The sequence below is a fragment of the Sciurus carolinensis genome, unplaced genomic scaffold (genome assembly GCF_902686445.1).
Source record: "Sciurus carolinensis unplaced genomic scaffold, mSciCar1.2, whole genome shotgun sequence".
In the NCBI taxonomy this organism is placed as follows: Eukaryota; Metazoa; Chordata; class Mammalia; order Rodentia; family Sciuridae; genus Sciurus; species Sciurus carolinensis.
The window spans coordinates 1,737,180-1,809,268 of NW_025920120.1; the positions used below are offsets into that span (position 1 = coordinate 1,737,180).

At 40.6% G+C, this 72,089-nt stretch overlaps 1 protein-coding gene and 1 pseudogene across 1 annotated transcript; one reads left to right on the plus strand and one right to left on the minus strand.

The window, feature by feature from the left end:
• Nucleotides 1-14,819: 14,819 nt before the first annotated feature.
• On the minus strand, nt 14,820-21,543 carry LOC124973751 (TBC1 domain family member 8-like). Its single transcript, XM_047537485.1, has 6 exons — nt 21,389-21,543; nt 20,503-20,616; nt 17,809-17,967; nt 15,914-16,111; nt 15,297-15,308; nt 14,820-15,182 (listed from the first exon to the last, which is right to left on the minus strand). Exons 1-6 carry the CDS (start codon nt 21,434-21,436, stop codon nt 15,147-15,149), a joined length of 567 nt encoding a protein of 188 aa, XP_047393441.1. The 5' UTR covers nt 21,437-21,543; the 3' UTR covers nt 14,820-15,146.
• A 45,967-nt stretch (nt 21,544-67,510) lies between these two features.
• LOC124973737 (tetratricopeptide repeat protein 28-like) overlaps nt 67,511-72,089 on the plus strand; it is an 11,385-nt pseudogene continuing 6,806 nt past the window's right edge.

The following is a 72,089-nucleotide window of genomic DNA, read 5'->3' on the forward strand; positions in this document are numbered from 1 at the left end:
ATATCCCTTTCTTTGTGCTTCTATGAGTTGCTCCTTTGAATTTTTGAAGAAAAATTTGCTGGAAAGCAAGATCTCAAGAAGTAAATGTCAAGTCATTCTCAGTGTTTTGAAGTGAAGAATATGTTCAGGATGTGAATGCTTTCCAGCGAATACCCATCTATGGCTTCATCACAGGTCAATCAGAGGGTTCTCTCAGGTAAACTGTTCGATCCCAGTAACAAAGGAACCAGCCCCTGCAGTGTGTGCCTAGCCATTTCCCCACATGGGCTGACTTGGCACTTTTCATGCCTCATGACTGACACTGTACAGTCATTAGAGTGTGTGGCCCAGATGTGATCTGCATGGCCAACATTCTACAAGCCTGGTGCAGGCAGGTCCTAGGCTGCTCCAACAAACCCTGCAAACTAGGTGCCATACAGCACCTAGTTTGTTCCTGTTTTACCTTCTGCCACAGGAGGACACAAGAAGGTTTTCAGATGTGGGTACCTGACTTGCAGCCTCCAGAATTTGAGAAATAAACCTTGTGGTATAAATTACACAGTTTCCTGTATTCTGCCAACACAACACACACAGTTCTTTGTGAGTTTATCAGCAATTCCCTTATTTTTAAATTCTGGTAAAATACACCAAACATTCCTTTTTAATTCAGAGGCTTTAAGCCTAGGCATGTTGCTGTCTAGACATCACCACCGTCCCTCTCCAGAACTCAGGTGGACATACACTTCCACCAGACTGACTTCGAGTCCCTTCCGCAGGCCCAAGAAAGATCATTCTTCTTTATGTTTTTATGAACAGGATTATTGGGAATCTGAGTTAAATCCTACAAAATTTGTCTTTCTTGGACAATGTCATTTTCAAAAGGATACGGCTCACCCCCACTCCTGGGGATCCAGGTCCCCTGCCAATTCTGCAGGTGTGTCAATCTCGGTCTCAGTGTCAGACAGTGGTAATTGTGCATATGAGCTGTGTGTCCAAGTTAGTGGGCAGCTGTGACCCCAGGATCTAGACAATTGGATCCCACCCTGTGGGTTCCCCCATCCTCCAGGTCTTTGCAGACCGATGTGCACCAAGGCCATGTGCATGGTGGGTTCAGGAGGTGCTTGTAGGATGAGTCCTGAGGTGGTAGGAGGGGCCATCCCAGTGTTGGAGAGGACCATTTGTCTAGCCAGGTGTTGTGTCGTGGTTCATGTTAGACTAGAAGTATGAGCAATGCCTAGATTGTACTGGCTTCTGTGGTCCCAGCCTAGGAGCTGACAACTGGTGTGGCCTCCTAAATACTAAGACTCAGGAATCCCAGAGTAAAGGGCTATCCAGAGCCAGTGGAACCTGAGTGTCTTTAAGAGCACTTTTGTGCTGGGAGGCAGGGAAACATTGTTGTGATGACACCTGAGGCAGATATGCATGCTTCAAGTCCAGGTGGAGTTGCTGAGGAGCAGCCTGGGATGGCATGTGACTTCCCCACCTCCACACACCTGGGGCATCCCGGGGCTCTGAGAAGCACAGCAGCAGGATGAGTACTGAGGGAGTCCAGTGTCTCTGCAGAGTGAATGGGCCGTTCAGGGTCCCCAGCAATTGCATGTCACACCATCTGATCCCAGAGTCCTGAGCATCTTGTTGAGGCTCAGTCTGTTGCCACATTTCTCTACCTTGCAGAACCCTCTTGGCTCCCTCTGCACTCATTTCCTTGAAAATCAAACCGTGTAGGGTGGGCTACACATCATCCTCAGAGCTACCCAGACATATTCCACAGTGTCACAATCTCTTTATGGTACATGAACAGTTGACCATAGCAGATTGGGGTGGGCCACAAGCACCCTGGGTTCCATGATCAAATCACATGAGGACAATCAAGAAACTGAGGAAGCAGAGAGGGAGGATTGATCAAGGCAGATAGCTCGGGATGTCAGAGTACAGAGTGCAATGGAGAGTTCTGGCAGGGGCGGTTTTGAGGTTTAGAAATGGTGTGCTGGTGGTGGCTGGGGTGTCTCCATGCTTCCCAAAGCCTTCACAGGTGGAAGATGCCCCAGAGTATTCATGAATATATACAGTGGGAGGTCCATTGGTCACCTTTTTCCTGTTGAAGTATGACGCCCCCTTTGTGTTTAGGAGCATTCTAAGGGAAAGCCTCACTTCTGTTTAAAAAAATTGTGGGGAGAAAAAAGGTGCATGGACCTGTGACCCAAGGACATACATGGTCCTAGAATTTTCTGGTGGACTTAGTTGTCCATTCATCCATCCATCCATCCATCACCCACTAATGTCCTTGGGTCTTTCAAAAGTGCTCTCCTTTTCCTGGATTTCCTGAAGAGCAATCATCTTGGGGTCTCGGGGGAATAGGGACAGGTGTTCAGCAGAGGGCGTTGGTACACTGAGTATCTCAGAGGCAGTCCTTTTTGGAACCCAATGGTCCTCCTTTTGGAATGGGCTAGGGTACTAACCATGGTTAGGGTGAGGACACCCTGGGACCTGCAGAGGGAAAGAGGGACAGTGGAGACTGATATTGCCCCTGGATTTGAGAGGACTTAATTTTGCACCTGGGAACCTGAAACCTCATTACCTTAGGACACACACACTCAGGTCAAGGTTTTGAGAGCAGTGACCTTTCTGGGGTACAGGGCTGGTTTTAGCACCAGGAATTTCACTGCTCTCCATTGTAATGGAGCAACTGGACCCAGGGAAGAGAGCTTGTGGTCTTGCTTTGTCCACAGCAACCCATGTCATGGGTCCTCCCATCACCAGCATTTCTGGATAAAAGAAGCCACTCAGACAGAGCTTTCCAATGAATTCTCTTCTGTTCACTCATTACTGTGATCTGGCAGTTACCCATCCAAGGGTCCTGTCAGCATGGACATGACTCAGTCACCACCATGAGTTCTACCCTACAGTGGCTGCAGATATGCAACATCTGAAAGCGAATGCACATGAAAGAAAAGAGCAATATCCAAGGCCAAAATAGGATCAGGTGTGACAAGGAAAGCAGGATTCACTGGGGTGTGGGGGATGGACTCAGTGGGGTGGCATTGCCTCTGGAACCAGAATGACATGAGGGGGTCAGCCCTGCTCATTGTGGGAGCAGTGTCTTGGGGAAGGCGTGGCCATACAGAAATTGGGAAACAGGATTGAATTTGGCCACAGGAGGAGGTTGGATTCATGGCCAACATGGCTTGGAGGGCACAGGCAGACAGGGATAGGCTAGTGAACACCCCAAAGCGTGGAGGCTGCCTTGATGTCCACGGTTCTGAAACACCAGCCCTCAAAGCCATGACTAACAACTACAGGGATTGATGAGGTCAGTTTCTGTGCACCTGCATCCAGAAGGCTCAGCTGGACACCTGTTTTCAGGCGGCTGGAACTATAGCCTCCTTTGAGGCTCAAAGGAGGATCTGCCTCTGGGCTCATGCCTGTGTTCTTGGGAGGATCCCATTTGGCTCAGCCTTAGTGGTTCTCTGATGGGAGGATGGAACACTATCATGTCTTTCTCATAGGACGGTTTCCACAGGACAGCTCATGATGGATAAATGTTGATTGCCTGGATCCAGAATAAAAATGAGGCTGGGAAGCAATACTGGAGATAGGGATCAAGACAGAAGCCATAGGCTTCCCAGAACTCAATCCTGAGATGATATGCCATCACCATTTCCTGCTTCTAGTCCAATGGATCCAGACAGAGAGTCTGATCCACCTCCAGTAGAGGATGTACTGGCTTTGGGCAGCAGGGTGCTGTGGTACCACAGAGTAACTGTGAGGCCCCCACCTAATAGCCTGAAAAGAGGCACTTGGGCAATTTGAAGTCTCATGAGAGGACTTGGGTTGTCTGTGCCAGAGAGGTCCGCCTCTGAATCTCCATCTGCTCCAGCTTGTCATGGTGTAGAGTGGGAACAGCAGCCAAAAGGGACCAACCTTGTCCAGAATTCTATGTGGGACACAAGCCTGATTGAGTTGGGGTGCATTCTTTCTCTGTCCCTTTCTTGTGATTGTACCATTTCTAAGTTTGTGCCTTCATTACTACGATTCCTCTCTATTGCTTTCAGAGATAGTACAGGTATTTATAGGCAAATATATCCAATGACAACCTAGAAATTGAAAGCTACATCCATACCCTGAAATGTTGGGGACACTGGGGAATCCATGAGAGGCACAAAGTTTGGTCCAGCATCATAGAGCTGGTGAGAAGGAGGATCTGCTTGTGAATTCAGATTTGAATCCTCACGCTGGAACTCTATTGGGAGCCAAGGTGGGCAGGGTCTGGTGGGTGTAGTTGTTGGTGAACATGTGTTCAGTTGTGCACTTGATGTGGGTTGAGGTGGGAGCAATCAGAAGCCCTTTCGGTTTTGGGAGAAGTCTTGTGTGAATAAGAGGCTCGGGTAGAGGCAGCCCAGGATGTTACCTCAGTGCCTTGACGATGGATCAAATGGAACATGGAACCCTGGTAACTAGGCACCCACTTCACTGAGCAACCCATCCCAGCTCAGTCTGTTGGAGACACTGGAGCGAGAAGGATGTTCTCTTGTTGTTTCAAAAAACGTCGAGCCTTAGGCCCCCAGGAATCCCAGGGGGACCACTGTGCTCTTGTGTGGGAAGAAGGGGTGAGGTTTCGTCCTAGACGCCAGAGTCTGGGGACACTTTCCCAGAGAAGCTCAACAGCAACACTGAGCAGCACAGGACAGGTGAGCAGAGCAGGCCCTCATTTAGGATCCCTCATGAATGGCCCACCACTCACACTCTGGCTCTCTCTGTGTGTGTGTGTGTGTGTGTGTGTGTGTGTGTGTGTGCCAATGAGAACTGTCCCACTCTGATGTTACTTCATTATATTGGGATAAAGCATTTTTCTGTTTGCTACCATTTCCATTTTTGATCCCACCATTCTTGGCCCAAACCAGGGTGAAAATGATCTGGTTCCGAACACAGATGAGCCCTGTGGGATAGAGACCCTTGAAGGTAACAGAGAGGCAGAGCTCATGAACCAGCTGGTGCCTGTCTTTTTTGGTAGGAACCCCGACTGGGGCAGCACCTTAAGGTCTATTTACTCAGGTTTCATCACCAGCCAGCAGGTGCTGGAGCTGCTCTTCCCAAGGTAAGACCATACCTCCGAGACCAAGTGTACCATCACCTCATGCTTGGGGCTTGAGGAAGCCATGTATCTCTCATAGAAACAAATGCTTTGTGAGATCTAGGGGCATCAGAGGACCAAGCTCATAGTATACTGTCAGCACCAAGTGGGTGGCGGTGGGGAGTGACCTTGTCTTCTCAGGCAGACGAAAGCACCCTCTCTCACCACCTGGTCCACAGAGGCATGTGGAGCAGCCTACGCACATTGGGCTCTGCTGTTTGAGGCTGTGTACTCAGCTCAATTCCATGTGGGCTCAGTGAGCCCTGGGGTTTCTTCTGGTTGCTTGTTCCCTTCCTGCATGGAGAAGCTCTGTGCTAGGGGCCTGACTTTCCTTAGGCCTTGGGGAAAGCACTTTTGCTTTATAAAGGATGTTCTAGATTCCATAGTGCTGCAGAACTTCCCTTCTTAGTTATAGCCAGACAGGAATTGGGGGCTGGAAGCTCCCATGCCCCGTGAGATATGTGCCAGAATGTTTGGTCTCCCTCTTGAATGAACATACAGAAAGCACCCACTGTGGGAAGACACGTTGAAAGGCATTATGACAATTCAGTTGAAAATGTGGTAAAAATCTGCTATCTTGTCTCTTTTGATGGTATCAGAAGTAGGCTATCTGCATGTGTCACCATCCGTTCCTCCTTTAGACAGGACTGCATCTTGTCCTACCCCAATGAACATAGTAGACCAAGAGACCATCATCACCATGAGGTGGAATGTGGCCAGAAGTGAGGGCTACTGTTTCCAGATTAGTAAGCTGCCAGGTTGTAAGTTTTTTGTACAGAGAGTTGTCCTGTCACTATTTACAGCCACAGTGTCTTGGCTGTGGTGGACTGTCCTGTGCAGAGACAGTAAGGCAGAGGTTGCCAAGGTCAGTTTTGGTGGTGGGGTCTGTGGGGAACAACATCCAGGCTTCTGCTGACTGCACACCTGCTTGTTCACAGTGCCATGCCCATCAACCCGGGTACCTGGATGGAGCAGTACAGCGAGGCTTTCCATCAGCCTCCAGCCCTCATGATTCTCCAGCTACTGCTGCCTTACCTTCAACTGTACATGGGTGGCTTGAATCTGGAGCGCCAAGCACACCACCTGCTGGCACAGCTGGAGGATGGCAAGTCCAGTGAGGCAGAGCCTGAGTTCCAGGAGGCCCGGGGTGTGTACATAAGGGTCTTCATAGGTCAGAGTTTGGTCCCAGAGGGTGGAATGTGTATGGCTGCTGTTGGGCTGGGAACAAGGAGAAGCCATTTTCCACTCAGGCCATGCCCCTGTCTGGGAATAGGTCCAGCGTGGGCTCAGGTGCTGAGATCTTCGTGGCAGACAGTGTGGATTGTCTGTTTTTGCAAAGCTCACGTCCAGTCTGTCATGTTGGAATCTTTTCTCCTCTAGCTACAGACTCACTTCCAATGCCCACCCCAGGGCTAGAGCCTCATCAAGGAGCTGCTCTGGTGGCCAGTGAAGGAGCAGCACCATCGCCAGAGGCAGAGCTTAAGTCCAGTTCCCCCGAGGTCTCTGCTCCGAGCTCCAAAGTACCTCTGTACAACCAGCGAGTGGGAGACAGCTGCTCCATTCATGTCCATCTAGAAAATCAAAGACGAATGGAGTATAAGAACATTGTGGTGAGTCATTCAGCAGGGGATCCCCTGGGTGCCCTCACTGGGGAAGGCAGAGAACATAGCTTGGACTAGGCCTGCCTTCATGAATTAGAGCTTCTGGAAGGTAAATAAGATTGAAGAGGATGAAGGAGACAGAGGTCATTGTTCAGAAGCTGACCTGAGATGAGGGAGAGCAGCTGCCCCAGCTCCAAGTGTGAGTGGGCCTGCAGGTTGTGGGGTTTGCAGTACGGAAGTGCAGGGGTAAGTGCTTGCTCAGATGAGGTCAGAGGAATGCATAGGGTGCAGGCTGCACTCTGAAGCCTAGTGTCTAGAGTGAGTTGGACCCTTGGAGGTTTGTGCAGAGGATGCAGCAGTCATAACTCCTGTGTCCTGGAAGGCATATGTAGAATGGAAGGGATCCTCCTTAGCATAATGAGTTTACATTATTGCAGGTAACAGACAACTGGGGTTTTTCAAGAAAACATATGTCATACTTTGCACAGACCTAAATAGGGAGCTAGCAGCTCCCTTTGCACAATTTTTCTGGATGTGGGGTTTAAGCCCTAACTCTCCATGTGTCCAGTGACAGAGAAGTCCTGTTCAAACATTGCCTCAGTGGGGTCCATACTGCATTACAACACATCGAGGAATGAGGCCATGGAGACCAAAAGTCTCCTGGCTATCATAAAAGAGTCACAAGCATACTCTAGTTGCTGAGTCTGTTTTATATACTGTCTGTCAGAACTAAGGGGTCTAGGGTCCTGCCTGGACTATGCACAAAGGTATCATGATTCTCAGAGCAGAGAGGGGATACACGAGCAAACTGGACCATTCCTCCCATCTTGTTGGGCCAAGTGTGTCTTTAGAAAGGCTGTTAGGTATTTGTACCCTTTTTATCAGAAGGACATAGCAGGGAAAACCTGCCTGTTGTACCAAGATGGGGCTAGAAGCACATAGGAAGATCCCACATGAACTCTCGAAGGCCCCAGGTAGCATGATAACACTGGTGCCCTTGTCTTAAGAGCTAAGCTGTCTCCTGAATGACTTTGACCATTGTGCTCTGGGTGGCTACTCCAAAACTCATTCTCTGATGAGTTTCTCCAACCCTGATCAGGTGACCTGCCAGGATAGGGCACCCGCGGTCATACGCAGGGCCTTACAAGAACATTTGCTCAATGAGGAGGATCCAGAGGACTTTGAGCTGCTTCAGATTGTGTCGGAGCATAAGAGTAAGTGGGTCCACCCGATGGTGGGGAGAAGTGACTTCCTGTGGGCTCAGGACAACTCAGCAGCCAAAGAAAGTGCTGTGACCTGAAAAATAAGCAGAGCATGGTGGGTCATTTGTAGAAACAAAGTGCAATGATGGGAGTGTAAATCAGTTCACCCTGGGACTGCGGGGCCTCCCTATCCAGTGTCCTCCCCTGGACCTGATCAGGCTTTGTAAACTTCATATCCATGAGGGGCAGAGGAGATAAGCAATGCCTGGCTGTCTATTTAGGCAGCCTTTCAGGACAGTGACATGTTCTTGAGAAAAGTTCTTGAATGAAGAAATCTTGCTTTAGGCACCTGGCTTCCAATCTTTCCATTCATGTGAATGGACACTATTTAGGTGTTTTGGGACAGACATCCTATCTGGCAGAAACATGTGAAGCAATAGAACACTTCACAGATTGGCAAAAGGACATTGGAGAGAGATAAAGGAAGGACAAGAAGCAAGAAGAAGAGGAGTAGGTGGACATAAAGGAAAAGGAGTTGAAGGAGGGAAAAATGAAGTACATGAAGAAGACCACACGCAGATGTCGAAGATGAAGAACAAGAACATCATTAAGTAGAAGAAAAAGAACAACAACAACAACAACACAAGATCGAGAAACACAAAAAGAACAAGAATATAACAAGAAACAGATTGAATATATGCATTGTTCTGCTCTCTGAAGGAGCCTATATTGATGGTATGAACTTCTGTACATTTCTCACTTCTGTACATTACCAAGCAGGATCTCTGTACAATTTTATTTTCCTTTCACCTTCCTGATATCAGTTGCCCAAAAGTAGTTAGTAATCTCATGAAGACTTGTTCTAAGTCATCACAATTGAAAATTTCTCAAGTGTTTCCTTTCTTTTTCATTGTTAAATAAACTATTTGGGAGTAAGTGTATACTAGCAAGAAGGTATTTTGGTTGTTTGTCAGAGGAGTCCTCTTCATTTGTGTTAAGTAATGTTTACAAGAGCAAGAGGTGCTGATAGAATAATTGTGTTATTCTTCCCACTTCATGATTTCTCTATTATAAACATTGTTTTGCATTATTGGGCTCCATGTTTCTTTTTCTCATCAGATGTTTTAAATATATTGGTCTAATTGCCTGAAACACTGTGCTCCCATAAATTTAAATTGAGTTTGGTTTGAATAAACTCTGAATGCCAAGGAGAAATATGAGGAGGAAGTGAAGAATCAGCTGATTCAAAAAATAAAAAATAAAAAAATGGTTCCTGAATGCACAAGCTTCCTGTAGACATCCTTTGTCCACGCCCAACACACCTCCAATTTATACTACCTCCCATTAGTGTCTTCACGTATGACTGGATTATTCCACTGCAAGGTCAAAGCATCTACCATCACATGATTTTCTGAACCCCGTATTTGATCACTGCAGCTCCAACACAGGAGCAACTGATGGCAAATCATGATGCAAACTCCAGCATGGTCTCCGTGGTAGGTTCTACCTGAACAGAGAGGTCCTGGTGTCCAGGGTGCTTTCTGTTGGAAGCTGGTAGATTGGTTTAGATCCCGTGCATACTCTTTCCTCAGGGAAAGTCCCTGAGGATGCTTTCGGTGCAACATTATCTAGATTGGAAGGCCCTCAGGTCTAGAGCTCAAGCCTGACCTGCCAGAGGCTGTCAGTCTTGGGCCATGTTCTGTTGTGTACTCCTTGAGTGTCACTCACCTTCCAACCTCTGCCCCACCCTATACAGTGCTGAGGATCCCTGCTGATGGCAATGTGTTCTATGCCATCAATCCCTGCGTGGACTTTGATTTTGTCCTCAGGAAAAGAGTCACCAGGAAGTGGGCCAACAGGAAGACAAAGGAGGTAAACACCTACCTTACTCGCTCTTTAACCCTGGTGCTCCTTCACATCCACCAGGGTGACAAAAAGCCTGAGCTCCTGGACATATGTTCTAGAATGCCTGTAGAGCACCCTGACAGGTGGGGGTGGCTGAGTTTCTGGGCTCTGCTGATGTTTCCATCCCACACAGTTCTTGGAGTCCACTTCTTCGGTGACTCACAGGATCCCACGAGCTGTGAGCAGCATCTCTTCAGTGGCAGCCAGACCACTATCCCAGGTCACTGAAAGCAAGGACTACAGTACCAATAGTGTCACCAACAGCAGTTCTCTACTGCCTCATTACAACAAGCATGGAGAAGAGAGCAGCTTCATACAGGTCCACCTGGAGGAGCAGACCAGGAGGGACTCACAGTGCATCCTGGTAAGTGGGCTGGCAGGGCTGCCTCCTGCATGAGCACAGGTGGGGGTGTTTGTCAGTTTCTGGTCTTTGCTGATATTCCATCCCCCACAGTTGTCAGAATCAACTTCTGAGGCCTCAGCCATGGAGTGTCATATCAGCCCAGCCTCCAGTCACATCTCTTCTGAAAAGGCTAGGCCCAACCCGACGGCCACAAAACACATGAAGAAAGCCAGGGCCATCGGATACATAACGGGCAGATGCTCATGGCCCCGGTCCAAGAAACAGGTGAAAGACAGCTGCCTCATAAATGTCAGACTGGAGCACCAGAGTGCAAAGGATGGCAAGACTGTCCAGGTAAGCCTGGCGGAAGAGGTGTCCCCTGTGCTACCCCAGGGCAGGGAGCAAACACAAATACCATACCATGGGCCACTCTTGCCCTCTTGAATTGGGAGTTTTTCAATGGTCAGGAAAGAGAGATGGGAATAAAGAAGAGAGAGGTCACTATTAAGGGCTTGACCTGGGTTGAGGGAGAGCGTGACTATTTCCACCCCCATTTGTGAGGGAGTCTGTGTGTTACATGGCAGTGTGCAGACCAGAAGTTCGGGGGCAGGTCATGGTTGGAGATGAGAAAAGAACAGAATGCAGGATGCAGGATGCAGGCTGCACTGTGTGGGATGGAGAATGCTGGTGCACATGGAGGAGGAGAACAACACGAGATCCTTCCTACCCCTTGAACAGGGCACTGAGGGTCTCGCTGTAGAAGCGATATGCATGTGGAGGAGCACACTCCACCTCCAGGGAGGTGCTGTACAGGGGCCCATTCCCATGCCACCCTGGCTGAGTGAGGTGTCCTCCTCCATCCTAGGCATACTGAGCCTCTGGAGGCCAGGAGCTCTCACGGCTATCATTGGTCTTCCCTCTGAGTGTGTTCTGTGCCCTGGCAATCACAACCAAAGTCTCTTGGGTTTCTGCCTGGGCCACCCCAAAATTCACCCTGCATTCTGCAACAGCCCTGGGAGAGAGGAGGTCTCTGGTCCATTCCTTCCATCGTGGTGGCATGGAAGTGTTTCTCTACCCAGGCTGTGGCATCCTTTGACCCTGAGCGAAATGTGGCTCCACAAAGTGCAATGGCAGGGCCAGGCAGACCTTTGTAGGAGGATTGGTGTCATAGCCCTGAGGAAGACCCCAGGCAATTACCAGGAGGCTACCCTTAGGTAGTGGAGTAGTGAGTAATGATGGTGCCCCTGTATGTAGAGCTGAACTTCCCCCTGAATGTCCCTGACACTGTTCTTGGGTAGCCACACCACGGCCCATTTCCTCAAGGCCTATCTCCCACGTTGATGCAGGTGACATGCAACGACAGGGCTCCTACGGTCATTCGCAGAGCCCTGGAACATCACTTGCTGATGCAGGAGAAGCCACAAGACTATGAACTGGGACAAATCATCTCCCAACAGCACAGTAAGTGGGACAATCAGATGGTGGGGAGCCATATTGAAGAAGTGCACTCAGGTCAACTCGTAGCCCAAAAGAGTAGAATCTGACCAAGAACAACACTCAAACAGGTACTGATGGGCCTGGTGCACAAAGAAAACCACACTGGCACTGCTGGGAAGGTCTCTAGGTTCTCTGATCAGCCCCAGGGGCTAGTGTACCTCCTCACCAGGTGTCCAACCCTGGACAGCAACAGTCATTCAATGCTGATATCACTGAGGAGCGAGGAAGAAAGCATTCTTGCAGGGGTCATGTGGCCCCCAGGGCTCACTGAGAGGAGTGTTTGCAGAGGAAGATGGGAACACAGGGGCTAAGGATGCAGTTGGCGCATTTGTGGACTGAAGCAGTACTATTGAAAGCCTTCTCCATGACTAGAAATCCACTCTCTGTGCAGAGCATTGTCAGTATTCTAGCAAGCAGGAACAGGACTATATCTGAAAAAAGAACAGACTGGGAGACAGCCTCAACAGTCTGACACTGCACAAATGACCAAGTCTTCTGTGCCTGAGTCCACTTGCCTAGATGGAATCAGTAGAGCCAGGTTATTTTCCCTCACTAAAATCAGATGAGGGCTTCTTAGGCACGTATGCCACAAAGCTGACCTGTAATTAATGCCATTGCTCTTTTCTTTTCTGTGAGCCAAAACCCTAAAGCAGCTATGATCCCCTTTCTGTCCACACTGAAAACCGCATCCAAAACCAGCCTATGAAACATTCCCTCATATCCGAATCCACTAATACTGTTAAGTGAGTAGAGTTCACGGAAGTAGAAGGCTAAACCTTGGTGGGCTCGGAAATTCATAGCACAGGTACATCCATCCAAACCCAAATAGAGAACAGGCCCTTTTTAGAGGAGGGCAGCAGGAGACAGGTGTTCAGACCAGGGACTCGCTGGCCATCTGAAACCCACTGGGGGTTGTTGCATCCCTGGACCATAGGAAAATGTGGGAGTGAAGCCGTTCCTTTCCTGGTCTTTGGAATGATTGATCTCAGTAGGGCAGCATTTGGGATGTGGCCTCCCTTGTAGGATGCCTGGTCCACATGGAGCTGACTAGCAACAATGGCAGAACATGGCTAACACAAGTTGTCTCAGTTGGTCATACTTTCCTCCCTGTCAAATACTTGGGGAAAACAAATTAGCAGGGGACTCCTGCTTTGGCTCTGTGTTTCATAGCATTCCATTTGGTTCTGAACTGAGACTGTGCATTATGGCAGAGGGTGTGGCACCTGAAACCTATGGAGCACTTGCCAACCAGGTGATTTCATGGGATATAAGGAGACTGAGAGAGTGAAGGAGAGAAAGATGGGAAGAAGACAAGGACTACTACTAGGAGAATGAGGATAAAGAGGAGCCCCAAGGGCTGGGGATATAGCTCAGTTGGTAGAGTGCTTGCCTCCCAAGCACAAGGCCCTGTGTTCAATCTCCAGCACTGCAAAAAAAAAAAAAAAAAAAAAAAAAAAAAAAGAGGAGCCCCCAGCAAAAATATATGTGTGCTGAGGGACTCTCCCTCTTCAGGTCTTCCTCCATCCATGCCCAACCTTCTTCCACTTTCTCCCACTGCTTAGTGTTCTCTTCATCTTGACTGAGTATTCCATGATCACATCAGAGCACTCAACATGGAGTGCTTCACCCAAAACCCACCAGGAAACCTTGCTGAACTGGGGGTGAAACATTGAGCACATGAGTCATCTGTGTAAGATTTCAGATGTAATCCCTAGGGGTATGCTTTGGCAAAATCAAGATGAACTGTGATCTTCTGGAGCCCAAAGCCTTTGGAGTCAACAGGCATTAGTCCTGGTGAAGTCCTAGATCTAGTTTTTCCTCCGGGAAGATGGTTGAGGATGTGTCTGGTGGTATTGGAGCTGATCTGGACAGCTCTCAGGTCTGTGGCTCAGGCCTTTGCTAGCAGAGGCTGTCAGATGTTGAGGTGTCCTGCTCTGCACGTCTTGAGTGCCACCTATCCAACCTGTACCCCTCTCTCCCCAGAAATGAAGATTCCAAAAAATGCCAATGTCTTTTATGCGATGAAGCCACATGTCAGGAGAGACTTCATCCTGAGAAAGAGGACCTGTCCTCAGGATGAAAAGGATGACTGGATCCCTCCCCAACCTCCCTCTTATGAGGCAACTCGGGTGCGACATCACCGCTGGAACCTGTGGACAAGAATCTGCTCCTGTCTCTCTGGGCAGTGCTAAAGCATTGCATCATGGATGATCAATGAGATTGATTTCTAAAATGTTTACTCATCAATTTCATACATAATTGGACCTTAAGTCTTTGTTATTTTAAATATATTTCCTATTCTGATCCACTTTCATGATTTGAATCTATTCATTTTACCAGTAATTCCTAGCAGAAACATTCAACCCTAGATGAAAGAATGTTTCATTTGATCAAAATGACATTTTGGTATTGGGAGTATGGCAGATTGCATTTTCTGACTCAATTTCCAATGGGAGAAATGAAATATTGGATATTATGATACTCACATGCATGAAGGCACACACACGCACACACTCAACAGACATACAAGCACACACGCTCAGAGAGAGTTTGAGTTGGTTAAGGTGAAATGCTTTTAATAACCTGCATTCTTCAGCAATGGGAGGATACATATATGCTCAATACTTAGGAAATTATAGATTAAGGAAATAATTACATATATATGTATACATATGTATATATATGAATGTGGATATATATATATATATATACCCATACCTCCAATGTGTGTGTGTGTGTGCATGCATCACATCTGAAAAGAAAGGTTCAGTCTGGATCACTAAAAGTAACAACTGATGCTGCAGGAGCTGCAGTAACTTAGAAGGAGTGTGGAGTAATAAGTTCTGCAGCAACACCTGGTCCCCAAGGGAGTGACAAGGTCAAAACTAGTCTCTTCACTGCCACATAGAGTCTACTTAAGAAATTGGAGTCTATTCGCCTCAAATTTTCCATATAAAGAAAAAGTATGAATGTAGCAAAAATATTTTTAGTTCTTAAAATTAGAGGATAGGCAGCCCTTTGTCCCAGGACACACACGCAGGACACTGACACTGAGATGCTCACAGATGCCACCGGCCAGTGGGAGGAACACTTGGATGACACCTGAAAACCCACAGGGCCGGCACCGCCCGCTGCCCAAGTCACACAGCAGGAATGACACGAGAGCCACTAACGGACAGGGGAAAGGCCGGCTCCCCTTCTGCTGAGTCCTCAATAGAGCCCTTGCTGTCCAAGATCCATGGCCAACTCTCCACCCAGGTGGAGGAGCTGGTGCTCAGGTGCCACACCCTCCATGGTCATTGCCCAGCCTCCAGTGTCCATGGCACACCAGGGAAGGAGTAGCTTCAACAACCAGGTGGGAGTCAGGGTTCTGGCTGCCCAAAGGCTGGAGGACCACGGTCAGGTGTCCGGGGTGCAGAGGTGGGCTCTTGTCTTCACGCTCCTTGCTGCTGTGACAAGACACCATTTCAAGATCCCCAAACTTGTGGTCACTGCACCTGCTTGTCAAGTACAAAACAGGTGATGTGGGGCTGGGGAGATAGCTCAGTCGGTAGAGTGCTTGCTTTGTAAGCACAAGGCCCTGGGTTCAATCCCCAGCATCCAAAAAAAAAAAAAAAAAAAAAAAAAAAACAGGTGATGTGTGTCCAGCCCTCAAAAGAAAACAAAAAAAAAAAGTAAGAGGAAAATATGCACCATTATTAAATATTAGTTTAAAATGTGTTTTTAAAAGTATGTCAATGAAAGTTCTAGAAGGTGAGGCTCTGGCAGACCCAGGTCCTTTTCTGCAGTCATCCAACCCTAAGAATGAGGGAGGATCTCTCTCAGCAGGTTTTGTCTGTTCCAAAGGGCATCAACCCCTGCAAACTTGGAGTGTGGCAGCACCCAGCCTGTGAGGAAGGTGGGGGTGCCTGACAATCCCTCTGGATGTGGAGAGGCATGTCTGCTCCACACCCACCCAGGGAGCACACCACCAGCTCCCCGAACCTGGGGGACACCAGATCAACCCCTACAAGCAGTGGTGTGATTCCCAACCAGCCACTCTATCGTGTTCAATGCCCACTCGAGACACCCAGCCCATCAGAGGTGACACAGGACTCACACCCCCGACTACTGGAGGCCAAATCATCTCTAGCACATTGTGTGTTCACAACCAAGGGGGTCCCTTCCTACACATGCCCTCTGGAGCCCACTGACACAGAGGTGGTGAGAGGGGGACTGTCACGTCACAGAAAGCCACCATACTGCAGGCTCCTACCATGTCCTTGTCATTGGTTGAGGTGTCATAGTGCACAGGATGGTTGGCGTGGACCTGCTTCAGTCTCTCAAGCAGGGTCTCTTCCAAGGTCTCTCTATCCTTGAGCTCGATGAACTGGAAGGCCATCTTGCTCCTGATGCTGATGAGGATGGGGCTGGGCAGCAGACTGGTGTCCTCCATCTTCTCCATGCTCACTACCTGATGCAAAAGACGGCACATGAAGGGGAGGTGCTGGAGAACGGAACTGACTAATTACGCTCTGTACATGTTCCAATATGGAACAATGAATCCCACTGTTATGTATAATTGCAAGGCACTAATAAAAAGATTTGAATCACAGTAAGTACTGCAAAAAAGAAGGAAGGCAGGCCTCCACGAAATGCTCAGAAGTTAATCTAACATGGAATAATGGCAACAAGGACCTGATATAAAGGTTGAAAAGTGTGCAAGGGAGCATCAATAACAATCACCAAAAGGCAGAAGTAACCCAAGCTTCCATGCACAGATGAATGGATAAGAGAACTGTGGTTTAGGCTACCATGGAATATTACTCAGACTTCCAAAGGAAGGGAATTCTAACAGATAAGAGGTGGATCAACATTAAGAACATTGTGTAGTGGAAGAAAAAGTCACAAAATGACTTTGCTATAGGATTCCACTTACAAATTGGTTACAAGGTAAATTTGATGCTATGCATAATTCCAAAATCAATTTTTAGGTATGTAGGTCATCATGTCGATTTCTTGCTCCACTGATAATAATGCTTGCAAAATGAAGACATCTATTGGAGAAGGAGGGGATAGATCTGGGAAATCATATGAGGAAAAACACTGAGTTTCTAAGCAATCAGGCTCAGGACCTATGCTGTGAGAAATGAGACCCCAGAGGTCTTGATGTGTAACAGCTGTGGTACACCCTCAGCAGAGATGCTTGAGATCAAGGACCACGCTGCTTGCATTCAGAAGCAAACTCAGGTTGCCCACAGTCCCGTTTCCAATGAGAGAATCACAGAGTTATAGGAGGGACCTGATCCTAACACAAGGAGGCATTTTTAAATCTTTTACAAGTTCCACGAGAGTATAAATGCCAATTTGCCCCCTATTCTCTAAAGGTGAAGCTTTTTATAGTTTGTCTTTTTTTTGTCTTTTTTTTTGGCAACAAAAGGGGAGGATCCCTTCCTAAAGAGCTGTAGGAAAAGCTTGAATTGCGAGGCATGTACTTTTGAATGACAGCTTTATCAACAGTGTGGGGCTAGGGTATGTTGTTCTTACCACCCCTTCTAGGCAACCTTTGGTTGCCACAGCAACAAGAGAATAAAGGAAGGCTGAAGGGGTAATGGTGTAATTCAGCCCACACTTCCCTCCTGGAGCCTGGCCATCAGATGGCCCAAGTTGCTCTGGTTGGGATATAGTTGGAGTGTGTCCCCCGAAAGTTCTTGTGTTGAAAGCTTGATCCCCAATGGGGCAGCATTCAACAGTGTTGGAACCTTAAGAGCTGAGGTCTAGTAGGGGATGGATGTGTCACTGGAAGAATAGCCCTCAGTAGGGATTATTGGACCTGGTTCGTTCCCACAACAGGGATTGTTACAAAGAATGGCCCCTCCCCATTCTCTGGCTTCCTGTCTTCACACATGATGTTTCCATCTACTCATGCTCCTGCCATGGGGGCACTGTCCACCACAACACCCTCACTGGTGCTCACCCAACACCATGTTCTTGAGCCTCAGGACTGGGAGTTAATTAAGCCTTTTCTTCATTTTTTGGTTAATAAGTAAACCTGGCATCATGGATTTTGTTGTAGTAACAGAAAATGGGCTCAACCACATGGGTTAAAAGATGAAACGGTGAATCAAAGTGTGCACAGCAAGTCAAGCAGAGGGGAGAGGCAGTGTGTACCTCTCTGAGCGGAAGGACAACATTGTAGCAGCCATCTTCTCTGCAGGCAAAGCAGGTGGAGCTGTCAGAGGAAATCATGCATCCTGTAGTGTGGAACTGACTGAAAGGCGTCCAGAGGAGCAGTCCACCACAGTGTGCAGCTTCTCCTTTCTTGGTAGCCTGAAAAAGATTCGAAACAGCTCCTTCTCTGCTTGGGTTTCAAGGTCCCTGGTGAGAGGTGGGGGAGTTCAAGATACGGAAAGGTCAACAGACACGAGATTGAAAAGAAAACACTTTTGAACTTGCTGGCACAACGTGATAGTTTAGTGACTGAAATAAAAAAAAGTCATGCCCCTCCAGAGCCTGTGAGCCCCACGGTCCATCCAGACATTCAGTTGCCCTTCCAACCAAGTGCAAGGAGCAGAGCCCGCTGTCACCACCAGCAAGAAATTCATAAACTCATGAACTCAAGTAAGTATTCCATCCTGGTTTGAATAACTGAGAAGTACTCCAAAAATGGCAGCAAAGGCCACATGTGGAGAAGTTAGATGATAAGCGGGGTGAGCATCGGTGAGACATGGGGAAGGTGGAGCCCTCGCACGCTGCTAGGGGAAGGTCAACTGACACTCTCACCTTGGCAAACAGCCAGAAGCCCTCAAACGTTGAAAGTAGACCTAGTGTTTACCCAGACATTCCCTCCCAGGTGAATTCACCAAACAGACTTGAGCACTGTCGTCCCCTAACTGGCACACAAACACAGCAGCAGATTCATAGTGGAAGGTGGAAACTACCCAATGTCCACCAGTTGATCAATGGACACAGCAAATGTGGCACATGCCCTCAAGCAGGGAAGATAGTAGTCAGCCATCAATAGAAAGTGTGCATGGACAGAGCTTGGGAACCTCAGGCTGAGTGAAAGAAGCCAGACACAAAGACCACAAGGTGCCAGTTTCATTTACATGAAATGTCCGCACAGGAGGCTGACAGACAGAAATAAGGAGTGGCTGCTCATTAATGTGAGTCTTCTTGGGAGGGTAATAAAAGGTTCCGTGGCTGTAGTGATGATTGTGTGGTCCTGTGAATATTGTAAAAGCTCAAATACCCATTGAAAGTCTTAACTGTTCAGATGTGAATAACCGAAAAGGAGCCTGACTTTTCTCCAGAGGAGCACCAGGGAGCCAGGGGAAGGCAAGTGCACGGCCCAAGTTCACACACTGAATCACACACAGTTTCCTACGTTCGTATAGGAATATACGCCTGGTGTAGCTCCACATCTTGAACAACCACAAGAAGGGAAGCTGTACTCCGTGGATGTAGGACATGTCAAATTACACATGACGGTCAAGTATATCTACAAAGAACAAAGAAAAAGAAGTTCACATAGTGCAAGAATGGAAGGTAAGGTCCCTCAAGGGGATCACAAGGTCCCTGAGAGTCAACAATGCCTAAACACTTACATTTAACTCTAAAAATGTTGCTGTCAAAATGCTGAGAGTAGAATGGTGGAAACCAGAGGCCAGAGAGGTTGGCTCAGGGACTCTGAGCCAGTGAGAGAAGGAGCAGGAAGTTCTGGGGTGCTGCCACAGAGCAAGTGACTACAGGAGCCAATCCCACAAGAAACTCTTCAGCCTGCTAGATAAAAGGATTTAGGAACCAGGAAACAAAAACAATGATCAGAGCCCCAAGAGTCTCTTTCGTAAGGAAGAGATAAGCGCCATCCATCTTCCAAAAGAACTATCACACATCAGAGGGCACCCAACGCCACACGGAGTTGAATTTGGGAACAAAGAAAAAAGGAAACCTATAAAGAGCATTTTTTTTTGTGTGCCTTTTGTGGCAACACGTGACCAGTTTGAACTACATGCACACAGCTGGAAGGGACTGGAAGTCATTCTGAATACATGAAAACCCCAAACATGCTGCTGTTCAAGGATCACCACTGAGAAAGATGCACCCCCACCAGACAGTGAGAAGAAAGAGCATGTCTTAAGGAGGAAGAGATCTGCTGTTTTCAAGATGACTTTCCTTGTATTAGCACTGAACACTAGACCTCATGGCTTTGAATGAATTCACTACAGGTTGAGTCGGCTTTATTCAAACTGCTTGGAACCAGAAGAGTTTCAATTTTCAGAGTTTTTCAGATTTTACAAGATCTATGTAAACTTTAGCAGTTGAGCATCCCTAATTCAAAAAATCTAAATAAAAACTGCTCCAAAATTCGGTTACAAAACAAGAGTTTCAGATGCTGAGGTACTAAACTGCCTCATGAGCAAAGGCATTATAGCTATGGTTTACTCATCTCCTTGGATATTTTAAAGAAATGTCAATCGAAAAAAAAAATACAGGAATGTTAAAACAGATAAACAATTTTGAAGTAAAAGATTAAAGCTGTTTTTAAGATTAAACATAGGATTATATGATTTGGCTATTCCATTTCTGGGTAAAAATACTCCATAGAATCGGAAGCAGGTGTCAGAGAAATTAGTGTGCCCAGTTCACGACAGCATTGTTCACAATAGCCAGAAGGTGTAAGCAAAATAAGCGGGCATGGACAGACGAGTGGATAAACACAGTGGGGTATGTACATACAATGGATTATGATTCAGCCCTGAAAAGAAAGGACATTCTGACACATGCTGTGACAGAGATGAACCTTGAGGACATTATATTAAGCGAAATAAGCCCAAAGCAAAACATTGAGTGTTGTCTACTTACGTGAGGGATCCAGCTGATTCCACAGAGACAGCAGAATGGTGGTTGTGAGGCAAGGTTGAACAGGATGGTAGTGTGTAGTAGGTAGACTTTTAGTTTAATCAAGTCAGAAGAGTTCTGGAATGGGCAGTGAGGATGGTCATGTATCAGTGTGAACATACTTAATGCCACTGAACTGCATGCCTGAAAATGGGGAGGTCTGTGTTATATAAATTTCAAAGTAAAGAAAAAAAAAACTCTGTTTAATGACTAGTAGTATTTGATCAGTCCTGATTCTGTAAGTATGTCAAAAATTGAATCCAGGACAGTACTCTGTGGTCTCTCATAGGATCTTTCATAACGGTTTACCTTGACATCAGAGCTGTAGTTAGTTACCCAGTTATGATCTGCAAACCTGAAATCAAATTCCAGCTCAAACACCGGGTTTGAACTTCAGATGATAAAGATGAATTCCTTAGTGACACTGCAAGCAACTAGCCTGACAGTCTTCATGACTGGTGTCGCCGTGGGCCAAATTATACAAAATACTGACTTACTCTATTGATGACAAAGGTATCGAAATCAGTTCAGCTGCCCTGAAAACATTTTTTACCATGTGATTTAAGATGAAAAGATGAGGACTTGGTGTAGCTCGGTGGTAGAGCCCTGGTCTCGCATGCATAAGGACCTGGGTTCAACCCCAGCACCACCAGAAAACCAAAAAAAAGGTTTCTATACAAATACCATGCCATTTTATGAAAGAAACTTGAGCATTCATGGGGTTTGCTATGCACACAGGCCCTCGAACCAATGCCCAGGGACACAGCGAATACCTCATAACCAAAAGGTGCTAAGCAAAGCACACGAAAAGGTCAAGCAGCTGAGGGACACCATGGGACTGAAGCTCTACCTCTTGGTGATCTGGCTTGGCTCCTGCACATCTGGCTCCAGACCTCATTATCCAGCAGCCTCCGCAGCATCACATCTACCAGCTGCTCCATGATCTTCAAGACCGCATCCAGGATCAGAAACATGGAGGAGTCACGCTCCTTATTCTGTGTGGTGATCCGGGTGGTGTCTGCGACAAAGACGTTGGCTGTCCTTTCCAATTTCTGGATATCAACCCAAGGGATTACAAGTTGAAGTGAAAGAGAAAAGATGCAAAATCAGATCCCCCATAAAGTGGGAGCCAAACTTCAAGCATCAGCAAATAACAATCCAACGTTCTATTTGTTTCTTTTAAGCTAAAATGCAAAAGTCTCAAAGCCTGTGCAGGGGAATAGTACACAACTGCCTGACAGCTGCTGGTGAAACCCAACTCATGGGCCAAGGGTTTTCTTAAAGATTGAAGTGCCATCTCCCAGGTTGCTGGCTACTGCATACTTTCAAGGACCAACATTTTGCAATCCAATAGCATACATCTTCAAGAATATTTCAACACTCATGCAAAAGTTTCTGAATCACACAAAATCTAACTTCAAAAACAGCACTGGCACATCAAGGTAGAAGAAAAAGGAGTGTGCAAGAGGGTTATTCATTTCTCGTTCACAGAAGCGGGCTGAGCATTGAGTCTGTGTCACATGACTCTTATTATGCTTAGAAGACACTACAAGCAGATTCTATGAAATGCTAAGGTAATACAGTGCAGTCAGGCACAGTGTATGTGCACCTCCGAGCTACCTGCAAGCCTGAGGCAGGTGGGTGTCTTGATCCTAGGGTTTTAGGTCCAGCCTGGGCAACAAAGCAAGACTTTCACTTTAGAAAAAGAAAGCAGGTGCTGGGACATAGCTCAGTAGCAGAGCACTTGCCTAGCATGTGTGAAGCCCTGGGTTTGATTCCCAGCACTGCCAGAAAGATAGCCAGGTGCTCTGGCAAACACCTTTAGTGCCAGTGACCCAGGAGGCTGGAGGATCCCTCCTTGCTAGGGAGGTAACTTAGCTAGTCCTTGTCTCAAAAAGCAAGGTTGGGATGGGGGGCAGGGCTCAACAGTTAAGTGTTCTGGCTTCAATCCTCAGTAATACTGCTACTAATAAAGATAATGTAAAATAGTGCAGGTGATACATTTTCAAACAAACATGCTAGTCCCAGATTTTTTTTGGGGGGGTGTACCAGGGATTAAAGTCAGGGGCACTTGGTTACTGAGCCTCATCCCCAGCCTAATTTTGTATTTTATTTAGAGACAGGTCTCACTGAGTTGCTTAGTGCCTTGCCTTTGCTGAGGCTACCTTTCAACTTGCTATCCTTCTGTCTCAGTCTCCTGGGACGCTGGAATTACAGGCATGCGCCACTATACACATCTGAGAATTAGTGTGGATATAATGATAGGCAGTAGGCTAATGCAGAAGAAAACCAGAGAAGATAAAATCATATCTGTTAGCCGATTCCTCATACAGATAACAAGTGGAAAAACATGATCGAATATTAGCAATAATTAATTTTTTCCAAGTATCATCATCCTAACACAATTAGGTTTAGTGACAATCCTTAGTGTTCCAAATGAAATCATTTCCTTTTCACCTCAGAGAATGAATGTCATATTGTAACATTTCCTTCCACTTATTTAGCCATAGCATTTTCGATGACTTTAGAATTGTAAACAGCCTCATTTCTATGTCAGGCCTGGGACTACTCTTTTCCAGCTATGCCAGCTCTTCTGCCCACACTAGTTTCATCTACACTGCCTACTTGAGTTCATTAAGTGACTGCTCTGTGGAACGCCCTGCAATTAAGCAGCACAAATAGGAAAAACTAAACTACAAGCAAATAAGCAACACCAACTTGGCAGAACCCAGCCCAGAAACAGACATGGTGTACATTATAAGGGGACAAGGAAGGCATGGTGGACGTGACCAATCTGAACTGGGTATTGAAGGACAAACAGGAGTTTCTAAAGAAGCTAAGGAGAGAAGGAAAAGCATTTGGAAAAGTTCATTTGGGAAAGCATTTCAGAAAGAAGGATGGCCAAGGTTAGGCTGGGGCCCATTCCAAGCAAGGTCAGGAGAGGACTGGGCACACAGGGCAGGATACTGAGGCATCAGAAGGGAGTCTGGTGAGAAAACTGAAAGAGAAAACAGCATGTGCAGGAGGCTGGCCACAGCATATATTCAGGAGGAGGCCTCCCACTGGCTGCACGTGGAGAATAAATGAAGAAAACCACACATACGTGTGCATCTCCCATGCCACCCAGCACGGGCTCTTGAAATGGCTTCTGAAAGTGCTTTCAATGGCAATGGTTTTGAAACCTTGAACACACAACTGACACCTGTGGCCTTGCCTTTTCCTGTGGGAATGCCAGTACTGAGGACAGTGCCCACTGCTGGTGCGATGTCATAAATTATTTCTGGATTTGAAGTGGACCCAGGTAAAGTGTTCTGCATATACAACAGTCATGATGTTCAAGGACGGGTGTTTTAAAAGATGTCCTTCTGCATTAAGAAGCAGAAGTACATGCTACTCCTATAGAAATATTCACCCATGAGATATGATACTGTATCTTCAACATAATCTATGGTAGTAAAAGGTTTTGAGTAGCTATTTAAAGAAGTTACACAGATATGCTCCTGAAGGTAGCAGAAAAATGAATTGTCTCCAGAAGACAAGCAAAAAAAAAAAATCAAGCTCCTTTGTTGTAGCATGTATACTTCAACTTAATTATCTGCACAAATCATTTGGAAACTAATCCAGTATCACCTGCTGTCATCTCAACCACCCATTTAAATCTTTTGCTGTGGGATTTAACCTTTAATGGCTTCTCTAGGGAGCCATGCCAATCGACCCCAGGGCCAACTTTATCTTGAAGGACCAAATACTGCAAATGCTGGCACTGGCCTCACATGACTTCATTGACCAAGAGAAGGGGTAGAAGCAGAGGTGGTTGATGCTGATGTACAGACAGCCTTGGTGGGGCACCCAGCCCTTACAGCAGCAGCAAGAGCAGTAGGTGACCACCTTCTCTGCCTCGAGGAGGACGAACCTGGCCTCCAACATCACCACAGCTTCTCAGAACTTCCTGGGCTCCCCTTTCTGCTCAGCAAGCCTGCTGCTGCTCTCTTAATCTCTTAAGCAATCAGACCCTGACTCACAAGAGACAGGGCCTTCATCCAGGGAGCTGGGCAAAGGGAAGGAAGACAGCACAAGGGACAGGAAGCAGGAAGGACAGATGCACCCAGGCACTTACGGAATCGCTGTTGTTTCCACGACAACCACTCCTGTCCACAACCCTGAAACAGCCACAGCCAGAGGGGGGAAAAAAAAGGCAGAGATCAATTAACCATCACAAGGTTGCAAAACACAAAGAAAAGTCTCTCAGTCACTTACTGACCATGAAGCTGTGGCTGAATCAGCTGACTTCTAAGGTTTTAAGAATTTTAATTCACAACTATTTCCCAAATCCTCCCTACACTCATGCTACAGTTTGGATCTTCAATGCCTCCCCAAGGTCCATGTGTTAAAGGCCTGATTCCCAGCTAGTGTATTGGGAGGTGATGGAACTGCACAAGGTGGGGTCTGGTGGGAGGTCCTTGGGTCACTGGGGACATGCCCTTGAAGAGGACAGTGGGACCCCAGCCCCTTCCTCTCTGCTCCCTGGCTCGACATCAGTTGAACACTTTTCCTCTGCCATAAGCCGCTGCCTTGATGTGCTGTCCCGTCACAGGCTCACAAGCAAGGGGGCCGATAAGTCACGGACTGGAGCCTCCAGAACTGGGAGCCAAACCAACCTTCCTAAGTCAGTCATCTCAGGTATTTGTGACAGCGATGAAAAGCAAACCAACACAAGAGATACGAAACCCAGTGACTGGCTCTGGTGTGGCAACTCACATTAGCCCCGAAGAACTAACTTATAAGTTGCCAACAAAGTAGTCCTTAATCTGGAACCTAAGCTGTGATGCTTATTCAAACCCCTGAGAATGTATACAACTCCAGATTCTCACTTACCAGGGCTGGATGGGAGCCAACCCCCCATTTAGCCATTGTGTGAAGCACCTGTAGACTGTGAAGACTGAAGACTTTTGATGATGAGTTCATGTACGGAGGCTGAAATTCCTTCTAGGTCTTTGCATTTGGCAAGTCATGGACAGTATCTGAGAAGGTAATCATTTACAACCATGTCCACAAAAATCTCCTGTAGTAGGCATAACAGCTCTTGGATGGGTAAAGACTATATTTCCTTTTTTTGTACTTCAGAAAGCTAATAATGACATAGTATTATATCCTTTTTTCTTCCTTTAAGTATCCCTATGTCTAGACCAAGCATTATTGTTGGTAGGTAGGAAGGGAAGAACTTGAATTCAGGAATTTTTTTTTTTTTTTTTTTTTTTTTTTGCGGTGCTGGGCATTGAAACCAGGGACTTGTGCTTGCAAGGCAAGCACTCTACCGACTGAGCTATCTCCCCAGCCCTGAATTCAGGAATTTTACTGGCATGTTTTAATCTCCTATTTCTAAATGATTACTTTTAACATATGAAGATTTGCCTCCACTAAAGTTTTAGCTGTTGAATTTCCCAGCAGTGGGCATCCAGGTCATCCTCAACTCCCAGTAAGCACAGGTGAGGCTACTGCAGGGAACATGAGTATAAATATCCCTCTGCATGTTTCCTTCTGAAACTGCTTAAGCATCATTAGGTTGTATATCCACAGGTAGAATTTCTGGGTCAAAGAATGTATGTTTCCTTTTTTTAAATTTGTTTTTATTGTACACAAATGGAATACATACTGTTTCTCTACATCTGAAGTAAAGTCCTACCATTTATGTAGTCATATTTTTACATAAGATAATAGTGTTTGATTCATTCTGTTATTTTTTCCTTCACCCCCACCACCCCCACCCCTCTTTTCCTTCTATATAGTCCCTCCTTCCTTCATTCTTACCTCCCTACCCCCGCCAATATGTGTCATCATCCACTGATCAGGGAGATCATTCGTCCTTTGGTTTTTTTGAGATTGGCTTATCTCATTTAGTATGATATTCTCCAATTTCATCCATTTGCTTGCAAATGCCATAATTTTATTCTTCTTTATGGCTGAGTAATATTCCATTGTATATATATACCACAGTTTCTTTATCCATTCATCAATTGAAGGACATCTAGGTTGGTTCCAGAGTCTGGCTATTGTGAAATGAGCAGCTATGAACATTGATGTGGCTGCATCTCTGTAGTATGTTGATTTTAAGTTCCTTGGGTATAGGCCAAGGCGTGGGATAGCTGGGTCAAATGGTGTGTTCATTCCAAGTTTTCTAAGGAATCTCCACACTACTTTCCAGAGTGGCTGCACTAATTTGCAGCCCCCTCAGCAATGTATGAGTGTACCTTTTTCTCCACATCCTCTCCAACACCTGTTGTTGCTTGTATTCTTGATAATTGCCATTCTAATTGGGGTGAGATGGAATCTTAGGGTGGTTTTGATTTGCATTTCTCTTATTACTAGAGATGTTGAACATTTTTTTATATATCTGTTGATTGTGTGTAGATCTTCTGTGAAGTGTCTGTTCATTTCCTTAGCCCATTTGTTGATTGGGTTATTTGTATTCTTGGTGTAGAGTTTTTTGAGTCCTTTATAGATTCTGGAGATTAGTGCTCTATCTGAAGTATAAGTAGCAAAGATTTTCTCCCACGCTGTAGGCTCTTTCTTCACATTCCTCATAGTTTCCTTTGCTGAGAGAAAGTTTTTTAGTTTGAATCTATCCCAGTTATTGATTCTTGCTTTTGTATGTTTACTTTTTTGACTAAGCACTTCCAGGTGACTCTTCTGAATATCTCAAACTGTCCACATGTCACCTGCATTCTATCATCTAGCTTTCTACCTTTCCATGTGTAGTGGATACAAAGTGACAGCACACTGTTTTCACTGGTATTTTTTCTTAATATGTCTCAAATGCTTTTCACTTTGGGGGGATTTTCTCTTGTGAAAATGAGGTTCCTCTTGATGCCCATGTCCATTCCTCTACTTGACTACTTTTTTCTTTCCGCTCATGAGCGTTGTCTGGAGTATGTGGGATAGTTTGTCCATTACAAGCCCTATCAGGTCCTCTAGAACTTTCAATTAGTAAAATTCCTAAACAGTAATTAAGCACAGTAATTAGTGTACCAACGTGAAAAGAGAAGTGTTGGATGATAGATTCAAAACACAAAGGTATATTTTATTATTTACAAAATAATAACAGTATTTACAAAATAATAAAAGAATGAAGCCATGACATAGACTGAGATAAAATATATCATCAGGACCTTAGATATTCTGTAATAAATCTGTATCTCTTGAAGTGTGAAATTGATCATCTTTTGGTAATGAAAGGAAGCAAAGGTAGCAAAGCAAATGATAATCTGTTTACAATTTTCTGTGATTTGGTTGAAGTGGTAAAGTTGTATGTATTGATTAATGGGTAAAATAAGTTGATAATTGTTTTAGGTGCCATCAAACTGAGGTTTATTGGCTGTGCATCAGGAAAAGCTAGGACTGTTCAGTGACATGGAGCCATCACTGTTGGGATAGCCATCTCAGACTCCTGCAGCCTGAGTGCAATCTTGAATACAGGCAATGTATTCGTTCCTTTTCATAAACTTCAGGCTATATGTGCACATTTAAGAATGATTCCTAACCATTTCCTCACCTTTTGGGTCATTCCTGCCATATATTTTGTGAAGCATTTTATGTGTGAGGCTTAAAAAGTAGCAGAATATTTTCTAAAGAAAAACCTTGTGACTTGTGTCATATAATATTTAATAGGTTTGTTCAGAAATCAAAAATTCTATTCAGAGTTATTTGCTTCTGAGCCAGTTAAACATATTTGTAGGCATCCTGGAGAAGTGGAAGGTTTTATCTTTAGATCTGTCACCGTGTTTTTTTTTTAAACAAAATTCACAAATTGGCAGACCATGATATCAGATGTATAATTGGACACCATTTAAATGACCCACTTTTAGATTTTAGGTATTTTTCCATTAATGTTGCATTTTTCACCACTTTTAAAAGCAGAAGATCTAGAGCCAACGTACCAATGGTTAGTTGGACCCTGGTTTTCAGTTTGGCATATCCCTCCCTCAGTATCCCAGAGGTCATCTGCCTATTCAGCTTCCTTACTCCTATTACTTCCCCGGCTTCCATAGTTACCACATGCAATATATGAATCGGGGACCCACGTGTTACAACATTGCATTCTCTGATTATCACAAGTCCACCTTTTACTTAGCCATGCCTGACACAGTAAGTAATATTTACAAGCAAATGTTAGATTTTAAAAGATTCTATTTTATATGCTCCTTTCTAAAATAGCATTAGGCAGGAATATAGCACACATAATTATTCATTAAAGAACACTGTGTTGATTGCCACCCTCTGGCTCCAGGCTTCGGGCGGATGCTCAGGGGCTCCTTGGCTCCGCCTGCAGGCGAGACGAGACACTCATGGGGAGTGGGCTTGGCTCCCAAGTGCCTGGAAATGCCACAACTTCTCATCATCATACCCATGAATCTCCATTAGAGCAGGGAATAAAATATTTATTTCAAAAAATGATGAAAGGAAGGTATGGAAATTGGAACTTTGACTATTTACAACTAAGAAAAATACAGGAGATTTTAAGTGTGAGTGAAGGTTAAAAATCAATATTACAGGGACAAAACCAATTAGCAGTGACTATTCATAATGAAAATTTCATTGCCAGGAGACATGAAGACCATTTAATTCTCAGAAAAGAATTCAATTTATGCCAGTTACTTTTGAGGAGCTATGTATGTCTTTAAGAATATATCCACAGCACTTTTTGAAGCAGATCCTCTGAAAGGAAATGTTGAAAATTTGAAAAGAGATCTAGTCCATGATTTAATTTTTAACTTGACCAATTTCAAATGTAGCATTGAGTTAAACTTCTGGTCAAAAATTTGTATCGATAAGACATTTAAAAGTAAAGGACAAGTTTCTAAAAGTGCTCCATTTGAGAGCATCTTTACAAAATGTCCATTATCCTTAAATTAAAAAAAAATTATTCTTGTGCCCAAACATAAAATTTTAATTATTGTGGGGAGGTTCTTACCCACTATTGCTTAATAAATATTTGGATATAGGTTTCTGAGAAGTATGCTACATGTGTAATTAAATTTCTCTAGCCAGGTCTCTACCCTGATTAGTTACCAGTGTGTTTATATTGGTGGTAAAAATATGAATATAGGGAAACTCATCAAAACCTTAGTATTGGTTGCAATGCCAGAAATCATCAATATGCTCATTTTTCAAAGAACCCTTACAAAGACGAACAATGGGGGAAAGTGTTATTTTAATGCTCTAAGCTTAACTACCATCCAAATAATTCATAGGCAAAACAAGCCTTGCAAGTATAAACTATGTAAAGAGCACTTAATCAAATTGCAAAACTTACTCAATAGAAGAGAATTCATACTGGAAGGGAGTCCTATGAATTTAAAAAATGTATTAAAGCATTTCATTGTTCAAACCTTTCTAAACCTCATAGATACCATGACAGTGATAAGCCCTACAAAATTGAAGAATGTGGCAGAATTTTTAAACAATGATCACCCCCTGTTAAGCATCAGAGGATTCATGTTGGGGTGAAGCTCTGCAAGTGTAAAGAATGTGACAAAGCCATTAACAATTGCTCAACCCTTTCTAAACATCTCAGGTGGCATAGCAGTGACAATACAAAAAGCTCATGTGATAATCAACACCAGATACTTTGTACTGGAGACAGATCCTACAAATGTACACAATGTGCCAAAGCCTTAAAGAATTTTTCAGTCCTTACTCAACACCAAAGTACTCATGCTGGAAAGAAGAAGTACAACTGTGAAGAATGTGGCAAAGATTTTCATATAAGATCATTGCTTACTGGACACCAGAGAATTCGTACAGGAGAGAGGCCCTACAAATGTGAGGAATGTGGAAAAAGTTTTTTTCAAAGCTCAAAGCTTACTCTGCATGAGAGAATTCATACTGGAGAGAACTCCTACAACTGTGAAACATGTGGCAAAGGTTTTTCATTACAGATCAAATCTTTCCATACACAAGAGATTTCATACTGAAGAAAAACCCTACAAATGTGGCAAAGCTTTTAGTCAAAGAGCAGGCATTACTGTACACCAGGGAATTCATACTGGAGAGAAGCCCTACACATGTGAGGAATGTGACAATGGTTTTAAATGTAGATCATATATTAAGAAACACCAGAGAATTCATACTGCAGAGAAGCCCTACAACTGTGAAGCATGTGGCAAAGGTTTTCATTACAGATGAAACATTTTGATACACAAGAGATTTCACACTGGAGAAAAACCCTACAAATGTAAAGAATGTGGCAAAGGTTTTAAGCAAGGAGCACATCTTAAAGAACACCAGAAAATTCATTCTAGAGAGAAGTCCTACAAATGTAAAGAATGTAACAAAACATTTAATGAAATGCAAAAACCTATTCATACTGGAGAGAAGCCCTGCCAATGTGGAGGATGTGGCAAAGCTTTTAATAGTCTTTACATAACTTAACTTGGAGTCTAAAACCAATAGAATTATGGTAAACCATAAGGCTAAAACAAAAACAACATTTTAACCATTTAAAAATTCAGATTTACTGAGGTACAATTTACTGAGGGTGAAATTCGCCCTTCTTGGTGCGCAGCCTCATACAGCTGTGTACCTCTACCCCAAGGGGTCGCGTTCCCTCCCACTCAGAGTTCACCCTGGTCTTCCCTGGCAACATACGGTCTGTTTTCTGCATATCCTTTTTTTTTTTTTTTTTGTACTGGGAATTGAACCAAGGGGCATTGTACCAGTGAGCTAAGTCCCCAACCATTTTTTAATTTTATTTATTTTATTTTATTTTATTATTTATTTTATTATTTTATTTTGAGACAGGGTCTTCCTAATTGCTTAGGGCCTCACTAAGTTGCTGAGCCTGGCCTCAAAATTGCAATCCTCCTGCCTCAGTCTCCTGAGTTGCTGGGATTATAGGTGTATGTCACCATACCCAGCTGTTTTCTACACAGCTTTATATTAGATAGAGTACACGTTAGACATTTATAAAAAGTGCCAAACATTCCCAAAGTTTTTATAACAGTTATGTTGCTGAGTGTTTCAATTATTCTTTTTGCCTTTTTTATGATCAACAATGATACTGGCTTAAAGTTTAGAAAAATTCTAGGCTTCCAAAAATTTCAGAGAGTTTCTCTTGCATTTTTTAATTACATGATTTGTACATTAAAATGTCATATGATCTGATATTTTCATAACCTTGAAAAAACAGTGAATACCCCTTTCCATTACATCCTTTCCTTTCCTCCTACCGTCCCTAGAGGTAATCATTACTGCATTTACTGTGTACCCTTTCCAGTCCCTGTTTTCATACACATATACACCACAGTTGATCTCATGAAGAGAAGCATCATCAAAATTTTAGATGGTAGAACTCTTTCTATGGTTTACAAGCCATTTCCTTTCCTTTTCTGTTATAGTCTGCTTTTACTCTAATAGTATTACTTAGGGTATTGCTTAGGAACTTGTGTAACAAATCACCACAAACTTAGTGGTTTTAAAAAATACACATTCGTTATCCTGCAGTTTCTGTGGGTCAGAAGATCAGGAATGGCTGTTTCAGGGTCTCTAAAGGGCTGCAGTCAAGATGGTGGCTGGGCTGGTTCTCACTTAGGCTGGACTGGAGGATTTGCTTCCATACTCAGGTGACAGCTGGCAGAATTTGTTCCTTGAGGCTGCTGACCTCAGTTCCTTGCCACATGAGCCTCTCCAACATGGCAGCTTGCTTTATCAAACGTACAGAGAGTCTTCTACTAAGACAGAAGTCACACTCTCTTGTAACTATCTGCCTTTCTGTATTACTGGTTGGAACTAAACTCACTAGGTCAGCCTTCTGGCCATAAAGACAGGATTACACAAAAGGGAAAATTTCTAGAAGAGGGAATAATGAGGGTAAGGACTTTCTAGAAGCCTTTTTCCAGCAATCTGCATGGAGTATGACTTCAAGAAAGCTGGAAGAAGAGATATTGGAAGAATGCAGAGTTAGGGGATGAGCAACTGTGCACTGATCATGTTTTCTGAGTGAGGCCCACTTGCCGCCAAGAATGAGTCAGAAGATTGGAAACATTTCCCCAACGGAAATGCAGACTGTTGGATGCTCATCTAGGATGAATGGAATAATCAAGTACAAGCCTTGTGACACAATAAAAATTCAGTCTGCTCACTTCTGGCAGGGCCTGCCCTGATTAGATAATATTCCTGACAGCCGTTCCTCTCCCTCAGTAAAAAGGCTGGAGAAAAGCTGGTCTGAAAGAGGATGCACTTGCTCCTGCACCAAGCATCTATTTTCTTCTGATAAGGTTTTTCATTCTTTGCAAATCAAGTGAAGTGAGTATGCATATTCTTCCTGCCAGTTTGCAGATAATTAAGAAAAGTCTATGACAATCTTGGCCTGTTTTCCTGTTGTATTGTTGGCCATTTCCTTCTTTATTTACTTTTAAAGATTATTAGACCTTGATGAATATATGGTGTAACAATATAGAAGTCTATAAATTGCAATCTGATTGAAGAGTAAAGAAAATGTAGAAAAACAACTTTTAGCTCTAGCTTGAACAGCAAAACTGAGACTGATTCTGCACAGAGCAGTACTGTATTGCTAACTTATTTGGGGAGCAAAACTGCTTATCATTAAGTTCTATCTCAAGCAGAAAAGAAAATTTCCAAACTGTTGAGCTCTATCAGGGAGAGGTGTGTGAGTTAACATTTGTGGTGCAAGCAGAGGGGCAGCCTGACTTCTTTGCAGTATCTACTTGAAATTACTTGTTTGGGGACTACTGCTGCACTTTAAGTTGATTTATCTTACACAGAAATGTAACAGGCTATCCTGAGCAGCTCATGATACCTGCTTGGGGTTTAAGTTGGATTTCTAAAGGGTGTTTATCACAAGGAATTTGATATTGCTTTTCAGAGTAGGGTAACTTACTTTACTTCCCAAACAGATGTTTTGCAAATATTTCTGACCTTACCTTATAGTGAGAAAAACTAAAATTTACAGCAGGAACTGGTATAGGCAGATAGACACCAACACTTATGTACATATGTAAAGTTTCAAGAAATAATTCTTATTTTCCGCTCAGGAACTGAGGATTAAACCCAGAGTGCCTCACAAATGCTAGGAAAGCATCCTATCAGCCCTTTATTTTGAGACAGGGTCTAAGTTGGTCTTGGACTTGCAATCCTTTCATCTCAGCCTCCTGAGCAGATGGGATTACAGGTGTGCACCACTGTGCTTGGCTCAAGAAATAAGCCTCACTGGATTCAATGTATTCTTATGTTTGTCTTATTCTTTTTATGTTTTATGTTTGTCTTATTCTTATGTTTGTCTTATTCTTACCCTCACTGGATTCAATGTATTCTTATGTTTGTCTTATTCTTTTTACTTTATTTATATAGTACCAGGGATTGAACCCAGAGGAGCTTAACCACGGAGCCACATCCCCAGCACTTTTTATTTTTTATTTTGAGAAGGGGTTTTGCTAAGTTGCTTCAGGTCTCACTAAATTGCTGAGACTGGCCTTGCAATCCTCCTACATCAGCCTCCTGAGTCACTGAGATTACAGGTGTGCACCACTGTACTTGGCTTACTCTTACTATATTTTGGATGCAATTCACCAAATTAATTTCAGTTCATTAATTGGTAACAACCTCAATGAAAAACATTGCTATTTACTTTATACAAAATCAGACATCACGAATATTACTTTTGCTGAAGCTGAACTTGAACTTTTGATCCCTCCTTTCTTAGCCTCCCCAGCTGCTGGGATTATAGGCGTGTGCCACCACATCTGGCTTTCTGTTACTCTTTTTTTTTTTTTTTGATGTAGATGGACACAATATCTTTATTTTATTTGTTTATATTTATGTGGTGCCGAGGATCGAACACAGTACTTCACCTGTGCCAGGCAAATGCTCTACCAGAGTTAAACCCTGACCTCTGTTACTCTTTTAAAGGTGAGAAAATGTGTCTTTTTTCTCTGCTTTTGAAATTTCTCTTTGTCTTGGTTTTACTTACTTATTTTTACTTTTTAGATTTTATTGGAGTTGCTGAACTTTGGTTGTATATCCTTCATCAGTCCTGAAAAAATGTCAGTCATTCTTTTCATATATTATCTCTGATCCATTCTCTGTCTTCTCCTTTTAGAACGTTTATTATTATTTTAAAACAATGATGCCATTTATTTATACTGTTTATTCCGAGGTAAACACACATGCGTGCACACATGCATTCACTTACAATTACGGACTAAACCAGCAACTCTGACCAAATCACAACTTCCTCTTCAATTCCCCTCCACCCTAAATTGTTTCTCTCAAATTCTCCTTCCTGTTCTGGAACACTTGTCAGAGACTATAGGGTTAGTGCAAAGCACAGCCCCAGCCTAGGTCATTCCATACATTTCTCTAGGAGTGCAGGATACCTTCCATTCCAACTTCTTGTTCTAAAGCATTTTCCTGATGAGGAAGTTCATTTTACAATTCTAAGCCAAAAGGGGTAGGTGTGGGAGGGAACAGGGCAGCCTTCATGTAGAGGTCCCAATCCTGCCAGAAGTTCAGTTATTAAATGTATGGTCAATGTTTTAATTCTATGCTTTTTTACACTTTATTTTCTTATTTCTTTATAGTGAATTTTACATAATTCCTTCTAACCTGTATTCTGGGTTACACATTCTCTCTTAAGCCATATCTATTATTGACTATCAGGTTTTGATTTTTATGTTTTTTTTTTTTTCTTGGTACCAGGGATTGAACCCCAGGGGACTTAACCACTGAGCCACATTCCCAGTACTTTTTATTTTGAGACAGGGTCTACTAAGTTTGCTTAGGTCTACTAAGTTGCTTAGTTGCTGAGACTGGCTTTGAATTTGCAATCCTCCTGTCCCAGTCTCCTGAATTGGGATTGTAGGAGTGTACCACTACACTTGGCTATAAATTTTTTTTAACAAATTATCTTTTACTCATATAGATAAGTAAATAATCTGTAAAGATTTAATTTGTTTAATAAATTAGTGGAGTTTCCCTATTCATTTACAGGACTTTGCAAAAGTATACAATAGAATGCTGGATTTCTAAAGAATCCCCTTATACATTTTAGGTGGAATTACAAAAGAAAAGACAAAAAAAAAAAACTTCTAGTTTAGTCTTCTTTAGATCTTTTAATTAATAGACCTTCAACTTAATAGGAACCATTTGGGTGTTTGTAGCACTTATATTACATTAAACATGCTGGACTTTTAAAAGGGAACTATTATACATGCTAAATATTTGGATAATGTATCATTGTTCTAATAAAATTATCTTTGAATTTAAGAATACATGTTATTCTTTTTTTCTTCTTTTTTTTTTTTTTGTGGTACCGGGGATCGAACCCAGGGCCTTGTGCTTGCAAGCCAAGCACTCTACCAACTGAGATATCTCCCCAGCCCCAAGAATACATGTTATTCTTAAAATGAAGAAATAAGTTTAGTTTTTAAATAAAAAGGATGGTATATAAAAGCAAATTTATGACTTAGGGTAACTATCTTACTAAAAATATACATGACATGTTCTTATTTTGGATCTTGTGACAAAAATACTCTTGTGGCTATGGTAATACACTCAATAGTTAGCAAAAAAAATTATCATCAGTACTGAGAATATTCCTCCATCACTATGAAGATAGGAAAACAGATTCAAAGAAACTATCAATACTATATATGAAGTATTTCTGCAAATAATTAGGTCTGAATCTTACCAGGCTTTTAGATCAGGGGTTCTGAAAGTATGATGTTCAGACAAGAATTATCAGCATCAACTTGCTAAAATGCAATATATTAGCTACAGGTGTAGCTAGGTGGTAAAGCACTTGCCCAACAGCATGTGTGAGGCCTTGAGTTTGATTTCTAGCACCAAAAATAAAGAAATAAAAATGCAAAATTGTAGGTGGGGGGTCCAGCTTTTTTTTTCCCCCTGTACCAGGGATTAACCACTGAGCCATATACCCAGCTCTTTTTTTTTTTTATTTTGAGACAGGTCTTGATAAGTTGCTTAGGGCCTCATTAAACTGCTGAGGCTGGCTTTGAATTTGTGATCTTCTTACCTCTCCTCCCAAGTCACTGGAGTATAGGCATGCATCACTGCACCCAGCTGCCATCTGAGTTTTAATAAATGCACCAGATGTTTCTGCTCACTCAAATTGAGGACTATTCTAAATTTATCAGTTTACTTAGAATTTACAGGGACAGAGAAACATGTTAAAGAACAAAGAAGATAAGAAAATCAGTCAAAAGTGGTACATCCATACATTCTGGGTCATGTGATGTCTCAGAACATACACAGTGCTAACTAAAAGGTATTTCTGTCCCCACCCAATTGCATCTGGATCTAATCAGAGAATTAACTTCCTATTTATGTACAATAATGGAACAAATACTGCTACCTTCAAGTGCCAAATCCAGAATACTTAACTACTATAGGACAAATGATGAATTTCCTCAATTAATAAATGGCATGTTTAATACAGGAACATGGAATTACTATATCCTAAAAAGAAAAAATAAACAAAAAATCTAAACATACAACAACAAAACACAAGCTGCCTGGTGCAGAAGTACAGGCCTATAATCTCAGTTATTCCGGAGACTGAGGTAGAAGGATGGCAAGTTCCAGATCAGCCTCAGCAATATAGTGAGACCCTGTCTTAAAAAAAAGGAAGTGGGGATGTAGCACAATGGTAAAGAATCCCTGGGCTCAACCCTCAGTACTAAATTAACAACAACAACAACAAAAACCCCTGAAAAACCCAAAATGAAACATAATACATTCCTCCAATGAAAAACCAAAACCAAAACACAACAAAACAAAGGAAATCAATCAAATGCAATGTATGAGCCCTATTTGTGATACTTAAGACAGTTCAGTCTTTTTACAGGAACCATGTATATAAAAATGGACTGAATGTAGATGATGGAAGAATTCAGGGAAATGAAAGGATGTGTGCAATTTTCTTTGAAATCTCTAGTGCTCCCCTATGTCTGTGAAAAGACTGACTATGAGTTGAAAATTGTTAGAGATGGGTGACAGCTACAAATGCCACTATTGTAATCTCTCTGCATGCTTGCAAATGTTAAAAATGAAACATTTTTAATGTTCATTAAAACATTTTAAATGTTTAAAAATGAAACCCAAGCCAGGCATGGTGGTGTGTGCATGCAGTCCCAGTTACTTGGGAGGCTAAGGCTGGAAAATTGTTTTAGCCTAGGAGTTTGACACCAGCCTGGGTAACATAGTGAGATCTCCATGTCAAAAAACAAACAAGAATAAAAACAAAAACTGAAACAAAACAAACAAAAAAACTAACCGCAAAATAAAACCATGATGTCAAGATGCAGTATGAAACCAGGAACTCAGCAGCTGTATGAGAAGCATTTCAAATTGTTTATGCAACACACCATCCAACCTAATTGACATGAAAATTTAAACTCCACAATAGGACAGTTTTAAAGCTTCATTCACTTGGAAAGTGGACTGCAGGATATGGGCCACTGTACTGTTGTCCCAGGACTGTCTGCAGGTGGGAAGAAGATAGAGGTAAAGTAGAAGAGAAACAGCTCAATACGTTTTTTTTTGTTGTTGTTGTTTTTTAATGTATGCCAGGAACAGTGGCATGTACCTGTAATCCCAGCAGCTTGGGAGGCTGAGGCAGGAGGATCATAAGTTCAAGGTCAGCCTCATCAATGAGGCCCTAAGCAACTCATTGAGACCCTGTCTCTAAATGAAATATAAAATACTGCTGTGAATGTAGCTTGGTGGTTAAGCACCCCTGGGTTCAATCCCAGGTACCTAAATAAATAAATAAATAAATAAAAAGGAAGAAAGTATGATCAAAACAAAACCACATTCAAGTCAATACCAGAACTCAACACCACAATACAAATCCAATCTCAAAGAGTGATAAGATCAAAATAAGTAATGTATTATATTTTCCTGAGTGTTAAAATTATATAAATGTACTATAGCTGCCCCCAAATGTTAAAAAGTCAGCTTTTCAAATCTAGTTGCAGGCTACACATATGATATAATCAATCAAGTGAGCAAAATTTAAATGATATAATTTTAAAAATTATAGTATCATGAAATATGTATAGGCACATACATTCTTAACTACAGGCTAATGGTTAGTGTAAATTGTAAACAGAAGGGGCAGCTCCTTTCACATACCTTGAGCAATGGTAGCAAGTTTTCCCTTTTCTTCTGGGCTGAGTTGCAACATCATATCTATAACCAGAGGAAGTCTCTCTCTTTCACTACCTGGTTTCAGGAAAATGAACTGTAACAAGACATTCTTCAAGTACTCCAGGTTAGCAACAGACTTCTCTCCCTCTTGATTTCTTTCCAATCTTCTTATTTCACTTTTGAGGAGCTGTTAGAGAAATGAGTTAAAAACAGGTTTTTACCAGTTTCTGATAAACATGGCAGATTGAACCCATGCATTTTTCTTTTCTCTGAACATCTGCCTCCCCATGACAATAAAGAAAGCACTAGGAGAAGAGAAAAGAATAAATGAGCTATATCAGGAAATTCCAAGAAGACGGGAAGCAGATAAAGGAGTGGAACTGACTCAGTTCAGTGCCTTTCTAAGTACCACTAATAAGAGGAGGGGATGCATTCTGTGTAAATACTGAGAAGTTCCTGCCTTGGAAGCACAGGGCATCATGGAAATGGCTGAAAACTGGAGGACTCATGGGAAATCTAGAAAATGAGCCATTGCAGACATAAGCTGGCATCATGATGCTCTCATCACCTACTCTGTAGAACATGAGCTGAGGAAGGTGAGCAAGTTCGAGAAAAGGCACTGAAGTAAATGTCCACAACTTCTACTAACCCTCCGCCCTTGCCTTTCTCACAGAACCCAGGCAGACAGGATACCCACAGTGAATGGCTCTTGATCAAAACAAAAGTCTATTTCAGGATAAAGTGAACATTCAGGAGCTTAAGACATCATTAACTATTACCAGAAAAGTGAGGCAAAGAATGATATGAAAAAGGTAGTTAGGAAATTAAAATCTTTGAGGATGATTTCCAGGTTTAAACCAAGCTATAGTTTTTGCTATACTATATTTCATGATTTTCAGTTAGCCAGGGAAGTCAGCTAACTCTGTCATAAAATCCAGGGTCATTTTAAAAAGTGACCAGAGGGTCCAAGAAATCAAGTAAGTGTAAATCTGTGGAAATACAGCATTTGAATACATCACTTAGGCTTATTGGGCTAGTTAATGATTTAGTTAGATACGATCATATTTCGATTAGAGGAAAAAATGTTTTATAGATAAATATTGAGGTATTGATGGAATTTCATTATAAATATATATATATTTCTGTAAATAAGAAATATATGTATATATAGTCCATATGTGTGTATATATAGATAGATATAGGTATATAATTTTCTGTAAATAAGTAAATAATTCAGCATTAAAAATACAATCTAGGGCTGGGGATATAGCTCAGTTGGTAGGGTGCTTGCCTTGTATGAACAAGGGCCTGAGTTCAATCCCCAGCACCAAAAAAAAAAAAAAATCTAACAAGGATAGCTTGTAGCCCTGCACTACTTGGAGCAACAACATGCAGAGGCAGAAGCAAGCACTTCTCACACAGGAGTCAGAACCTTGCTCCACCATTTGCCAGCTCAATTTCCAGTGACTGTGAGGGTTAACTAAGACAATATACATGTAAAGTCCAGAACCTGGGTCATAAACACTGCTCAACAAGTATTATTCTTGGAAGTGATTTATCAATGAGCCAGGGAGGAAATATCTCATTTAAGTTATCTTCAACTGTTCTGAAACACTCCTGGACATTCATGTTGACTTTAAAGAGGAGAAACTTCCTATGCCACTTTGCCATTTCTACCTACCACTGTGCTGGGTAAGTTCAGGGTCATAAACATCAGGTGAATAATTTGAGTTAGAAGTACTCCATTGTTTAGGACTGAAGGACACATACTCCCATGCTTATTTTTATTTTTTTTTAGTGTCAATAGACCCTTATTTTATTTATTTATATGTGGTGCTGATGATCAAACCCAGTGCATCACACATGCTAGGTAAGCGCTCTCCCACTGAGTCACAACCCCAGCCCCATATTAAGTTTTACTTGAGCTTTTGTGGAACTTGTAAATATTTCTCCAATTTCTAAATCTATTATGATTTTTTATAAAAAGTAGGAATTAAGATATAAAAGCAATCAGTATTTCTTCCCATCAGGAATCTAAGGTAAGGAATCAAGATGTTATGGATACATCTGAAATGTGAAGATTTATACTTGGGTATGTACAGAGGGTCAGACAACCAAATTGGTGCAGAGCATTCTCCTGGTGGCCACGTTTTTATTACCTCACCTTGATTTGCTCCATAAGAATGGCATTGGTTGCTTCTGTTTCCCGAAGCAGGCCATTTAAATGATCTGTGCTTTCTGTGGTGGAGCTGAGCTTCTGAACCAATTCTTCTTGGTGAATTCAGCATGCCATAAAGGAGGTTCTGCAAGATGTTGTTCTAAGAGTTAATTTTCAAAGCAGAGATTACAGATAAAGATTCTAAATAAGAAAAACATTTACATATAAAAGTAAGAACTTTTGTAAAGTAAGTGCAAAGTAAGTGCAAAGTAAGAACTCTGCAATATTATGTAAGTCAGCTTTGTTTGCCATTCATCTATTCAACATACCCCAATTTAAAGGTTTCATGTTGAATAACACAAATAAGACAGAATCTGTGTGTGTAATGCATATAGTTTAAAAATGAATATAAGGCCTATGAGCCTCTAATTCTAAAATATGTCAAAGCTTGTGTTTTTAATTTAATTTAATTTTTTTGGTGGTGCTGGGAACCCAACCCAAGGCATCAGGCATGCTGGCACTCTACCACTAGGTCAAATCATTTTATTGGTTTCAGTATACACTCTCTTTCCATCCAACATCCTATAAGCTTACATTACTTCACTTATGAATTAGGAAAGCATTAACATTTACAGCTCATTTATATCATGAACCCCCATAAGAAATCTTCTATGAGGTGGGAGGGGTAGCATTATTCAAATTTTTATAGATAAGGGATCTGGCTCTGGATTGCAAAGTAATTTTGGCAAAAATCACAAAGCCAAGTCTGATTCTGTAGTCTGCTGCCACAGCACCAGATGACTCCCTGTCATAACTATGAACTCTACCTGAAGGAATTATGACTTTCACTTTTCACCCATACAGTCAATGATCATGGATACAAATGGCTCTTATTCCAGGTGGTCCCAAACTTCTGAAAGATGACATTTCCCCCTCAATTATACAAAGTAACATTCATTACAGATAAGAACAAAATATACCAGAACTACATTTACCACAGCAAATTTAGCACTACTTCAAAGAAAAGAAAAACAGAAATTACCAGTATCTTAGAAGAGTAAGAGACTACTTTACTTGCTAATGTCATTGTAGGACTTTCAACCAGAAATAGATGGGTAGTGTATAACTAGCATTTTATTTTAAAAAGAGATCTGTTTCACACTGCAGGAAAGTTTTCACTTGAATAGGTGGTACAATATTGAAAGTATTTTATTGGAAAGTGGCTCAAAAGGCACATAAAAATTAGAGTAATATTAATTCAACAAGACAGTGAAATTAAATAAAAGAAATATTTAGACTGAGTAAAGTACCAAGTTTAGTTTCAGGAGAATTAAGAAGTTGCTCTAAAGACTGTGTGTGTGTGCTGGCAGAAGATGCGGACTCAGTATCAGTTGTTTCCATTCCTTCTCCCTCTTCCCGGGTTACAGTGTGCATATCTAGAAGGGGTAAGTCTGGGTTCCTCCTTTCTCGAAGGTTCTTCAAAGGTTGGTGGGGAGAAGCTGGGCCTATTGAATATTTTTTTAAAGGGTGTAAGATTGTTCAAAACTGATGGATTCAGCTTTTAACAAAGATACTCAATAAAAATAAAATGATCCTGGGGATGGCAAAGGATAAGAAACTTAAAGAACTAGAAGAAAAGTAAATGGAATATGAAGAAAGAAGTCTGAAAAATGGTCACTGAATTTTTAACCATTTTAGTCATTTGAGCAGAAGCTTTAAATTGCTACCATCTAGCTATGATAAACCTGTTGGACAAGACAAAGATCATAATGTTGTACTACTTATGTTCATTAATTTATGTGAGAGGTTTAAATTGTTAAGTAAATTTTGGTAAAAATTCTAAAAGTAGATTCTAGCTATTTTTGTGGGTCAGGTATTTCCTGTCACTGCATTCTTTCCGTCACAAAACACTACTGCAGTCTGCTGGGCAGGAGATCTGATGGTGCTGAAAATGAACGTTCTGTCATGTTTATAATATAGTTTCAAAATACATTACTTTATTGCATCTAAGAAATCTGAATTAATTCAACAAGAAGTACAGAGAAATTTAATGAGTTCATCCAAGGTCTCATAGCTGTTAGAGACCAGAATTCTAATCCAAAAAATTTTTTTATCCCATAAAGTTGCCTCTACTATTCTTTCAATTCTAATTTAGCTCTCTGCCCTTTCTGAAGCATTTTCCTGGGGTTCTGATATTTTACCAATTGCTTATTTGTTGATTCCTAGAATATAATATCTTGTATGACCTATTTTTTTCCTGGCTACTTACTTCCTATTTTGACTCTTAGTATATGTTAAAAGTCTCTAAAATTGGTTTTTGACCCTGACAAATGACCTGTAGCTGTCATGTTACGGTGACAACATTATCTGTTGGGAAACAAACAAAATGAACTTATGACTCAAATACAGCATCATGATGGTTGACACTTTCCCATTTCTTCCTGGGAGTAGAATGTAGGATGTTAAGACTCCAACTAATTAAAAATTAGAAAGAAAAGAAGTTGCACTGGCCAACAATTCTATGAGTTCAGTGTTGCTTGGGTGTTTTAAAGCCCCTTGCTCTTTCTCTAATGTTTTCAGCTAAATAAGCATATTTGATGATCTATAATGAAGAACATGAAGTATCCAGTGGCAAATCCTAGAACTAGAATATTTCCTATTACAAAGAGTATGTCTTGAATGTCTTCAGAAAAAGAAATACTCATTTACATGGAAGATAATACTCCAATACAAGACATACTCTTTGTAATAGGTAATAAATTCATGAGAATCAGTATTTTAAGAGGTTAAACAGGCTGCCTGCTCTAAGTATAACCAAGAAGGGTTCAAATGCTTAAAATATGTTCTCAGTAAGCAGCAAATTCAAAATTCATTAATCAAAGAACTGACAATGGTTGCCATCTAGTAAAATTTTAAGTTTCTTGTGAATTTGGGAACAGTGTATTCGAGTGACATAAATATGTGAAAAACATGAACAAATAATACTTCCATGGGTACATACATACTTCTTGTGTTGGTTCACTCTTGAGTTGGAAGAGTTGAGCTTTCACCTTAGAGAGCTGCTGCTGTAAAGTTTCCATTGTCTTTCTGTGCTCCTCTTGCAAATGTCACACTTGATCTCGGAAGCTGTTGCGGAGGACCTCATTCTTGGATGTGAGCTGACTTACTGTCTGGGCATGTTCAGACTTCAGCATCAGGTTCTCAGATTGTACTGAACATAACCTGAAGGGTGAAAGGAACTTAATTCATATGCTGACTCAGCCTTTCTCAACTGGTTCTATAAGAGAATCCCTAGGACACCTACTGAGTATATGTATGAACCAACTTGTCCCTGATGCATCTATAATGTACTGCTGTGTTAAAGCCTAGATGACCAGTTGTCCTCTAGTTAGAATTCTTTTTCTGTGTTCTATAGCTCAGATAAAGAACTTTGGTTCAGAGACTCTGTTGGGTGATTTAGGCAAGGAACTTTCTTCATGGTTCATCATGAAATAGGACTATATATATACATATATATACACCTATATATATGTATATATACATATTTAAATTTTTAAAATATTTTTAGTTATAGTAGATACAATACTTTTATCTTATTTATTTTTATGTGGTGCTGAGGATCAAACCCAGTGCCTCACACGTGCCAGGCAAGCACCTTACCACTGAGTTACAGCCCCAGCCCAAAATATGATTATATTTAGAGCATAAAATAATTATACTTTTATTAACCCATTTTTTCAGGTCATTTTATGGGGCAGCTTCCATAAATATAAGATTAATCTACCTTTTCTCTATTACCATGAAAACGTGAAAAATGATACTTCCCATAACAAAAGTCTTAAAAGTAAAGTATTAATTTTTGAGTGAATTAATATGAAACTTAAATACAAAGACTTGGTTTACTGTACCTGCTTCCAAATTTGAGTGCACATCAGAATTGCTGGAGTTCCCTAATCTAGTTTTTACACTATAGTCACTGAAACTGAAACAGAATCTCCAGCAATTCACTCTAGGAATTGCCAACTTTTAAGTAGTTTTTCATGTAATTTTAATGTACTCAGCCTGACACTAGTTAAAAGACCTTACAATTTGGGAATACCTTTTTTTTTTTTTTTTTTTTGCTGTGTTGGGGATTGAACCCAGAGCCTTGTGCATGTGAGACAAGCACTCTACCAATTGAGCTCTATATCCCCAGCCCTGGAACAGCTACTTTTAATGTTTTACTTGTAGTTTTGAAGTTTTATGTTTGGTTTTGGTTAAATTTTTTTTTTCCTTTTGGTATTTTTCTTTCTTTGGTATTAGGGATCAAAACCAGGGGCACAAGAAAAGAAAGGAAAAACTATTGGCAATTGCAATTTCCTAAGCAGGATAAAGAAACATTTAAGAGCCAGGCAAGGCTTCTAGCTTTCAGGCAGTATCAATGACACTTCTGAATTTACCTACTTGAAAACTAGATGATCAAACCCCTCTCTTATGTAATTGGGATGACTGTGCTAGTGGAAGTTCACTTTCCTGTTCCAGTTGTTACTTGGGACCCTTGGATAATGTAAGTAACTGGCTGGCATAATTTGCACATTGCTCTGGAGCTGTTTCTGTAATTTCATATAGAAAAAGTATGAATATTCAAACATTTTAAATAACAGAGACCACACAAAGAAAGTCATTTTGGAGGCAGGAAAGTCAGTTTTTAGTACTTAAAGGAGCATAGTAGGTACTCAAAATATTCAATGAATCATTAAATTACTTTAGAAGCATCAATTACCAACTGTACTTTATTTGTGTTAGCAATATTGAATATATATGTTCTTTTTTGTGTGGTGGTGTTGGTACTGGGGATTGAGGAGATTGAACTCAGGGCACTTTATCACTGAGCTACACCTCCAGATATTTTTATTTGTTAAGTTTTGAGTCAGGGTCTCACTAAATCACCAACACTAGCCTCAAAATTGCAATCTTCCTGCCTCAGACTCTGTAGATTACAGGTGTGTGCCACTGTACCTGGTTAGCAATGCAATTTGCAATAACTTTCCTATAGTAAAGAAAAAGTGTTGAAAAAGTACTGTACATATCAAGTAAATGTTACTATTTATAAGCTAATTTCAAGGGAAACTCTACTGACAGTAGTTAGAACATTGGTAGAACTTCCCTGAAACTTTTGGTTTACATGATTAATGTATAAATGACACATTTTTTAAAAAGTATAAGTTCCTGGGTGAGGTGGCACATGCCTGTAATACCACGGCTCAGGAGGCTGAGGCAGGAGGATCATGATCAAAGCCAGCCTCAACAACAACAGTGAGACACTAAGTAACTCAGTGAGACCTTGTCTCTAAATAAAAAATAAAAAGGTCTGGGAATGTGGCTCAGTGGTTGAGTGCCCCTGAGTTCAATTCCTGGTAACAAAAAAAAAGTGTAAGTCAAGAAATCAATCCCTTTCATTTTTCAGGTTAGTATAAGATTATGTATATACTATAAACACACTTTAGGCAGGTAAAGTACTCTAAAACTCTTGAGGAAATACGCTCAAAGAACTATTTCTCAGGGCCTTAAGACACAACAAATATTACCACCCAACTTCCTACTGTAAGAGGCCAAAGTTTCTTCTTTGCAATAAACTATTTATTTTGCCTATATTCCTAATGTATAATATTGTAATGTAATGATTAACAAAATATGATAAGTTGAAAGTAGAGTTGCAAAAGTTAGCTGCATTTTAATTTTTAGTCAACAGTTGTTTAAATGTTTTCCCTTGGAAATGAAGAAAAACACTTATGATTTGACACTTGGGTTGGAAAGTAGCATTTTCTTCTTTTTTTTTAAAAGAGGTATCAATTGTCCTTTGTGTTAGCAGTGTGTGTGTGTGTGTGTGTGTGTGTGTGTGTGTGTATCCCCACTCCCCTCTTTTTTTGGTGGTACTGGGGATTGAACCCAAGGGCACTTTACCACTGAGATACATCCCTAGACCTCTCTATTTTTTTTTTTTAATTTTGAGACAGGATCTTGGTGGTACCTACCATACACTAGTAACTCTTTTAATAATATTAATGTTCTAAAAATGACAAAAAACAATCCAAAGAGGGAGGCATTAAGGAAAATGAAGCAAAGTTATTAAGACTTTAGAAATGTCTACTTATTTTTAAATCTGTATTTACTCCAAGGAACAACACATCAGGAGTTCTAACAAAGAAACACAGCTCTCTGGTACAAATAGCACTAGTGCTGCCAGCAATCTTACTTTTCTCGCAGTTCTGCTTCTTTGGACACTGTTTCCTGCAGCATCCTGTTGTGTCTCTCCAGCAGAGTATCATGCTCAGACTGCAATGTCTGAAGTTCAGATATATTGATCTGTAAGTTATTTTGGCTCTCTTGTAATTTGATTTTCAGTTGGTCAATTAACATTTCCATGTGTTCCCTAAAATAGAAATAAATAGTTGTAAAACATTAAAGAGGTGAAACTCCATTTTGTGGCTTCCAGTATATTTTAATCATTTAATCTTTCTATGTCATACTCATTATGAATGATTCTAAAGCAAATATAATTATTGTAAGGATTCGTTATTCAATTACTATAGGATTAGATATAATAAAAAAGATGTTATAGTCAGATTTTAAACCTCAGTGCTACATATTTACAAAAAAAGAAGTCTCGGGCTGAGGTTATGGCTCAGTGGTGGAGCGCTTGCCTTGCATGTGTGAGGCACTGGGTTCGATTCTCAGCATCACATATAAAGAAATGAATAAAATAAAGGTCCATCAACAACTAAAAAAATAAAAAAGTCATCTCTGAATTTTAAAAATTTATATAGTGGAATAGAACATTAAATGGCATCAAAATAGTGTATTTATGTTATAGATTACGCCATTAGTTAAAAAAAAACCCACCTAGTTCTATATTAACCATTATGAGAACTATATTTAGAATAAGCTATAGTGAAAGACAAGACCTGAAGAAATGCAGTTCTTTTTAGACTTAGAATAAAATCTAGGAGAAAACAAATAGTTAAAATCCATAATTTTGACACAATGCATACAATATTCATTTCATTTTTTAAATTACTTTTTTTAGTTGTATGTGGACACAGTACCTTTATTTATTGATGTGTTTTTATGTGGTGCTAAGGATTGAACCTAGTGACACACACGTGCAAGGCAAGTACTCTACCACTGAGCTACAACCCCAGACCTCTTCATTTCATTTTTTAAAATGTATTAACTGGCCAGGGCAGTGGCATACGCCTGTAATTCCAGTGGCTTGGGAGGCTGAGGCAGGAGGGTTACAAGTTCAAAGTCAGCCTCAGTAACAGTGAGGCACTAAGCAACTCAGTGAGAGCCTATCTCTAAACAAAATACAAAATGGGGCTGGGGATGTGGCTTAGTGGTTGGGTGCCCCCAAGTTAAATCCCCAGTAACCCCCCCAAATTAAAAAAAAAAGTATTGACTGTATAAGAAAGTAGAAGAAATGTAAAACATTTACATTCAAATGGTTTGAACCCAATTTTAAGGTATGCTCAAAAATGGCTCTTGCAAATGGTGACACTTTTTCCTAAGGCACCAAAAATATATCTCAGAGAAAAGACAGCCTTTTTAACAAATGGTGCTGGGAAAACTGTATAGCTATATGTGGAAAATGAAGTTACACCCCCCTCTCTCACCTTGCACAAAACTCCATCAAAATGGATCAAAGACTAAGGAACTAGACCAGAAACTTTACAATTGCTAGAAGAAAACATAGGGTAAACACTCTATCATATTGGTACAGGCACCAACTTTGTTAGTAAGAACCCCAAAGTATAAGAAATAAATCCAAGAATCAATAAGTGGGACGCCATCAAACTAAAAGGCTCCTGCACAGCAAAGTAAATGATTAAGAGCATGAACAGATAGCCTACAGAACAGGAGAAATCTTGGCCAGCTGCTCCTCTGATAGGAGATTAATATGTAGAACTCAAGAAAATTAACATAAAAAAATCCCCTAAAACAAATAATCAATAAATGGACAAAAGAACTAACAGAAACCTCTCAAAAGAAACACAGATGGCCAACAAATACATGAAAAGCTGTTTAACATCTCTAGCAGTTAGGGAAATGCAAATCGGAACTACACTAAGATTTCATCTCCGTTCAGTCAGAATGGCGATGGTCAAAAATACAAATAAACGCTGGCAAGGTCGTGGGAAAAAAGGAACACTTGTATATTGTTGGTGGGACTGCAGACTAGTACAACTACTCTGGAAAACAGTAAGGAGATTCCTCAAAGAACTTGGGATGGAACCACCATATGACCCAGCTATTCCACTCTTTGTTATTTTCCCAAAACAACTTGGCATATTACAGATATACCCACCTCAATGTTATAGCAGCATAATTCACATTAGCTAAATTATGGAATCAACCCAGATGCCCATCAGTAGATGAACAGATTAAGAAACTGTGGTACATATATACAATGGAGTTTTACTCAGCCATAAAAAAATAATGAAATTAGGCATTTGCTGGTAAATGGATGAAAATGGAGAATATCATGCTATGTCAAATAAGTCAAACTCAGAAACTCAAATGTCGAAAGTTTTGTCTCATGTGGAAGTTAGAGTAAAATAAAAGAAAGGGAAAGGGAAGGATAGGGCCATATAAAGAACCAATCAAATATAAATTAATAGACTAGAAAAAGAAAGTCAAGCAGAGTAGAAGAAGGAGAATGAGAAAGGGGAGGGAGGGTGGGAGGGAAAATGAGGGGATCAAGAACTGAAATCAATTTCCATTCATATGAGTTTGTTGGAATGAACCGAACTACCAAGTGTAACTATAAAGATCTAATAAAAAAAATCAACTTCAGCTTTATCAGGAAGTACTAGTAAAGAGAATATCTCATCATGCTTCAATCATAGTTTCCTTATTTAATAGAGTCTTAAACAAAAAGTAACAGGAACATAAACATACAAACACCACAGGATCATTAGTCCTGTTTAGAATAATAAAGAGTCAGATATAAAACAGCTTTGAATACTGAACCTCTACTTATAAAAACTGAACACGCATGCCAGAGAAAACCCTTATTTCTTATTCCCATTGTATTTTTGAGTACCTTACAAAAGGGATCTGCATGCTAGTTTCAAAGAAGCTTTAAACAATACACTTCTCTAATAGGAATTGAGATGGTCATAAATTTCAGAAAAATTTATTTCTAGACAAAATTTGGTATTTAACTTAAAATTTCTTGAATTAACCATTTTTAAGCAACTTCTGTTTAACCTAATTAATGGTGAAGAAGTATATTTAAAAAGCACTTTTTTCCTTTGACTCCTCCATTTTCAAAATTGGAAAAACTAATCATAATGTAATTTTGTTGCCTAAATTTCTACTATGATCAGATTCTATTAAGAGAACATCAAATATTAGTCACAGTGATGCCAAACAACTGTTTTCATTGGTAACAATACATAAAAAATTAACACTTGAAAGAAACTGAAATAGAATTTTCAACCTACTTTGTGAAGAACCTGTGTTGCATGTTTCTTTTAAATAGACTTTAACTTTCTTGTTTAGCTCCTTCAGTTTCAGCCTGAGATACAGATTTATTTTTCTGTTGCTTGAGAACGTTGTGAACTTGGACTTTGTAGCTCTCAAATTCAGAAGTTATAGCAGCTTGTTCTGCCTATAATATTTAAAAGAAAACATTTTTTATTGTAACATGATCTAATTTTCTTGCAGAGGTTAACAAACTAAGGTGAAAATCTATTTTTGAAAATTAATAGCTGACATTCGTTTTAGCCCCAATTAACTTCACAAAAAGTACACTTCTGTTAGTCTTACACTTTTTAAGAGTTTCAAGAATATAATTTTGTCTGACAAATTCTTAGATTTACTGACTACCCATAAACTTTGCAATACACTCTTTGCTTTCGTAACTTTATAAAGATTTTTTTTATAAATAAAAGAAAAATTAATTTTCAAAAACATTAAGTTACTTGAACTTCAGTTTTCAAGAGTGGTACAAATTAAATTCTACATCATCTACTTTCCTGACCTGATCTGTAAACTTTTACAACACTACTGCCAAGATTACTTAGATAAAAGCTGCACCTCTACAAAATTACTGGATCATTTCCAATTGTTTTGTATGTTGTAGACAAAAAGTAGGTTTCTATGAACATTCTATTACAATGTCATTTTATAAACATTTTGTTCTCAGAGTCAAAACACTTTTAAAAGAAAAAGTTCTTATAAATAAGTGATTTTCTTTCACACATAAATTACAAAACAAGGATGAAATAGAAACAATGTGTGTGCATGTTTTTCCTTTTAGCAAAAATTGTTACTAAAATGATTCTTAAGGTGAGGATGCATTTTGGGTAGAGAAGGTTGAGCTGAACCAAGAGCTCATTTAGTAAGTGTTTTTAACTGCAAAACAATGAAAAAGGAGATCATAGCCCTGAGTAAACTGCTCCCTGGCAGTTAATAAAATCCCCTTGGGAGAGGCTTCTGATCTGAAGGACACACCTGGGCAGCTTGGCTCTCTTCCTGCAGTGCAGACACCCTCTGCTGGTATGCACTCATTGTGCGCTGGTGCTGCTCTGCAGAGGTCTTCAGGTGTTCGTGAAGTTTGTGTTTCTCAGATGTTATTTTAGCCAGTTGAATCTAAAAGGCAAATGCTTTAAGCTTAGTTCTGGTAAACCTTATCTTCACTGGTTAAAGATATTTTCCTTAAAACATGAAATTGAGATTTGAGATAAGTATATACAAGTGACAGAATTAAGTAGAGGAAAAATTTTAGGTATTATTTGTTATTATTAAAAAAGCAAAGCAATATGAAAAGAATATTTTTATGCTGTTGATTTACTTTTTCTTAAACCAACATCAATCAAAAAATCAATCCCTCAAAATCCCAGACTACATATTTAATATCTCAAGACATTTTAAACACAAACACACCCCGTCCACACACACACACATTTTAAACAAATACATAAAACTATTTTGTGAATTGCTTTATGTGAATGTAGTATCATTCAGAGGATTCAGATGAGGTTTGGGGCCATATTTATTTTATTCTGAACTATTCTACAGTGTATTATGGATCTTCAAATGCATGAAAATACTGTAGCCTGAGCTAAATGGTATACCATGGTTATATACCACCTGATTTACTGCTTCTACTTCCTCAAAATGTTGAGGAAACCTTTTGAATATCCTTAAAGGGTAACTCCTTACAGGATAAATAAAATACCTGGAAGATAACTCATTTCTTTTGTCTTTTTTTTTAGTTGTCAGTGGACCTTTATTTATTTATATGTGGTGCTGAGAATTGAACCCAGTGCCTCACACATGCTAGGCAAGCGTTCTACCACTGAGCCACACAACCCAGCCCCAATAACTCATTTCTATATAGAACTTTTTTTTAAGTCTTTTAAAAAGTACAAAGAACCTTATTTTGTAGACTTCCACTTGCTGTTGACTGCCCTCCAGCTCACCCTTTAACGATGCTTGTAGTATTAAATGATCAGTTTCCTACAGAATGAGAATCTTGATTAAATTAAAAAATGAAATTATTCATAAATAAACTATGAATAAGTACTAAAATATAAAATTAAGAAATTAACATACTGCCTGCTTTGAATCTGCTAGTTCCTTTTTGGTTTTCACAACCAACTGCTTGATTTTGGTGGTTATTCTTCATACTGTTGCACTGAAGACTGTAGTGAAGCTAGCACAGGAAGTAATTTCAGCAGAAAGAGATGAAACAGGTTTTAATGAGTGAATATAAATATGCCAATGATGAGTCTTTTCTTTGTATTAACTTACCTTCATATGAACTTTTTGAGCTTTTTATTATGGAATATTTCAAACATTCTTGACAGCAGTGGCTAAGGTACAATAAACTCCAGTGTACCCATCATTCAGCTGAACAATTACCAATGCACCCAACCTTATCTCACCCAGACAAGGAGTCAGCAAAGTACAACCCACAGGCTCTTTTTGTGAATACAGTTCTACTATAACAGCAAGTCTCATTCATTCAAAACAGTCTATGGTTGCATTAGTGCTAAAACAGTGACCTGAATAATCGCCACAGAGACCGTGTAGCCCATAAAGCCTAAAATACTTATTATTCCGCCCTTTCTGGAGAAAGTCTGTCAACCCCTGACCTATACCTTAACTACTCTCTGAATCCCCACTGAATTATTTTAAAGCAAATCAATTCATCTGTAAATATTCAGTGTATATCTCTGAAGTAAAGGTATGTCTATATTTGCCCTATCTCTAAAAGATAAGAAATCTACTTTTAAAAAGTACCTCAAAAGAGAGTCTGTGTATTTACAATTCTACATATTAGAGGCACATACCCACTTGGTAATCTGTTTTTCTGATAGTAACTCAGAAATTTTTTTGTGAGAGGGATTATTGATGAAAGCACACTAAGGAGCCAATCAAAACTTAATAAAGAAAAAACCTTCTTGCTTACAGAGGCAAAGAAGAAGCAAATATCAAGTAGGAATAAGTGGATTCATTGTGCAGTCCACAGGCAGTCTCTGCAATGAGCAGGACAAATCTGACTGCAGCCTGTTGTAGAATAAACCAAGACTATATGACAGTGACTTCGTTGTCTCTGAAGCTGCAGAGATTTACAATTTGGTCATTTATAGAAAAAGGTGCCTAACTCCTGATCTAGACTAGTTATGTAGACATTATGTAGTTGGGCTGCTGAAAAATCAGAGGCAATGATTAATTGGACAAACTTAAACTCACACACATAGATTACATTATTTGGCAAACAGGAACAGGAGTATCTTAACTATATACTCTTGTAGTAAACTAATTCAGTTATTTCCTGGCAAATATTTACCTAGTTCTGAAAAGTATTTTATAAAGGCCAAACTACACATGAAGTCTTACAAAGTGCTCTACGAGTTATAAAAGCAAGATAGCACTATTTAAAAGTTAGAAAAGAAAAACGGTTACGTGGTTCCATGTCTAAAGGTTATATTCACTTTATGTGAAACTACGAGTGAGGTTTCACAGAAAAGGAAGCATTTAGGATTAGAATCAGGATTTCAGTCTTAAATGCTTCCTGTTCTGTGGGGATGGACATGAAAGAAATAATGAGGAGAAGGAGGTCATGAAAGGAAGAAACACAGTAGATGAAATATACACTTGTGGAAAACACCATGTCTCAAGAAGGTTTACAGCCCTTTTTAGAAGCTGTGAGAATAATGAGAATTAAATTGAAAATTTAGATGGGAAATGATAGAAGGGTTTGAGATTAAGATGTATCTACCTTAATTTATAAGGCAGAGTGAGCAAATTACATTATTTTTTTAATGCAACACTTTCTTTTTTCTTTTTTGGTACTGTGGATTGAACACAGGAGTGCTTAGCCAATAAGCTACATCCCCAGCATTTCTTATATTTTATTTTGAGACAGCATCTTCCTAAATTGCTTAGGGCCTGGGTAAATTACTGAGGTTGAACCTGAATTTGCAATCCTTCTGCCTCAGTCTCTCCAACCGCTGGGATTAAAGTCATGCACCACTACACCTGGGTGAAACACAATCTTAATGCTTCTTTTGCTACCACAAGTCCTTACTCCAGTCTTTCAAGGATTTCACTGCCATGAGGTGGAGACTTTTCCCAGATTCTCTATCATCTAAATACTCTGATACAGCAGACAGTAATCTTCCCCATCTTTAAAAGTAAACTGAATACTTCACCCCATTATTCAGATCCTTCATGAACAAGATCAAAAATACATTTTTAATTATGTTCCTTCTTTTCCTTTTTGGAATTGGAGACTGAATCCAGGAGCACTTTAACACTGAGTTACAAGTCCAGTTCTTTTTATTTTGAGATGGGGTCAGGCTAAATTGTGGAGACTGGCCTTGAACTTGCAAATCCTCCTGCCTCAGCCTCTCAAGTGGCTGGGATACCAACCGTAATGCCTAGTTTAATTATATGTCACTTTTCCTTTATAGGTGAAGATTTTCACTCCAACTAGTTAAGACTCCTTAGATAGTATTTCTTTTAGTTTTTGCTTACACTATAGCTGCAGAAAGTCTTTCACTAATCCTCTTTTTCTTTCCAAATTTATCTTTAAGACACAACTCAACCCCAGCTTTACTCATTCCAGTCTATAGAACATCACTCTCCTCTGAATTCAACATTTCCTGCTGGTTCCATTCATTTCTGTATTTAGGTATTTATCAGTGAGAAGTGGGAGGTCTTCTTGAATAAGCACCCCTTTTCAGTTTTTCCAAGGTATCTAGTATCTAGCTTATCTTTCAGCAGGTTGTCAAAAATATATGAATTTACTAATTCACAAAAGCAAATGTTTGCTTGCAGGAATATAACCTAGAGTTCTGCCATTTAATTTGCACAAAGAACTTTCTTGGAAAACATGGTATATGCATGGTGTATTGTCTGGAAACCATGTAATCAATTATCCAGGTATTTAATTATCTAGGTAGTCTAATTTTTATCCCTGGATATAGGCAGATGAACTCTGTGCAGTTGGACTTTGTTCACTCATGGAATTGCCTTTCTTGAGCTGTGATTTGGTCACTGGCTAAGCATGGAAGATTTGCTATTATTAATTGTAGGGACATTGCTGAGAATATCAGTCTAATTTATCAGTGGTTCCTAAACTAACATTAACTTCAAAATCACACATGAAGCTTTTACAAACAAAAGATTTCCCTTTATTCTAAGATTCTGAATCATTTATTACATGTGGCTTGGTTTTCTAACAATGTTCTTCAGGTACTGTGTGATATACAAGTCAGGTCTGAGTCCTACATCAAACAATCCTCCCTTTATAAAAATCTGAGAGAATGTTCTTTCACATGATGTGGTACCAAGAAAAGTTGTTTCTTCACAAGCTTGCTTTCTTACTATAGATACTACAAATCTTGTAACTGATGTTTCTGCCTTTCCTCTGGCTTCTGGGATGCTAAAAGTAAAATTTATAGGAGACCTCTAGCAAAATATGTAAGATGTACACTTTATGTCTTAATCTTTTATCTGATTTTACTATTGAGACCTATCTCAATATTTTCTTTTAGGCTACTTCCTCATCACTTATATCTAAAATCTTACTGCATGGTAATATCTTTGTAGCCACCTTAAATTATTTTATGGAAATTCCGCTTCTGGCCATAAGTAACGAACAGTCTAGACTTACCTTCCAGTCATAAACTAGGAAATGGAACAAAATACATGCAAAAAACTTTTTCTGACATTGGACAATGGCAGTGTAGGATTGTGATCTCTGAGACAAGGTCAACAAACATGCTACTTGTCTTGACTGTATGGAAGCAATTTCTGAACTGGTGCAGGGATGGGAATCTGAAATAGAGCTGGTAGTCTGAAATGCAAAGAACTGCTGTGGAAAGAACAATAAATAGAGAGTTGTAATCTGGACAACTCCCAGGGCTATAAATCATTTGATTCCCCACCAGCCAGAGTGAAGACACTTTGCTAAGTACACAGGCATTCAGCAGAACTTTGAAGAGCACCCCTTTAGTGGTGGACTGAACCCGACCTGTAAGTAAAGGCTACTCTAGACTCATCCTAAAAGAGATGAAAAATAATTCACAAAAGTACAAAACTGATAGACAAATAACTTTACTGAAGTTTAATTTTTTAAATGAACACAAAAATATCTAGAATTCAACAATGAAAAATTCACATCTACTTTTTTTTTCCCATACAAAGAAGCAGAAGAATATTACTTATGACAAGGAGGGAAGAAAAAAATCAACCAATCAACACAAATAAACACATGAAATAAAAAGGATGAAATTAGCAAAAAAGGGCATCAAAATAGCTATTAAATATGTTCAGGAATTTAAAGGAAAACATAAAACATATAATGGAGAAAGGGAAAATATAAAAAAAAATGACCAAATAGAACTCCTAGAAATGAAAAATGCAATATCTAAGGTAGATATTTTGCTGCATGGGATCAGAGAATTTGAAGACAGTAATAGAAACTATTCAAAAAGAAGCTAGGAGAGTACAAAAATCAAACAAGCAAGCAAGTAAGCAAGCAAGAAAACAAAATAGAAGAATAAAAGGAATAGCGTATCACTGACTTATGGAACTATATCAAGTGGTCTAATATATCTAATGAGAGTCCTCGGATGGGTGGGGATAGTTGAGCCAAAAAAAAAAAAATCAAAGGAAGTAATGGCCAAAATGTACCAAACTTGAAAAAAAATTTATAAAAATCCTACACATCCAAGAATCTGAATAAACACAAACAGGATACAAAAAAGGAAAAATATACCATAAAATTCTATACCCAGTAAAACATCTTTTGGAAATGAAGGCAAATTAAAGACTTTTTCTGACAAACCAAAGCTGCAAGAATTAATTGACAGTAGTTTATACTTAAGATATAAGAAGCTATTCAACAAAAGGAAACGCATACCTGGTGGAATTTGGATATACATGAAAGAACAAAGAACACCAGAAATGGCTAAATATTGAAAAAAAATTCCTAATTTTTAATTTATTTAAAATAGGGGTTGGTCAACTTCTCTTAATAGGCTGAATAAAAAATAATATAGTCTTGCCAGTCACTAGTCTCTATTACAATGATTTATCTGTGGTGTTATAACACAAGATCAGCTGAAGACACTATAAACAAATGAACATGGCTTGTTTCAGTAAAACCTTTATTTACAAAATCATGCAGCTGGCCTGTGGGCTATAGTTTCCTGACTTCTATTTTAAAAGGTAACAATTCCTGGGTGTGGTGGCACATGCCTGTAATCCCGGCAGGTCAGGAGGCTGAGGCAGGAGAACTGTGAGTTCGAAGTCAGCCTCAGCAACTCAGCAATGCCCTAAGCAACTCAGTGAGACCCTGTATCTAAATAAAATATTTTAAAAAGGGCCAGGGATATGGCTCAGTGGTTAAGCACCTCTGGGTTCAATCCCTGACACCAAAAAAACAAATAACAAACAAAAAAACCCACAACTATTTTCAAACAAAAATGGCAATGTAGCCAGGCATGGTGGCACACACCTATAATCCCAGTGGCTCCAGAAGTTGAGGCAGGAGGATCAGAGTTCAAAGCCAGCCTCAGTAACTTAATAAGGCTCTAAGCAACTTACTGAGAACTTGTGTCTAAATAAAATACAAAAAAACAGGGCTGGGGTTGTGGTTGTGGCTCAGTGGTTAAGTGCCCCGGGTTTAATTCCCAGTACAAAAAAAATATATATTTTGAATTGAATTAAAATAAAACATACCCATTTCAGAGATGTAGCTAAAGAATGCCTAAAGGGGGGGTAGGGTTGTAGCTCAGTGATACAGTATTTGCCTAGCACGTGTGAGGCACTGGGTTTGATTCTCAGCACCGCATATAAATAAATAAAATAAAATGACAGCTAAAAAAAAAAAAAAGCCTAAAGGGAACGTGATAGTTTTCATTGCTAACAACAGAAGATATTTTATGGAGTCAGGAGTGGTAGCCCACACCTGTAATAACAGCTATTTCTGAGACAAGAAGATTCCAAGTTTGAGGCCAGCCTTAGCAACTTGTTGAGACTCAGTCTCAAAACAAAAAATAAGAAGAGCTGGGAATAAAACTCAGTGGTAGAGGGTCTATGGGGTTCAACCCCCAGTTAACTCCTATATTCAAAAAAATATATATAGATAAAATGGATAGAATTACATTAAAAAAGAAATGCTTTACTACTATTCAAAATTTCCTAATCTGTTGACAATCAGCAAACTGTGGACAAAGATTACTTTTATCTTCCTATTATTCACATAACAAATACTTAAATAACAAACATGAAAGAATGCATCAAGCACCAACATGGACTATAAAAATCATAATGGCAAATGGTTTTACATTCCTGCTGGTCCTAAATAATGTTTAGTACTGTGTTAGGATAGGATGGGAACTATCCAAAAAGAAGCTAGGCATTCAGCAGAACTTTGAAGAGCAGCCCCCTAGTAGTGGGCTGCACCCGACCTGTAAGTAAAGGCTAAGCCAGACTCATCCTAAAGGAGATGAAAAATGCCTGTTAAGGCCCCCTCCCCCAAACCTGTTACAATGAAACAATTTTAAGGTAAAGCAAATTTTGTTTTATTCACTCACTTCTTCTTGTAGGGTTTTTTGTTTCTGTTTTTGAATTTTTATTTCTTGCTCCAAATCCTCTATCTTAATGTTTTTATTATTTAACTTCTGATTTAGTTCTTTCATCATATGTTCATCATTGGCTATTTCCATATTCATCAATGTAGTCTGCTGGGCATCCTGAATATTTTACAAAGGATTCAGTTATTAATTTCATTTGTTAGATTGCTGACATGATGCCATAGGAATTCACAGGCTGTTCTGCTCTTCTATAATACAGAACAGTGTAAATAGTAACGAAGAAATGAGATGTTGGATACTTAAATTTTTAATTTTGTAAAATCAAAGTATATTTTAAAAGCTCAACTTTCTTAGCTTTACTGTATTTCATTATGACTTTCATTAACCACAACTAGTAGTTCTAGTCTTGTGAGGGCTTTTATGAAATATTAATATTTTAAGTGGGTCTTACAGTAGTTTTCTTTTGACATTAACTAAATCTTCATAAGTCACATAACACTCATGTATAGAAAATGATATATAAAATCAAACTGATGATTCAAAGCCTAGATTCTTCTGAAAAGTCAGAGAAATAAATTAAAATTCTAATTTACTGGGGCTGAAAATTTATAAGGGTTATTTTAGTACTATACACAACATTTTAAAATATTCCTTTTTGAAGTATAAAATAGCTTCACAATATGAACACTGACATCAGTTTTCACTCTTGGTGTTTTATTTTACCTTTTTAACAAGCTCTAGTTCTTGCATAGTTTTCTGAAGCTGTTTCTTTTCCTTTTGAAGTTGTACCTGAAGTTCTTCAAGTTCTTTCATGGTACTGGAATGTTCCTAAAATTAAAAATAAAACCTCTCACAACTCAACCAATGTTAAGAAAAGTACTTGTGTTAGAGGTTATAAAATAAATCTGACCCAAAGACTCAAAAAATTTGGTAACCTTTCAATATTTAAGAAATATACATCCAAATATCACACCTTAGATTCTCAAATTTAGAGCTGGCATATATTAAGCAATTAATGAACGCACAAACGCTCCTTCAATAAGTCTTTTCCTCAAATAATATTTTGATAAAAATATGTCTATACATATGTGAATCATTTCACAGGATAATTTTTACCTTTATCTTCTGTTCCTTTTGAAGTTTTTCAGTTTCCAATTCCTTGTCCACCATTGCTTTGGATTTCTGGACTTCTAAAATCTGTAATTCTAATAACTTGGCATTAGACTGTAGTGTCTCCATATGAGCCAGGAGATCTTCATTATCAGAATTTAGTTTTTCACACTGGAAGGACAAATGGTTCATTATTGTAAACATAAAGAAAATATGTTCAAGAGAGGAAGAAAAGGTACATAAACAAGAATATTGGCAAAGTGTGAAAAATGAAGATTTCAAAATAAATTCCACAGGATGACAGTGTTAAATTTCAAAACCCATCAGTGTTAATATTTATATGGTAAAATTTGTAAAAGACCAGATGCACCCCCAAGAGAGCAAAAGAGAAAAACAAAACAAAAAAAACAGGAACAAAAACAAATCCAGTGGGACTGAGATTAGAGTAATAAGCAAGACAGGATAGTTGTTTTGTTAAATTCATCTCCTAATGGCAGGGGGTATGTGGGGAGAGGGTGGAGAAAGAAAGAAATCCTATTCCTGATTGTATTTTAATTTTTTTATGCAAAAAGTATTGGAGATTAAAAGATATTAAAATTTTCATGTCTGAATTTACTCAATTTGAAATTACCTGAAAAGTTGAATTTCTTAATTGTTTAGAAAGATCTTCTATTTGATGTTCAAAATTACTAGCACATTCTTCTTCCACATCCAACTGCTCTGATTGCTTATCATATTGTAATAAAAGATTCTTCAATAAAAGACACAAATATTTAACTTTAGGTTATTATTATTCATTCAACAGGTCAGATTGTATAATCAAGCAATCCTGACATAAGATTTATAAGTCCATTTGAGATATTAAATATTTATATACAAAAATATGGCAATGAAAATATAAATCTACACATGAAAATATGACAAAAGATTAGTATTCTTAATATTTAAAGAGATCTTAAAAAACCCCAATTTAAAATTTATAAATGAGCTTATTCTTTTTCGTGAGCAAGTTACACTGGAGATTGTTCCTTTTTATTCTATGAGACCTTATAATCTAATCCATTAATTTCCTCCAGAGGAAGACCAGGTATATGAATTTTATGAAGTTCAATTTAAGAAACTACTTAAATTGCTTTTAAATTTAGAAAAGTCTTCCGTATGTAAGAATCTGCTAAAGGATCAAGTATTTTATTCTAGATTAAAGAAAATACTTTTCAAAAATCCTAACTCATCCAAAATTATTTTGGTGTGTGCAATAAAATAAAAAGCTAACTAAATCCTCTCAAATAGTTTTCTAATTCTCTCTTCTGGCACTGGGGATGAATTCAGGGGTGTTCTACCACTAAGCTACACCCCTAGTCCTTATTATTGAGGGGTCTTGCTAAATTGGTGAAGCTAGCCTAGAACTTGGGATCTTTCTGCCTCAGCCTCCCAAGTCACTGGACTGGGATCACAGGCATGTGCCACTGTGCCTGGTTTATAATTCCTTCTTCAGTGATTTCCTTCCTTCTTCCTTTTTTTTGGGGGCGGGGGTATCAGGGATTTAACCAGAGGCACGTAAACCCTGAGTCACATCCCCAGCCCTTTTTTATTTTTTATTTAGAGACAGGGTCTCACTAAATTGTTTAGGGTCTCAGCTAACTCTTTGAATTTGTGATTCTCCTGCCTTTCAAGTTGCTGGGATGACAGGCGTGTGCCACCATGCCTGGCAGTGATTTCTATTTTTAAATTTTCCTGGGATAGTATAGCTTAGTTGGTGAAAGAATAGATATGGAATAGTTGGTAAAATTCTACCTCTGCTATGTTATTTGTTTGGGGATTTTAAAGTCTCTTAAGAACTTTAAGTCTGTGACCTGGAGTCTCTATGCCTTAGATTTCTCACCTATGAACTGGTGATGCTGATACCATACTTCTTGTACTTGTTTTGAGAATTAAGCATACTAAGGCATGTAAAGCACTCAGAAGAGAGCCTGGCATAAAAGTATGTGTTGTTGTTATACAGAAGTCTCTGTCTCTTTTGTTAGATTAATCTGATTCTCACATTAGAATTCTACCATATTTCTATAGCTTGATAGAAAAAAAATATTAGTGTGTAAAGAGGTCACTTTCCCTTTTACATTTCCAGAAAAATTAGCTAATCTTGCTAAGTTATTTTCCATTTAAAGTTTGGAATAATTGTTATGATCACAGCCCCCCTCCCCAAAAAAAACCCTAAATTCTTAATAAAATCGTTTTGAATTTATAAACAATTTGAGAATTTGTATTTCAAATAATATTCAGTTGCCCTACACAAGTTTTGAAGTTTTCTTCATTAAGTGCCCAAATGCTCATTAAAGTTCTCAAAATTTTATTTTTTGTCTACTATGGGATTTTCTTCTTTTTGTTAAATCCTATTTGATTACTGCTCATTCATTTCTTCCTGTTCACCTTGCTTTGCTACATAGTCTGTATTGCATCTTTTTTTTTCTGTTTGCCCATTATTACTACTGGAATTTAAGTCCTAAGAAGTCAGGAATTTAGGATTATTTGGTTGGTGGTAGTCTGTTTGGTTGACCACCATAAGGTCCAGAGCTTAGAATTCAGTCCAGTCACCTAAATATTTGCTGAACAAATAAATACATGAAGAAATGTAATGACATTTATATTGCATTTGGTGATTTTGTTGGATTTTATTTTTTTTATTTTTTAAATAGAGACATTTTATTAAAGTAGATAAGCATATAACTTCCAGATAACAATACTTCCACTTTCCTGTTACAATTCGTGTTAAGCTTCACATTCATTCAACTTGGTCAGAACAATATTAAATAGTAATACTAATAACAGACATCCTTTTCTTACTGGTTTTTATTAAGAAATCTCCAAACAGAATTTACTTTTAGAAAACAGTAGATAAAGGACACTATTTAATGGCTAGCCAGGGCTGGGGCTATGGCTCAGTTGTAGAGTGCTTGCCTTGTATGTGCAAGGCACTGGGTTTGATCCTTAGCACCACATAAAAATAAATAACATCTAAAGTAAAAAAAATTTAAAAGTCAATGAAGAGTTAAAAAAAAAAGTTTTAACCACTTAAAATCTTGACATTAGGATTCACTACAATGTACAAAAGCAGAACAAAAACAAAAACAAAAAAAGCGGGGGACAAAAGAGATTTACTAACAAGCACAAAAATACAAAGTGATTGTTTTATAGTGATTGTTTTTTACATTTCCAGATTTTCAGTTCCTTCCTTCCTCCATTCTTCCATCTCTTCCTTCCTCAATTTTTTTTTTCCCCTGATGGTTCTGGGAATTAAACCCAGGAGTACTCTAGTATGGAGCTACATACCCAGCCCTTTAATTTTTGAGACAGGGTCTTATTCAGTTGCCAAGGCTGACCTCAAACTTGTGATGTACTTGTCTTAGCCTCCTGAGTCCCTGGGATTACATGTGTGTGCCCCTGTACCTAGCTTTCCAGTTTTTTTTTTTTTTTTTTTTTTTTTTGCAGTGCTGGGGATTGAACCCAGGGCCTTGTGCTTGCGAGGCAGGCACTCTTACCAACTGAGCCATATCCCCAGCCCTTTCCAGTTTTTTTTAACTTACTAGTTATGAATACAACTTGTTATAAAATAACTGTTTTACCTTATAGCTTTCTGCCCCTTGAATGACATTTCTCATGGAAGCAGACAACTGATCCTTTTCTGAACGAACAGATTCAAGTTCCTCCCTCAAAGTCTGACCTATTATAAATATACAGTAAAATTTAAGAGTTTTTCATGAACAGAAAAACTGTAGATTTTCTAAAATGTAAGATTCTTGAATCTTGTGTTTTTGAATTGGCTTACCTCTTTTTTGCTGGAATCGAGTTCTTTCTTTGCTTTCACAGTAACTAATTTTATCTTATTTTTCCTCCTTCTCTTTGGATTCTTTTTCCAGATTTCCTAAAATCAGAAAATGAAAGGATTATACATGAAGTCAAACGGAAAAAACATTCAAATTACTTGCTTATTTTAACCCTAGAAACTCATTTTATTTTGGAACACAAAATCTTCAGTTTGAAGTTAAAATAGCCAAAACATCAATATCATCATTAAGTGAAAGTTTAATCATTCATTATCTAAGTAAGGCAAAAGTAAGAAATCTCCATTTTTTTCAGTTCTCTAAAACAGTACACTTTTAATAATCTTGGATTTGGAAAAGTTAAGACTCCTTTATGTTGGGTTTTCTGGAAATGTGGTATGCTAGGACTTTCAGTGGTGGTTGTAAATTGGGACTGAGTAGAAAAGGTAACAGATATGTATAAGTATCTATGTACAGTCCTCCTTTTGGTTGGTGGATTTGAGTTTCACAGCTAAACATGTAATATATTAGAACTACCCAATTATTTTCCCCTTAAGCTCTTTACTTTTCCTATATGAACTCTGGTGCTCAGGACTTTACTTTTTGGTATCTTTATATATATTTTAGTTGTAGGTGGACACAATACCTTTATTTATTTTTATGTGGTGCTGAGGATTGAACTCAGGACCTCACACATGCTAGGCAAGTGCTCCACCACTGAGCTACAACCCCAGCCCCTATTTTTTGATATCTTTACTAATGATCTGAATTCCTGTCCTTACCTATTAATCAGTGTGCACCTGTGCCACAGAGTGCAGCAAAGGTCAACTGTTCTACTTCTGCATTTCATTGCAATGCCATCTCACCTACTCTGGCATTAGACCAGCAATTTCACCTAGTGTATTTCCCCCAACAGTTTATAAACATGCAACAAGAAAAATATTAAGAAACCAAGATCAGGAACAAATAGTGAGGTAACTACAGACGGTCAGGGGAGAGAACACAATTAGGTGAAACATACAAAATATGTTATTTTTCCCATTTAAAAAAAAAAAAAAAACTCATGCCCTGCTTTTATAGAAACACTCTCCCAAGAGTTTGCTCTCCAATTTCTCTTCCCCCATGGTTTTCCTTGAATCCACTGCAATTAAGCTTAGACACTAGCACATCCTGCAACTCCTCTACATTGTTTAATCGAATGGTTAGTTTTCAGTGCTCATTTTACTTGACCCAGCAGAACTTGCTATGGATAATGTTTCCCAACTTCTTTTACTTGTGCTTGTCTTTACTCACAAGAAATTTTCTGTTCCTTTTTTTTTTTAACTCACTGGTTGCTCCTTCTCAATTCCTTGCTTTTCAGCATTTAAAACAGGGAACTGTCTATCTCCGATCCTCTTTTTTTCCATATTGCTGGGTGATTTGAATCACATAGGTTTTTTTTTATTAAAATATTTTTTATTTTTACAGACACATTTTGATTCATTGTACACAAATAGGGTACAACTTTTCATTTCTATGGTTTTTAATGCCTGCTATTTAACTACAAATATTTATCTCTAGCCTAGTTTTCTCCCCTTAACTTCAGATTTACATTAGCATTCTATCTGACATCTTCACTTGAATTGGTATTTAAAATTAGTCTAAAACTGAACAACCCACCATGCCCCAGTCACCCAACACAGAAACTGGGAGTTATTCTAAACTCTTTCAACTTCCCTTCTACCTTAATCAAATGGGTTATTAAATTAATGAATCATGAGCATGTTATACAACACTTCTAAATTTTCACTTTTAAATGGGAATAAAAGAGTTAGCCCACGTAAAACATATGAAATAAAAAAATAAGTATGAAGTCTCAATTCCTCTGCACATTACACTAGCACATTTATGATCAGGCCACTACCTCTCCAGGAACTTACTGGTCTGATCCTTGACTTTGTAAATATTAACATACAAATACTTACAGTTCCTTCTTGCTGCAATACCTTTCTTCTTGTGTCATATTTCCCAATCTTCAAGAACTAACTGAAAACCCTTTTCTCTGATATTTTTCATAACTTACAACAGGCAACTTCCTGTGCTATCAGTATTATATCTTTGTTCACACCTCAGACTACTATAAAGCTCCCCTCTGCAGTGAGCTCTTAGATGACCTATTAACAGTGTCTAGAACGAGTGGACATTCAAATAATATTTGCTCAATGAAAAATCCCCCAAATAATCATGTAACTATTTACAAATGATGTCACATAAGTCGTTTTGTTGGATTAAATAGAAAGTGACAATTGAAAGGAAAGGCAAACAGCAGGGGGCAATGGAGGTTCAAGGCAAAGGTAGTAGCTACTTATGTTTTAACAACTCATTACTTAGCTACTTTATTTCTTGATCTATCCTGTTTTTAAAAAAATTTTATATTTTTAATTTCCTGACTATTCTAACCAGAATCTAATAGTGACAACATATAAAATCATAGTTACCTATTTTTTCTTCCAGCTCTTTTACTGAAGAGAGTTGATCATTATTTATAGAAGGTGATTTCTCTATGGACTCCTAGATTTTATAGGGAAAAACAAAAAACCAATAACAGAATTTACTTACTTTCTTATGATTAAAAAAGCAAATTGATTATCTGTTTCTGTTGACAGACTAGGTAATACTAACCTCATGTATATGGCATTTACTATAAGTACTAATAGTACTCAGGGGCAAGAGTAACATGTCAAATATCAAATATATGTGTAAGAAAGAAATGATCAATGATGACTATAGTTTATCAGTTTTTACATCACAATATTTAAAGAAAACCCTAAAAATGTAGCCAAAGGGAAACTGTCCACTTTTTTTGCTCAAAACTGCTCTTTAAGAAAGATACTATGCTTAAGAATAAAACTCAATATCTTACTGGACACACAGCCTAGCCAGACAGGAGCCTTCGCCCACTTCTTGGGCATTGAGATCGGGGGCTGCTATTCCTTCCGCACAGCCTGACAGACACATCCAGAAACCTTCTCGCCTTGAAGGCAGCCACGCTGGGTTCTGCCCCTTCCTGAGCATCATCAGGAGGGTCCAGGACCCAGAGCTGGGGAGAGTGCCAGCCAACCACGCCCAGGCCAGTCCCATGGGGGGCACTGCGCCAACACTGGGGCTGGAGCTGGGAACCCGCCTCTGCCTCGGCCCTGAGGGAAAGTCTCATCACCCCCCACACCGAGGGGTCCTGAAGAACCCTGACCCTCCCCCAGGATGGACAGTGAACTTGCCACCGTGGTGCCTGCAGGGTTCCACCTGTGGAATGTGAGAGGGACCCGGCCCACGAGGGTCTCCCTTCCAGGCTTCTCATGAAATCAGGTTGGTCCCACCCTCTGTGGGCACAGGTCCAACCCACCGCCATTCCTGTTTCCCCACTCGGGCGGGTATTCCCTTCTGTGTACCTAGGGACAGAAAATGCAGAAGATCCTCAGGGAAAGCAAGGCCAGTCATTCTTCAGGAGGTGCCTGCCCAGCTCCACTCAGTGCAAGTTGACAGATCCCACTTCCCTGAATCACTGGACAGATTTGTTACTGAAAGGAAGGGGACAGTGTACTGCAGCACCCCCTGTGAGATGGATGTCCTGCCTGAGCCAGCTCTCTGGTGTGCTAACTGGGAGGCTCCAGCCTCAGGAATGGAGTCCAGATGAGGTGCCCCCTGTACCCTCCACAGGGTTTATGCTCATTGGGAGTGAAGTTAAGCTGAAGAGCCCCTCCTCACTCATAGGCCAGACCCTCTCAGAGATCCTGCAGCATCTGGAGCCTGCATGGGATGCCCTGTGAGTGTTCCTGCACCTGGTAATGGGCACAGGAACACCTGAGTGAGTCACCAGCCATAGATCACTGGGAATGCAGAAGGGGAGAGACTGGAGTTTCCCTAGCACTGGGAGGTGGGCAGGTGACACCGTGTGTTGGGTCCCACAGGTGGCTGTGGGACCACTTGTGGATGGTCCATTCCATGCCAAGACCTTGGGAGGTGGGCAGGTAAGGACAGTGACCCACACCCTACTCTTTCCCTGTGGCTTCAAGCAAGTCATTCTGGTTCTCTGAGTTCAGGTTCCACACATAGAAGGTGGTGATGAAATTAATGTTTCAAGTTCATTATAAAGATTTGAAAAAATGTGAACACCTGGAACATAGTATGGCTGTTCACAGACACAATCAGACACAATCAGATGACAGTGGTCTCTCCCTACACTTACATCGATGGTGCCTGATTGTGCCTCTGGCTGTCCCAGTATCTTCAGTGTCCCAGTGGTGTGAACAGAAGTCAAGAAACAGTGACATAAAACTTGTCCCATCCTACCAATCATTTAGCATTCTTAACCCCCTTACAGTACTGTGCCAGCAAGAGTAGCCCTGTCCAACCCTGGAGACTTAAGTGGCATGGGTTCATAGCTATGCTATATCCACAATTCCTGAACCTGAAGCAAACAGCGGCCCCATTATCACCATGCAGGCCAGGAGCTGCATGCTCCATCACTCCACCCAGGCTTGAGAGGGAGGATCCCATGAGGTCCCATGCAGGGCCTGCATTCCAAGTGTGTGGGTTCATGCAAACTCCTTGTCACATAGGGAGGGCCTGGGCAGGAGTCCTACACCCCATGTGCTGGGCCTATGCACTCTTGGTGCCTTGGTCTCCTGATGTATGAGTCATGCACATTTCTCCAGCTTAGGGTCTGCCTGAAGTTTTTCTGAGGCCTGGCAAGAATGGGGTGTGACTCAGTGTGATGTGGCCCATGGCACCCAGGGGCATCTGATGCAGGAAGATGTGCTCACACTCCTTGAGGGTTTTGTGAAATGATCTCCACTGGCACCAGCTGTGTCTGGGCGCTGTGAAGAGGACTTCAGTTGTTCAGTCCAGGTCACTTCTTAGGTCTCTGTCACCCCCAAAGTTCTTCCTTCCTGGTTCCCTCTCCAAGTCTGGTTTTCCTAGGTGGTTGAACTGCCTTCACACTCAGGAGCATTCTCCTCAGGCTGGGCCTCAGCTGCTCATGTGCCTTGGGTCCCCCCACCAGGCACAACTCAGTTTTCCTCCTCTTCCTCAGTTTGGTCTCCTGAGGGTGTTGTGGCCACGGTCAAGCCTGTTCCACCCTACCTTCTTCCAACTACCCCAATGCTCCTTCCAGCCCATGGGACAGTCAGGGCACAGCTGCCCAGGAGTGCCTGCTTTATTCTGGCTGATGTGAACATGCTGCATCCTGCCTGACATCTGAGTCTGGGCATCTATGTGTTTCACTCTTAGAAAAACCTCAGGGGGCATTTTGAGCAATTTGTTGTACCACAGCAGGGATGGCAATCAAGCCTCAGGGTAGACAGAGGTGTCCCCTGGAGTGCCTAGCAGAGACAGTGGGGGGGGGTGAGGCATGTCTGGTATGTTCACGAGCAGAGGATGAGGAAGGAAGCTGCTGGGGAATCCTGAGGGCCAGACTGTGCTGAGGCCTGCAGATAGGTTGGCAATTCCAGGGGTGGGCTACAGGTCTGTGGGACGGTGGTTGGTGCTGAGGGGGAGCCAAGTTGCAAGTTGGGGAAGGAGGGATATGCCAGCCATGTTCATGATGGGTGCTTCCTGGTGGGCTTGGGTGGGCTGTGGACAGCAAAGAAGTCTTGGAGGGTCTTAGGTCTTACCCTTTGGTGGGGTGCAGTTACATGGTCTGGGCAGCACCTAGCCTGAGACCTCCTTTTAGATAAATTGCTCTAGGGTCTATGGAGAAGAACCAGGGACAGGAAGGGTGGGACAGGGCCTAGGAAGGGGAAAAAAACCTTCATTGTGTTCTGTCCAGCTGCTCTCATGAGCAGACCCTTCTGATCTCCCCCCCCCCTTGCAAAATGACTGTCCAACACCTGGCATCATGTCCTCAGGCCTGACCTCATGTGCCACCCAGGTTGCAGCAGTCAGCCCTGAACTGGCTTCATCCTGGGGGCTCCATGTTCCCTCAGAACACACAGAGATAATCCAGGCCTGTTCAGGTCTCTGACTCTCCCCCTTGTCCTGCCAGGTGGAGAAGTCCCTGCAGTGTATCCAAAATGGGAAGTGCAACACCATGTATACCTCGCAACAGAGTGTGGAGAACAAAGAGGGGAGCATCATCCCCAGCTGGCAGGCCTTCCTCACCACTGTGGGTTTCTGACTGGACTCCCCCAGCTAGTGGTCTCCAGGCGGCTGCCTTCCTAATCTCCGACCTGGATGACCGGCTCCAGAAGTACAGCAACACCCTCCAGTCCCATGGGTGCAGGACTGTCAGACCATGGTGAACAGAGGGGCAGAAGAGGAGGTAACCATGGTCCCTATGTTCTTGGGAAAGCTGGGACTCACAGCTAGGAGGGGAAAGTCATTCTGAGAAATGATAAAAGTCCCTGACCCAGCTCCTGCTGCTGATATGGGCCAGACATGGGCTGTTCACCCAATGGATCCTATCTGTATGAATCAGAGTCCATGCTAAGCAGTCCCAACCCAGCTTGGCCTCTTCTGGGATGACATGAGGTGACACTGGGCAGGCATTAATTCCAACTCTTACTGTCACTGGCAGCCATGGTTCTGACAAAGCTGCAGGCAGCCAGAGTGAAGCAGGCTGCTGGGACTGTGACTACACCTGGAGGGCTGTGGTAGGGTCAGGCTTCCTCAGAGACCACTCTCTCCAAGTCATATGTGGACACATTTCTTTTAGGTCCAAGCCTGAAAAATACCACCAATGCTGAGCATTGGGACTCTCTCCCCTGGAAGGTGGCAGGACTGTGTTTTCAGAGGCCCCACTGGATAACTCCTGCCCCTTGTTTTGGTATGGGTCTGCCCAACCCTGCCCTCCAGACCTACAAATTCATCACAGCCTCAGAGACAAATGAGCAGCCAATCAGCTGGGTAAGTGGATCCCAGATGGCTAAGCCAAGTTGAGACAGAAAATGTGAATTGACCACAGACAGGACCTACAAGTCATGCAGTCTCACTGCTCTTTTCTGTCTGAATGATCAGTAGGGAAAGGCACAGGCTGGCCCTACAAGGGTAGGTCCTAATAGCATCATAGCACAGAGCAACTCTGATGACACTCTCAGAGCCTGTCATCTGTAGTCTAGGGCAGTTCCTGAACTAGCCATTCAGTGCTCTCCTGCACCCTGTCAGCCCACCCCAACTCTTTCATTTGATTGACAAGTGTCATAGCCACCATCTCCAGCCACCATCTCCAGCCCACATGACAGACACAGGGGCTTTGATTAAAGTATGTTTCATGGCTAAAACTAAACAGCCACAAAGGCAGTGCAATGAATGAGTCAAGCCTGCTTAGCAATTTTTTTTTTATTGTAAACAAATGGGATACATGTTGTTTCTCTGTCTGTACATGGCGTAAAGGCATACCATTTGTATAATCATAAATTTACATAGGGTAATGTTGTTTGATTCATTCTGCCATTTTTTCCCTTCCCCCCACCCCTCCCACCCCTCCCCTCCCTCTATACAGTCCTTCCTTCCTCCATTCCTGCCCCCCTCCCTAAACCCAACTCCAACCCCAACACTAACCCTTCCCACACCCCATTATGTGTCATCATCCACTTATTAGCGACATCATTCTTCCTTTGGTTTTTTGAGATTGGCTTATCTCGCTTAGCATGATATTCTCCAGTTTCATCCATTTGCCTGCAAATGCCATAATTTTATCATTCTTTATGGCTGAGTAATATTCCATTGTATATATATACCACATTTTCTTTATCCATTCATCAATTGAAGGACATCTAGGTTGGTTCCACAATCTGGCTATTGTGAACTGAGCAGCTATGAACATTGATGTGGATGTATCTCTGTAATATGCTGATTTTAAGTCCTTTGGGTATAGGCCAAAGAGTGGGATAGCTGGAGCAATTTTTACTTTAGTGCTTACTCTGAGCATGATGCAGATCTAACTCAGGGATTTGGATGATTCCAATTCTTAACATCATGTAGGTCCTTCCCAACTTAGCCTTGAGTGTCTCTGTGCCCACTCACTCTCCTTCTGGCCAGTGATGTCTAGAATTAACCCAGGGTGACAGCATATGTGGGCTTCTGGGTGGGGGAGCAGACTTTGAACAGACAGAACAGTTTTTCTGGTCCATTTGAAGTGTAATCATTTGAGAGAACAGTCAGCACTGTACCAAAGATCCTGACAGCAGCTCACTTTCAGCAGAA

Bases quoted from the DNA above. Each gene is read 5' to 3' on its own strand.
- LOC124973751 (XM_047537485.1), bottom strand. From the start codon at position 21,436: ATGAGGTCTGGAGCCAGATGTGCAGGAGCCAAGCCAGATCACCAAGAG. The intron at 17,968-20,502 runs GTAAGTAGACAA...AATCTTTTTCAG, and splicing joins GAATCAGCTGGATCCCTCAC to GCTACCAAGAAAGGAGAAGC. The intron at 16,112-17,808 runs GTACACACTGCC...CTTTTGCATCAG, and splicing joins TTGTCCTTCCGCTCAGAGAG to GTAGTGAGCATGGAGAAGAT.